The following is a 72,089-nucleotide window of genomic DNA, read 5'->3' on the forward strand; positions in this document are numbered from 1 at the left end:
TAGAGTATCTTCCTCGGTCATTTGGAACATATGCTCGTTCTTTAGCCCTGTAGGGCTCTTTCTTTTCTTATATTAACTAGGATTCTTGGTGGATTGCTCACTCTACGACTTCATCATAAGCATTCAGGCTGGTCTTCCTGGTGTCCACAAACTGAACTACCTCTCTTTTCAACCCCTTCATTAATTTACGTACCCTATTGGCTTCAGTGTGTACCAGATCTGGAGACAATCTTGAGCGTTGGTTAAACATGCACATGTACTCCTTTATGATAGATGACCCTTGGACTAGGTTGGCGAACTTAACCACCTTCCAATCTATCACTATCTGGTTTTAGTACTTAGCACTGAACAGGACCAAAAATTCTTCCCATTACATTCGTGCCACATCACGTCCTTTCCTAGCAATATCCCACCAGAAGCGGGCGTCCTTCCTTAACATATACACCGCAAATATTACCTTTTCCCTTTCAGTAGCCGCCACAAAGTCCAAGATTCTCTCCAGCATGCTGACCCATTATTCTGTTATCTAGGGGTCCGATGTCCCTTCAAACACAGGTGGGTTTTGCCTTCTATACCATTCTGAGATCAGTTTTGACTATTCTGTTCTAGATGCATCACGTGGTGGGTTTGATTCCACCAGTGGGTCTTCTTGCACTGGGAATTCTTGTTGTTCAGGAACATTTTCCTGAGGTTCTGGGGGTGCGGGGTTGTGTGGCACCTCCAAAAATCTTCGCATCAATGCCTCAAACATCTGAGCATTCACTACATTCTACTCATGCAGAGTCCTCTGATCCTCTATCTGAGTTGCCAGATTTGGTGCTGGCTGTGCTCTTTGTTCGTGGCCTCTCCCTCGGTCTCGACCCCTTCCTCTGCCTCAGCCACGACCTGCCTCTTGTTCAACGACCTCTCTCTCGGCTAGGTCTGGTGGATTAATAGCTCGACCTCCCCTTGCTCGAGTGTTAGGTACCATCACGAGTCTTCATACAACAATGTATAGTAGGGAAGAATACTAACCTGGCATTAAATGAGCATACTATTTTTTCTCATACACAAGAAAGAAGAACCATAACGATTCAATTCAAAGCATGTAGTCATAACATTCAAGGCGATAACCTAGCAATACAAAATGATCATGACCCATCATACCATAAAATTTTAGTTAGCAGAATGATAAATGCAAAAGAAAACCCTAACTACGTGTGGGGTTTCTACATACGCCTGCTACCACTATTCAAAAGTTCTATAAATTAGTAGGTTTGCAATGTCTTTACAATAGTATTAACAAGAATTTCACAGCAAAACCTAATCTACCCTATCCATCAGCATATCTAGCTCTATATCAAAATCTTTGTCCAGCTGCTAAGAATCCTCATCATGCTCTATCATCCAGCCTCGAGATATGCCATCAACCATGGAGATAAGTCAATCCATGGCCCAAACGCCAACTGAAGCTCCATACGGAAGTCGTCCCACGTGATGCGAACCATCTGCCAACATCGGTGGCGGAACGACACCTGCACTGCACCTCTCAAACAAGTGCTAGCAAACTGCGCTCTCTGTCGCTCGGGTGTGTTGGCCCTATCGAAAACCTCAGCCATGTACTGCGTCCATCACCAAACGGCACGCTGATGTTGCTGATCATACTCGAAGTGTTGAGGATTCTCATTGTGAATTAAACCATAATAGTCAACCTTAGGTGTAGGGATCATGGGTAGGTTCTCTATCACAAGGTCTTATATCTCTGGTATATCAGCCATAACCTACAATTTATAAGATTGAGGTAAAATAAAAGAAAGTAAAGGAAATAGATATAAAAAGACAGTACTTACAGTGAGTGTCGGTCTATCATCCAGAATGTACATGTGGGTTTTTCTACAGAATCGGCTCAACTCGAGCTCTGATAACAACTGTAACATCCCATAAAATATCTTAACATAATTTGTAAAAAAAACATAACCGTTTTCTTAAAATAAGGTAACCAAAAAGCCATATAAAAAAAACTTTTCAAAACATGCAATAGTTCGGAAGTATGCACATACTTAAAAGTGAATTATGATGCCATAATTTTAAATCATTCAACGAGCCCAAAATAAACTATTAGTTATCATAGGGGTTCTAATCCCCAAAACATAAATTCCCAAAAGGTCGGCCCACATGTACATCCTCACATATATACTCCAACGCTCACTGATCCATTTTTCCTTTGACCTTAGCTACAACACAAAGCAACTAGGTCAGCGAAACGCTTAGTAAGAACAACTTGACAAACATAAACAGAGCAAGAACTTAACTAACTGTAACTAGGCAGATAATCAACCAAGAATAGGATTCTGATGATACCGAACCCTAACATACAATTTAAGAACGTGCGAACGTTCTCGCAAACTTATGGTCATGCCTCATAAAAAAAAATTATACCCTAAAAGTATACCTGCACGAAGAAAATCCCAGAGCATACAAACAGTCTTAATTGGTAACATACGTACTTACTTACTCAGTCGTGTCATAACATACATACTTGCTTATGTTAGGAGTATCTCCTAAAAGCATGTAAAAGACATTTATTATTTCAATGAATAAATAAATACAATGGTCTATTATTGTTATATTTAGATTATTAAATTATTGTTTGAATAATTTTTGTAAATATCAGAAAAATTCCATATTCATTATTGAGGATGTGATCTTGTATTAGTACGAGAAAATTAAGATCACATGAATGAATAAAAATAGTAAACAAAAAATTGAAGTTATGGAATTCTTTAATTGGGGTTGTAAGTACGGTTTACTGAGTATCATGTTGATACAAATTATCTAGATTCAGATTATTGATTTGGTAAGACATCTCGGTAAAGGTGCTTTATATAATATGTTTATATATGACAAGGACCGATATGAATAAAAGTCTTTATCCAAAAACCATTTAATAATACAGATTTATAATTCATATCATAATTGATGATCATTTATAGATCAACCTAAATCCTGAGTGTTCATGAACTCCTGTTTATGTTTATTAAATCTTTTGATTCATTCGTTAAGGTCTCTTCATAGAATGAGGCTAATGACTTTTGTTTTGGAGATTTAATATCATGGATGGCTTGGAACATGTATCAACAATACGGAATCTAATCTTTCGTAACATATCATATATTAGTTCCCTTAAGGGTTAATTCAGGAATGGAATGATTTTGAGCTCAAATCTGTAATTAGATAATAGATTAATTGTTCACTAGTGAATTAATGGTACTTAAGGAATAAGAAGTAATTTAGAAAGGTAAAATGGTAATTCTTCCATTCTAATTTATGAACTAATTAATTAGAGGGTTGAACTATTGTAAGATGGTTATATCAATGTACAACTTAAAATAAGATTTCTGTAAAAGTATATCTATAACATAAAGAGTTAAATTCTGCATTTATAGTGGTGAAATATTAGAAGTAATAAATTAAATATAATGATTAAAGACTTTAATTATTTAGTTTAATTTATTGGAGCTTAATGTTATAGGTCCATTGTCCCCGAAATGGCTCAAACAAACACTGACAAAGATAAATACAAAAATGGGCGAAAGGACTTATTTGATAAGTAAAATATTTTTCTAACTAAACATAATTATTGTATAATTTTGTGTAATTAATTAATTATTTGATTTAACAAAAATATAATTAATTTTTAATTTATTTATTTATGGGATTTTTTGGTATCTAAATAATGATGAAAATTGGGAAAAATCACATGCCCTCCCTGACATGAGGTGGGCGTGTGGCACAGTGCACAGTCACTGTGCTACACGCACACGAAGGTTCTAGAAAGATCTTGGTTTAACAATTTTAGTTAATTAAATATTAAATAAATAATGTGATATTTTAATATGATTAACATATTATTATTTTAAAAAAAAATCTGATAATTGATTAGTTAATTTTAAATTGTTTAAAATAACTAATATTATTTATGTTTAATATATTAAATATAGGAGATCATTTTTTTTTTCAGAGCGAGATTTTTCAGTGATAGAAAATATATCGTGAAATCTCCATGAGAGAAAGAGAACAGTGTTACAAGCATAGGTGACTGTTCTTCACAAATTTAAGTCCAAACTTTATCAGATCTCATGTGTTGAGAAAATCTGATAAATAGATCTTGCCTATTGTTTTGTATAACGAGCCCACACTCGTTGTTTGTGTGTTGAGAACATTTTGGAAGATCCTGGTGTGAGATCTCAAGGATTTTTGTCGTACAAAAAGATAGCAGCAAGGAAAGACTTAAGGTAATTATCTATTCATCTCTCTGATTCAATATATATGTATGTGAAGAAGAAGATCTAGACATCTTGTGGGGTTAAATTAACAATTTTGATTGTTGTTCCGCTGCGTATAATCTCTGATTTGATCTATAAAAACCGACAAAGTGTACCAGAGCCATCTTCACATACATATATATATATTGAATATGTGTGGGTTTAGTTTTATGCATTTATTAATTTATGATGAATGAATGGATGGCTTAATGTGATTGAATGCATGGGAATGTTGAATCGTTAATTGTATGGTGTTTTTGAGTTAGGATATGTTTATGATTAGATCATTGTGTAAGTCATTAAGGGGCATAGGATTTATGTAATTTTATTTGGTTTTCGACATCATAAAATTGTAAAATTGATGACACAAAGTCAAAACGGAGCCCGGGATTCAGAATTCAGCCACCGTTCCTCCGAGGGCATCCTCCGAGCCGCTGCCGAGGACGTCATACGGACCCGTACGGTTTCGTACGGTGGGCCCTGATAACACTTTCAAGTGCCACGTGTCCCCGTCTTACTGGTCCAGAATTTTTTTTATTTTTCTGAAATTAATTTGTTATTTTTTTTAATTTTTAAAATGTTAAATATCCTATTTATTAGAAATTTGATATTTAAAAAATGAGATATTTTTGTTATCCTAACAACCTTTTTTGAATATCTTATGTAAAAATTTATTTTTCAAAATAGCATATTTTAATTAAATTTATTTATGTTTTTTAATTAAAAGTTGTATTAATTAGAAGGAAAATAAAATTATGATTATTTAAAAGTATTGTTTCAATTAATCAAGATAATTAGAAAATGATTTTCTTATTATCATTCTAGACCAATGACACATATCCTATCGAAAGTAAAGTGAAGAAGCCCAATGGAGATCTAGGCGGTTTTTTATTTTATTTTAATTTTATAAAGAGGTTGTAAAATTAGAAATACCGAAGAGCACCGAGTTCAACATTTATTGTTTATTTATTTAAATAATTATTTTCATGTGATTGATAATATGTTCATGCATTTTGTGCCATACATAAAAAAACCCACACAGTTATTATCATGCATCTCATTGGTAGAAACATGATTATTAGGATTGTCCTATATGTTTATATGATTTGTTTTGCGAAACCAATTGCATATAAATTACTTAGTTTTATTCTTTGAAAACCTGGTAAAAGATCACACTGTTTTTTTAAGTCTTTATGACTTAATTTCTTTAAACCAACACTATTTTAAAATTGTTTTTTAGTAAAGTCTAGATGAACATAATTTGTAATTTGAAATTGGATATTGACCTAGAAACTCGCTTTCTATCCAATTTTTATTATGTTCATAAAGTTTAAAGAATCTATAATTAATTAAGTTAAAAACACTTATTTCAAAATAGTGAGTGGGAGAGGGTTGATAACTCAACATAACCCGTGGTCTCCATTATTAATATAACACCGTGAGATATGAATAGCGCCTCGCGACGGCTTTGTTTCCGTCCCCCTAAGGAAGGTGTCTAGACATGTCAATACCAAGGTTATATTTCTTACACAGATAGGAAGTAATGATGTATTTTAGGTTTGACTGACCCTAAGGTGTCCTAAGTTAAGTCATGAACTTCGAAATAATGGGTTACACTCACAAAGTTATGATTAAGCTTTTGCAGTGGATAATCATAACTTGACCAAACTAAGTGGTACTTTAATGTTTAAAAGAGAAAATAATGAGTTATTTTAAGTTTTAAACAATAAAGATAAGAATGTCTTATAAATTCTCTAAGATTAATTTGACTGGCCCTAAGGTGGCACTTTAATTGTTAGAAAGTTTTATCATGGAAATTAAAATTTTATTTTATGTGTTTTAATTGTGCTCATGCATCACGTTTAATTTCTGAAACTTTGATATTTATTTATTTTTCTAAATATAATAATAATATTTGTATTTTTTATTTTATTCAGAATATGTCTATCTCTGGTAATCCAATCACTACTTTAATCGCACAAGAAAAATTAACTAGTGATAACTTCACAAAATGGAAATCAAATATGAATTTGTTGTTGGTTAGCGAAAACCACAAGTTTCTCCTAAATGAGGAATGTCCTGAAGAACCTGGCGCCACTGCCCCGAAACATGTTTGGGACAAATATGATGCATGGATTCAATCAAATAACAAAGCTAAGTGCTATATGCTTGTAAGCAGGAGTGATGTCTTACGAACAAAGCATGAATCCATACTACTTTTGAGATACTAGAATCTCTTAAGGAAATGTTTGGGCGCCCATCTGATCAAAGTCGTCATGAGGCTACTAGTGTTGGAAAAAGCTTATACAAGATCTTTATTTATTTTCATGTATATCTAATATTAAACAAATTAATACGAGATAGCATAAAACATGTTTCTAAAATTGAATTAAAAGAGAAACAAAAATAGAATACTTACCGTATACGCAGCGGAATTAAAGAGTCCTTCCTTCAGTTTCTCTAACTCTTGTATCCTCTCCGTCGCAGAGTATTATCAAGAAACTGAATCAATCTTCTATTTTCTTCACGATCTTCCAATGTATCCTTAGAACCACCTAGACTAGTGTGGGCAATTCTCAACACATGAGATAGATATAGAGAGAAGAAGAGAAAATAACAAAGTGGATTAGAAAAGGACTTGTCTTTAGAGAGAATATAAAACTATCAGAAAATCTGACTTGTAACTTCTCTGTCGTCTCTTATATCTTCTCTCTAAGCACTCCTTTTATAGACTCAATTAGGCCATTTAATTTAATTAAAAAATCAATAAAATAACAGCAATTTTGAAGCCCTAGGTCGAAATTATCATGGGCTATAGGCCCGTGAAATTTCCCATTTGATTATAAGCTCATTGGAATTAAAATCAAGGCCTGTATTATTTTCTATTGATTTAATTAATTAAATAATTATTTAAATCCTTTATCAAATTAATTATTTATAATTTGAACCTTGATTTAAATTTATTTATTAATTTAGATACCAATTTATCTTAATTAATAAATCTGCCATAATTTCTCTTTTCTTCTCAAAATTACACAACTCTGTGAAACTATCCAAAATTGACTTGGTCAACTTTGATAATTCTAATTGATGATTAAATCAATTAATTGAGACTCTCTAGATGATTTTATCCAAGGTACAATGGGGACCATGGGCCTATGAAATCAAGCTCCAATAAGTTATCATAAATCTAACAAATAAATTTTCTAACTTATTAATTCCTCGTGACTCCACTATAGACTTGGAATTGCACTCTTGAATTCATAGAACGCTCTATAACAAATATAGATACGCTATTAATTATCCATTGTTACAACCATAATTGTCACTCAATCCTCTATAGACGGTCTACAATGAGACAGGACTAAAATACCGTTTTACCCCTCATTGTATTTTATCCTTAAAACACTTCGTTCCTTGTAAATGATATTTCAGTAAACTAATTTAATTACTGAAATGAGATCTCTATCATTTAACACCTTGAACCAAACTAAAAGGAAACCATCGTTTCACTTCTTCATCAGAAGCTATAGATGTTCATATCTATGATTAACACTCCCACTCAATTATACTACCGAGTTCCCAAGATGTAAGTATGGGCTAGTCCGTAGGGTAAGCTGGTAACGAACAAGTCAAAGAACTCAAATAATACAATCAGTTAGAATACTAACCACTCAGAATTGAGATTGAATTGACCTATGGTCAACTATATGATATGACTAGAATAGATAATAACGGCATGTTTACTTATCTTATCAACTGTCAATATCGGTCCTGTCTAGTGTAATAAATATGAACATATAATCATATTTATATTCCACTGTGATTACGTCACTATAAATAAGATTAGCTATATGCTCGAGATTTAATAGAAGTTTATATTAAACAAATAATCATGAAAATAAAACATGTGAGCAAAGTGATTGACCAAGTCAAAAAATGATTTCTATTATTTTATTGATAATAAAATGAGATTACAAAGAATTTGAGTTTTAATTAGGGCATAAAACCCCAACAACTAGAACCTACATGAATGCTAAGATGAAGAAAGGTCAATCTGTGCGTGAGCATGTCTTGAACATGATCAGTGTACTCCATGAAGCTGAGACGCACGGAGCAGTCATGGATGAAAAGACACAAGTAAGCATTATACTTGAGTCTTTAACTCCTACTTTTTCTACATTCACAAGAAATTATGTCATGAACGAATTAGAATTTAACATGACACAATTGTTGAATGAATTACAAACTTTTGAGTCTTTGAACAAGAAAATCTCAAGTCAGGTTGAAGCAAATGTTGTTGAAGCCAAACCATCTTCTTCTAAGAAGAAAAGGAAAAGCAATAACAATGACTGAAAACCTAAAAAGGACAATCCAAAAAAGACAAAGAAGTCATCCAAGGCACCCAAGAACAAAAAGACAATGACCCCAAACAAAAGGCACCCTAAGGAAAGTGTTTCCATTGTACTATCAACGATCATTGGAAGAGAAACTGTCCAAAGTATCTCGCCGAGCTGAAAGAGAAAAAGAAAGGTAAATTAGATTTACTTGTACCTGAAGCTTGTATGGTGGAACATGATAAATCATCATGGATAGTTGATTCTGGTTCCACTAACCATGTTTGTTCTTGCTTGCAGATGCTTGAGTCCGCAAAGCAGTTGGAGCAAGGAGAGATGACTATGAGAGTGGGAAGTGGAGCATTTGTTTCAGCTAAAGCATGTGGAACAGTCCGTTTAAATTTTAAGAACAATTTTCTAGTTTTGAATAAAGTTCTCTTTATTCCTGAAATTACTAGAAACATTATTTCTTTATCTTTGTTACATGAACAAAATTTTGGCATTTCTTTTTATAATAATGTGATTTTTATTTTGAAGAATGGAAACAATATTTTTCTTGCAAAACAAAAAGACGGACTGTACATGCAAAACAAAAAGACGGACTATACATAAGATCATGAAAAATCGCTCAATAATTCTGAATTATTTAAAGTAGCTAATCCACAAAGTAACCAAAGACAAAAGTTTTCTAAGGAAAATGACACGTATCTTTGGCACTTAAGGTTAGGTCATATTAGTCTGGATAGGATAAACCGATTAACTAAAGATGGACCTTTGAGGGAACTAACAGTTGGAACCCTACCGGTTTGTGAATCTTGTTTGGAAGGAAAATTGACAAAATGACCTTTCACTTCAAAGGGAAATAAAGCCAAAGAACAACTAGAGCTTATACATAGTGATGTATGTGGTCCAATTAACATTCAAGCTCGAGGTGGTTATGAATATTTTGTCACATTTACTGACGATTATTCTAGATACAATCATGTTTACCTAATGCTTAAGAAGTCTGAAACTTTTGATAGGTTTAAAGACTTCAAAGCCTTCGTTGGGAAGCAATTCGGTAAATCTTTAAAGACACTCCGATCTAACCACGGTGGTGACTATTTGGATTCTGAATTCAAAGATTTCTTGCTGGAGCATGGTATTCTATCCCAACTCACAGCACCTGGAACACCACAACAAAACAGAGTTTCGGAGAGAAGAAACCAGACCATGTTGGACATGGTCAGGTATATGTTAAGCTACTCTTCACTTCCCTTATCATTTTGGGGATATGCACTTTAAACAGCTAATTACATTTTGAATGTAGTTCCCTTTAAATCTGTGACAAAGACACCACTAGAATTATGGAATGGAAATAAACCTAGTTTATGACATTTCCGTATTTGGGGTTGTCTTGCTCATGTGCTAAGACCTAAATCTGGAAAACTAGATTCAAGGTCTAAAGTGTGTATATTTGTGGGCTATGCTCCAGAAACAAGAGGTGGATACTGAAAAGGATGATCCATTGACTTTTAAAGAAGCAATGGAAAACCATGATGTTGATAAGTGGCAAGTTGCCATGAATCAATAAATGGAATCAATGTATCCCAATTCAGTCTGGGAACTTGTAGATCTGCCTGACAATGTTAAAGCCATTGGATGTAAGTGGATCTACAAGAAGAAAAGGGGTACGGATGGAAAGGTAGAGACTTATAAAGCAAGGCTTGTGGACAAAGGCTACACACAGAGAGAAGGTGTAGATTATGAAGAAACATTTTCTCCTGTGGCCATGCTTAAGTCCATTCACATAATTTTATCCATAGCTGCATCTATGATTACGAGATCTGGCAAATGGACGTCAGGACAGCCGTTCTAAATGGCGAACTTGATGAAACCATATATATGGAACAACCAGAAGGGTTTATTAAGAAGGATCAAGATCAAAAGATTTGCAAGTTGTTAAAATCCATATATGGATTGAAACAAGCATCAAGATCTTGGAACATAACATTTGATGGAACTATCAAAACAAATGGCTTCGAACAAAATGTTGACGAAGCATGTGTTTATAAATACACAAAGGGAAAGTTGTGGTTTTCTTAGTTCTTTACATTGATGATATCCTACTCATTGGGAATGATGTAGAGACATTATCAAATGTAAATAAATGGTTGGCTGACAAATTCCAAATGAAAGATTTGGGAGAAGCGAGCTATGTTCTAGGCATTAAAATTCTAAGAGATAGAAAGAACAAGGTCTTGGCACTTTCACAAGAAAATTATATTGATAAAGTGCTTGAAAGATTCTCTATGGAAAATTCCAAAAACGGTCAATTGCCGACCAGACATGGAATTACTCTTTGCAAAGATAAGTGTCCAAAGACACCACAAGAGCAAGAGGACATGAGAAAGTATCCCTATGCATCAGTTTTAGGGAGCCTAATGTATGCAATGTTATATACTAGACATGACATATGTTATGCAGTAGGGATTGTCAGTCAAATCAAGGTTTGGAACACTGGATTGTGGTGAAACATATTCTCAAGTTTCTCAGGAGAATGAGGAACTATATGCTAGTATATTAGGGTAGTGACCTTGAACCTACTAGATACACTGACTTAGATTTTCAATCAGACAAAGATAGTAGAAAATCTACTTCCGGGTCAGTATTCACTCTTGGTGGTGGAGCAGTTGTTTGGAGAAGCATTAAGCAAGCCAATATAGCTGATTCAACCATAGAAGCTGAATACATAGCAACTTGTGAAGCAGTTTGGCTGAAAAAGTTATACACGGATCTGGAAGTGGTTCCAGAAGTGAAGAAACCACTTGTTCTTTACTGTGACAACAGTGGAGCAGTGGCCAATTCTAAAGAACCAAGAAGCCAGAAGAGGGGAAAGCATATAGAGCGCAAATACAACTTAGTCAGAGAAATCGTACATAGAGGAGATGTGTCCATTATGAAAATCACATCAGAACACAACCTGGTAGACCCGTTTACGAAGACGCTTCCTGCAAAGCAATTCGAGGGTCATGTACGTAATATGGGATTGAGAGAAATGACTTACTTGCTTTAAGTACAAGTGGGAGATTGTTAGGAGTATGTCCTAAAAGCATGTAAAAGACATTTATTATTTCAATGAATAAATAAATACAATGGTATATTATTATTATATTTAGATTATTAATTTATTGTTTGAATAATTTTTGTAAATATTAGAAAAATTCCATATTCATTGTTGAGGATGTGATCTTGTATTAGTATGAGAGAATTAAGATCACATGAATGAATAAAAATAGTCAAAAACAAATTGAAGTTATGGAATTCTTTAATTGGTGTTGTAGGTACGGTTTACTGAGTATCATGTTGATACAAATAATCTAGATTCAGATTATTGATGTGGTAAGACATCTCGGTAAATGTGCTTTATATAATATGATTATATATGATAAGAACCGATATGAATAAACGTCTTTATCCAAAAACTATTTAATAATAAAGATTTATAATTCATATCATAACTGATGATCATTTATAGATCAACCTAAATCCTGAGTGTTCATGAACTCCTATTTATGTTTATTAAATCTTTTGATTCATTCGTTAAGGTCTCTTCATAGAATGAGACTAATGACTTTTTTTTTGGAGATTTCATATCATGGATGGCTGGAAACATGTATCAACAATAAGGAATCTAATCTTTCCTAACAGATCGTATATTGGTTCCCTTAAGGGTTAATTCTGGAACTGAATGATTTTGAGCTCAAATCTAAAATTAGATTATAGATTAATTGTTCACTAGTGAATTAATGGTACTTAAGGAATAAGAAGTAAATTAGAAATGTAAAATGGTAATTCTTACATTCTAATTTATGAACTAATTAATTAGAGGGTTAAACTATTGTAAGATGGTTATATCAATGCACAACTTAAAATAAGATTTCTGTAAAAGTATATCTATAACATAAATAGTTCAATTCTGAATTTATAGTGGACAAATATCAGAATTAATAAATTAACTATAATGACTAAAGAGTATAATTATTTATTTTTAATTTATTGGAGCTTAATTTTATAGGTCCATGGTCCTCGAAATGGCTCAAACAAACATTGACAAAGATAAATACAAAAATGGGCAAAATGACTTATTTGATAAGTAAAATATTTTTCTATGTACTAAACATAATTATTGTATAATTATGTGTAATTAATTAATTATTTGATTTAACAAAAATATAATTAATTTTGAATTAATTTATTTTTGAAAATTTTCGGTATTTAAATAATGATGAAAATTGGGAAAAATCACATGCCCTCCCTAGCATGAGGTGGGCGTGTAGCCCAGTGCATAGTCACTGTGCTACACGCACAAGAAGGTTCTCAAAGGATCTTAGTTCAACAATTTTAGTTATTTAAATATTAAATAAATAATGAGATATTTTAATATGATTAACATATTATTATTTAAACAAAAATCTGATAACTGATTAGTTAATTTTAAATTTTTTAAAATAACTAATATTATATATTTTTAATATATTGGATATATTAAATATAGGAGATCAATTTTTTTTCAGAGCGAGACTTTTCAGTGATAGAAAATATATCGTGAAATCTCCCTGAGAGAAAGAGAACAGTGTTACAAGCATTGGTCACTGTTCTTCACAAATTTATGTCCAAACTTTACCAGCTCTCATGTGTTGAGAACATTTGATAAATAGATCTTGCGTATTGTTTTGTATAACGAACCCATACTCGTTCAGTGTGTGTTGAGAACATTTTGAAAGATCCTGGTGTGAGATCTCAAGGATTTTTTCCGTACAAAAAGATAGCATCAAGGAAGGACTTGAGGTAATTTTCTATTCATCTATTTGATTCAATATATATATGTATGTGAAGAAGTAGATCTAGAAATCTTGTGGGGTTAAATTAACAATTTTGATTGTTGTTTCGCTGTGTATAATCTCTGATTTGATCTATAAAAACCTACAACGTAGTCATTCGTATCATAACATACATACTTACTTATTGATTCATATCTTAACATACATACTTACTTACTCATTTGCATCTTAACATACATACTTACTTAGGGTTCCGTAGGAACCTTCAACATAGCTTAACATATCTTAACATGGCTTAGCTTAGATTAACATATCTTACTACATCTTAACATATCTTACCATAGCGTCGATGGGTGTAAACTAGTTACATCGGTTACCCAGACTCCTAGGAGAATTCAGCATACTTTCTTAGTCATAGAGATTTGATTCTTAATTTAACTTACTTACGTGTCAGAGAGTTTAACCAGACTCTTATGTCAAGGGTGTTAAGCCGAACTTCTTACATATTGCGGTGGCCAATCGACCGTAGTCACATTGACATCGGTGGCAAACTGGTTTCTCATAGTTCTGGCTAGCCGCAGTTCATAATCGTCGCTGTAGCTAGCCAGACTGCTTACCTTAGTCATGAGTATGTGAACCCTCTAGGACCATGGTCTTGAGTAAACCTTCTAAGACTAGTTCAAATTATTAGCTGATAACTTAGTTATCTAAACTAGTCATTAACGTGTTGTAGCCAAACATATCATAAGTTGTCTTACCTGGATTCCTTAGAGCTTGCTTGTGGAAACCTTCTATCCAGAAGCGAGCCTTCATGCTTAGATAACACTGTAGTGAAACCACACAGTGACTCGGATTAAACTATGGCATATTCTTATAATTAATATTCCACGATATATACATTAACAAAAAAATTTCTCTTAGAGACTCTATACTGACATTTCTCTTATAGTGTATAAGACCAGATTTCACTTTTAATAAATTTGCAGTTTGCTGAGAAAAAAAATTGTCCTTACCGCGACATGCTCTCCGTGCTATGCATTTTAATATTCTATCTCTATAAGACTCTCTCAATCATATTACGCATATTTTGGTTACTAAAAGAAGTTTTAAATGACTCTTTTACAATTTATTACCCGTTGACGATAACACTTTTCGATTTACGGTTTTATAAAACCAAACTCTCATTTTTACCATCTTTAAATCCATAACCTAGGATCTCTATTACGTCATTTTCGAAAAGAAAGGGAAATTGGACCATGAGTTTAGAAAATGGTAAAAATTAATTCTCAATAACCTTATAATAATTTGTGATTTGTTAGATATACAATACTTCAGCTATTTTTTAAAACAACTTTATTTCCAATGTCGAACCTAGCATTTTCACTATTCATTTTAACGTGATAAAAATCCCTCTCTGAACTCATCTAAAAGTTAGGCTCTCTAACCTCAACCCTTTAAAATATCATTCACGTATTATGCGTCCTAATGATGGGAACTAGGCGAAAGCTCACATCAAAAATTCAATTTAGGTTAGGAGAACTAACCTCCCAAAACTCGTTTTTTTTTTTTTTGTTAAGGTTTGAAATTACTATTTTTCCCCATTTTTAGGTAAATTAGAAAATTCACTACTCTTAAACCGTGACATATTTTAATCTAAAATTTTACCACGGCCTTAATACCTATCTTAATAAATTTCTCACCAAGTTTCAAAATTTTTGGAAAGGACAAACCCATTAAACAATTTAATGAAATCTGGGCAGTGCTTGCTGCCCAGGAGTTTTTCTCAGATATTTATGGTTCTTAGAAAATTATTTCTCTTACATCGTAGCCCAGTTTTTTCTAAACTTTTACAAAAATATATAATTATATCTGATTTAGTTTCTCTCTAAATTTCATAATTTTTAGGATGGGGGAACCCATGCAAAAATGTAAAACAATTTGGGCAGTGTTTGCTGCCAAGAAAATTCGCTTCTAGATTATAAGGGCAAATTTTTAAAATCCATTACACTTTAAATATTTTGCATTTTCCTCTAAAAAAATTATGTTATCCTTATACACAGTTAAACTAATATTTTACCAAATTCAATGTCTTTTGGCTTAGTAAAACATGTTCAATATTCAAAACAATCTGGGCAGTGCATGTTGCCCATAAATTTTCCAAATTGCATCTAGATGCCAAAAATTTCATAACTTCGGTTTGAAAAAACCTTTTTTCGATTTTCAAAGCATAAACCACCACTCTTGAACCCTAGAATACAAGATCCATGCCATGCATGGCCATTAAAATTAAATGAATGCATAGTAAAACCCCTTAGGGTTTCGGGTTTGAAGGAAAAAGAGAAGGAAAGAATGTACTAGGTTCGAAACTTACACTTGCCTAGTGTGCTCTTGAGTTTTCTTCCTTCCGTCAATGGAGAATAAGAGCTCTTGCTCCTTGGAGAGAAAAATGGCAGCAATGGAGAGGGAAGAGAGAGCTAGTGTCTGTTTTGGAGAGTGAAATGGAGAGCTATTTTCGTTTTCTTGAGGAAAAAAATGAAATTAAAAGAAGTAATGACTGCAAGTATAAGAGGGAAATGATTGGAGGTTTAGCAAATGGGTGAGGTAGCCTCTTACTCTTCCTAGGGTAGGTGTCATAGACACTTAAGTACACTAGGGCATAGCCTAGCTGCCCATCACACCCTCTCTCCAACGTTAGAAATGACTAAAATGCCCTTGCCCCTTTTAACTCACTTCTAATGCACTCAAGGGCCCTTTGGTAATTTCACTCTCCAATTATAAGCAAATTTCAATCCTATAGTTTTTAAATATCTGAAAGCTAAAATAAAATCAATGTGACAAAAAATAATTTTTGCCACATAGCACATAATTTTGGCAATTTACTTAAATTGACCAAAATGCCCTTAGAGGCTCGGCCAGGAATTCTTAAGCCCGGTAGATTGGAATTAAATCCCCAATCAATTTTTCTTAAATTTACTGGATCGACTTTACAATCCCTGTTGCCAACTAATTCAACTAATTTGAAAAATATTTACTTATATTAATAGATTTTCGTGTTTTTAATTTCTCAGGTAAGGTATTTGGTTGAAAAAGATTGGGAGAAAAGCTATATATTTAAAGCCATGGCTGATCTTTGGAGAGCTTCCAAATCAAGGCCAGTTGCTAAAATAAGCAAGGCACCAAATGAACAAGAAAGAATTAAACTGCGTCCTGATAATATTAAATCTTGAGTGGAGAGCTTTTGTTAGAGAAAAAACTAGCTTTGAATTTAAGGTTTGAAATCTAACATTTTCATACATTTATATTTAGGTTATTATGTGGTTTTTTTTAACTTATAATTTGTGACATATTTGAGATTTAGATTATTTCATATAACATTAACTTAAAATTTATTTTAATTCTTTAGGCTAAAATGATAAGTGCAAAGAGATAAGAAACAAATGACTTCCTCACACTTGTAGCCGCAAAGGATATGTTCGATTAGTTGATGATATGGTAAATAATGATTTTATTCAAGTCTTTTATATCAATAATAACTATTTTTATACATTTATACAGATTTTTTATTTCCATATAGACAAGTAGTAGTACAAGTAAAGAAGCACCTTCTAGGGTTGATGTCTGGACTAGGGCGCATACAAAGAAAAATGGGGAACCTATCAATTCAAATGTTGCTGAATATTTTGTATGCACCTTCTAATTTCCATTTAGTTTTTGATATTATTTTAATATAGTTATTTGACATTTGAATATGATTATATGTTATTTGTATCTGGTTATTTTGTTAGGACATGTTGGATGATTCGTCATTATCTTCAAAAACTCCAAAAGAAAAAGGAGATCTTCTTTCAATAATAATAAGTCTTGAAAAAAGTTGTTATTTGATAGCTTATGGCAAAGGAGTTACTAAAACAAGTTGGAAATTGCATCTGAGAAAGATGATCATATGATTGAAATGGAAAACGATTATCAAGAGTTGGCGGAAAAAGTGGCAGTTATGGAACAGTTCATTCACTCTTTCATGAATCCCAAGGTAAATTAATTCATTTTTATTTACATTTACTTTGCATGCACCTTATTTTTTGTATTTAACATTTTGTTTGTGATGGTTATAGTCTCAATCTTGTTTAAGCGGAGAACAATCCAATGCACATAGTCCTACTTTGGTAAGATTCCAATATTATCAATTTACTTCTAAACTATCATAATATTTTTTTGATGCCTCTTGACCGTGATCTTTCGTTGATAATGGGCGAACTGTAACTGTGATGCCTCTTGTTTTTCTTCGATTAGATCAAGGGATGCACTAAGTTGCTCGTTGTTATGATCTTGATCAAATGTCCTTTGTCTGTGAGTAGCCTCCATTTCCTCAAATGGAAGCATGGCCTCACTTCTGAAAGTTAGGGAAAAGGGGGTATGTCTCGTGGAGGTTCTATGCGAGGTTCGGTAGGCCTAGAGTACTTATGGGAGCTGCTCAGGCCATAATCCTTTGGCTTCATCCAACTTTTTCTTCAAGCTTGCCTTCAGGGTCTTATTTATACCCTCGACCTGCCCATAGTTTGTGGGTATGTTACCAACGAGAAACTCTTGGTTATGCCATATTTTTCACAAAATTCTGTGAAGAGATTACTATCGAACTGCATTCTGTTGTCTGACACAATCTTTTTAGGCAGTCCGAATCGGCATACGATATTCTTCACAACAAAATCAAGGACTCTCTTTGAGGTAATGCTTGCTAGAGGTTCAACCTCTACCCACTTCGTAAAATAATCGGTTGCCAATACTGCATAGCGAACCCCTCCTTTTCCCATAGGTAAGGAACCTATCAAGTCAATTCCCCATGCTGCAAATCATTGTTAGCTCGACTGGGGAAGCTCGGGTAACTATGGCGAAACGCTAGCATTTGTTGCACTTTTGAACATGCGAGATCGAGTCCCTCGTTAAAGTGGGCCAAAAATAGCCCCTCTCAGTACGTTCAGTAGGTTTTACCTCCCAGCGTGGTCTCTACAAAAACCTTCGTGTATTTCTTATAAAATAGTTTTTGCTTCCTCAGTCAGAACACACCGAAAGAGGGGCAGCGAATGCCCTCGCCGATATAGGATTCTCTCAACTATTACATACCATGGTGCTTGATAAAGTAGTTTTATCGCATCTTTCATGTCATTAGGTAGCTTTCCAACCGTGAGATATTCCATTATAGGAGTCATCCAAGTTGGTTTTTATGTCAATCATTTCGACCTCCACCGTTTATCCCATTATACTTGGGATTTCCAAGAACTCCACCGAAACTACATTCAATGTTTCGGCCTCTTTGGTGGTAGCAAGTCAAGCCAGAGCATCAGTGTTAGAATTCTGCTCGTGGGGTATCTGTTCAACAGAGCTAAATTCGAATTCAGACAACTCGCCCTTCACCTTAGCTAGGTACGCCGCCATCTTGATGCCTCGAGTTTGGTATTCTCCCAATATTTGATTTACCGCGAGCAGGGAATCACTAGAGCATTGGATGGCTTTTGCCTTCAGCTCTTTGACCACCCTTAGCCCTGCCAAGAAGGCCTCATACTCTGCTTCATTGTTGGATGCTTCAAACCTGAACATGAGAGTTGTATGGAACCGATGTACTTTAGGTGAGATTAAGATTATCCCAGCTCTCGATCCATTCTCGTTTGACAATCCATCAACGAAGATTTTCCATAATTCATGCATTGGATCAGTTCGTTTGAAAACCAGTGCACTCATCCACACAATTAGCAAGGGCTTCACTCTTGAATGCTGTTCGTGGCATGTAGAATATCTCGAACTAGCTAAGTTCGATGGCCCATTTTAGTAAACGTCTTGACATTTTAGGCTTTTGCAATACTTTCCTTAAAGGTTGGTCGGTTAAGACGTTAATAGAATGGGACTGGAAATATGGCTTCAGCTTTCTAGAAGCCAAAATGAGACAGAATGGGCTTATTTGGGATAGCTTTTACTTTTACTTTTGGACACTAAAAGAAGAGAAGTAAAAGTTTGAGCTTTTAAATTAGTGTTTGGATTTATGTTTTAAAAGAGCTTTTTTTCCATTAAAGAGCTTTTGAAAGTGTTTGGTAAGTATAATATAAAAGCTCTTACAAAATAATATATGTCAATTTTGTCCATAAAAATAACAATAATAATAATTTTTTTTTTAGCAATCATAAAAAATAAAAATAATAATATAAGCAAAATTAACCATGTGCACAAAAATAAATCTTTAATTATTACATAATCATAAAAAAAAAATTAATACTCATGTTTATCTAAGCATGAGTTCAGCTGCGATTCTATCACGAATAACTCCCATTTCACTCTCATCTCTTACTAAGTTAATATTTGGGTCATCGTCATTTACAAAATCATCATTTGCTTCATCACAAGATGAGAACTCTATGTCATTAATGGTCTCTCTCCTGATAAAATTATGTAAAGTCATTGAAGCTGTAACAATAGCTACTTGTTTATCAAACTTATAATTTGGCATTCGTTGCAAAATTTCCCATCGTGCTTTCCATACACCAAAACATCGTTCAATAACACTGCGCAATGATGAATGAGTGTGGTTAAATACTTCTTTAGAGCCACTAGGTTGACTACCTTGTTGAAATTGAGGAAGATGGTATCTTGTCCCTTTATATGGAGCTAAATAACCTTTCATATTTGGATACCCTGCATCAACTAAGTAATACTTACCTGCAATAAAAAAAATTATCATTTTTAAAAAATTTCAAATCATATTCACAAAAATAATATAAATGATTACAACATACCATTGGGTGGTTTAGGAAAATTAAGATGTGTATTTCTTAATGCTTCAAGAAATATACGAGTATCATGTGCTGTTCCTTCCCAACTCGCCCATACAAATGTGAATAACATATCAAATCCACATACATCCATAATATTTTGTGTAGGACAACCCTTTCTTCCAATGTATGGTATTTGTTTATCTACTGGAAGTGAAACTCGAACATGTGTTCCGTCTATTGCTCCAATACAATCCTATTAATAACAATTTGATAAAAAATATAAAATCAAAATCTACATAGGGAGTTAAAATATATATATATATATGCATATGGAGATGACGTATTCATACCTTAAAGTATGGCCAATATCTAGGATTGTTTCGTATATAATATGGGACTTCATCAAAATTTTCAGGTGGTCTAATTTCATCCAAAGCAAGCATACTCATTTTTTCCAATACATTTGAAAATTGTCTACTAACAGTTTCACCTGAATGTTGAAAATGCTCTTGAATCATTCTATTTCCTGCACCATGTCCTAAAATCATCATAAACATACCAACTGACTCTTCTAGTCTCACACCTTTACTAGATTTTAGTCCATAACTTCTCAATCTATCACATAGTTTACAAAAAACATGTTTTTCCATTCGAAACATCTCATGACATCGTCGACCATTTCCATCCATAATTTCCATCATAAATTTCCAGCCAGTGTGAGGTGAATTTCTACATGGTTCCTTAACCAAAAAATTATTATGATAATATACTGATGTTCTTGCAACAACAAGGACAAGTTCATCAATTTCCATTTCTTCTGCTATGACTTGTTGTATATATTCTTCATTCATGTCTTCTGAATTTGTGTCACTATCCATTCTGTATTTGAAAAAATGTACATAATTTTTATTTATAAGATAAATGAGTGGGATATAATACACTTTAAAAAAGATAAACATGTAAACATATAATATAAAATTGTATTATTTTGGATTATATAAAATAAAAAAGATAATTAAAAAATTAAAAAAACATATTGTGTCTTTCATAAATATTAAATTCAAGAAACAAAACAAACCACGTTGTTCAATAAATAAACAAACTACATTGTTCAAGAAATAAACAAACCACAATGTTCGACAAGAATAAAAAAACAAATAAAATATAACTTAGAAATCGAACTCTTGTTCTTTCATCCATTCAATTTGATATTTAGGCTCCTTCAAAGCTACAAAAATTTCCCTATTTGCTTTCTTTGTGAACAAGGAAGTACCAACTTTGAAAACTAACTTATCGATAACTTCTTGAAGTGTAACTAACTTATCGATAACTTCTTGAACACTACACCCCGGTGGATCGGTACGTATGTATGAACTCCTATTTTTGATCGCCTCACAAATCTCATCAAGTTGTTTGGACAACTTTGATGTTGTAGAATTATTCTTTTTTCCCTTCTTAAATTGCGTTCTATTTGGACCAAGTAATTTAGTCTCTTTTTTCATTGGATCACCCACTCCCTCATGATCACTTTCCTCCAAATTCTCATCAATCTCTATATCATTATGATCCTCGATGTATAAAGGAGGTAGTGAACCAGAGGTTGGTGCCCAAGCTCTAGCTCTTGTAGCAGTAACATCTCTAAACAACTCATCCAGTTTGAAAGAATGTTCTAAACCTCTCACTCGAAATTTAGCAGCATCCGGATATTTCTGTTGATGATTTATTAATTAGGAAACAAAATATATAGTAAGATTATTAATTATAAAAAAATCATAATTATAAGAGCTTTGTACAGAAACCTACTTGTAACTTTGCATCCCACCATTCATCTGGAGCATGAACTGTTTGCCTCTGTATGTCCCAACCAAGTCCAGTCTCTCCTCTAAGTAATGAATCCCATAGTTGCCACTCTTTTTTGACATTATCCCAATGATTTTTCATTTGCTTTCGATCATAATTTCTTTTTGTTGCAAGATTAAATTTTTCAATAAAAATTTTCGAACCTAATTTGCTCAAATGAGATCCATTTCTATTACCTGCTCTCACTTGTTCTACCGCTAAATCAATCCATTTCTCATGTGTTGGTGGATCCCAAATTGCTTTTGATTTTCCTTGTGTTACCTCACCCTCACTCGCCATTCTATTTAAAAAAAAGTTTCATATAAGAAATGCAAACTAACAAAACATAATAATATACACACATAATATTTTGTTTTCTCAAAATGGGAGCAATAATTATTAATAATGTGAAATTTAACTAAATAAAATTGAGTACAATAAACTGAAATCTAAAAATTAAAGAAGTATAATAATGGATAGACAATAAATCCAAAAGACATATGCAGATTTAAATGACATATATAGAAATCGATTCTCATACAATTGATTAATTTATATATATATGTGTGTGTGTGAAAAAGGTCTCTTCTCTATGATAGAGGAGGAAGACAAAAATATTAATAGTAACACTACTTATCAAGAGTCATTAAGACAACATATTAATCATAATGGAAGAGAAATTGGATCACTCATGGATCATATTAAGGATCACATTGTAGAGAAGCAAGCAAAGGCGGAAATACTTTCAATATGTGAATCAAATTTAATTATATCATAATGCTGTATTATTTAAATAACTTCATCCCTAAGCTTGCATGTTTTCTCTTTTTCAAATTCAGTAATAAATAAAAGTCTACGGTCTAGGATAGTTTTTTTAATAATAGATATAAAATAATAATAATAATAATAATTAATAACAACATAAATGATATATTTGACCAAAAATAAAAGTTTTGTTATAGTTACGTATATGTCACAAAGAATAATAATACAATAGTGATTTAAAAGCACTAAAATCTAATATAAAAAAGTGTTGGAAACCTCTTGTTCATGTATTTAATGATGATCAATTGATAGAACTTGAGAAGTACTATTCAAACAAATATTTTTTAAATAATTATAATTCTACAATTTACATATATCCATTTAGGCTAGAATGCATACACACTCATATATACTTTTGTAAATAAAAAATTACATATGACAATTAATAATTACACTGTTTAGGAATTTTTTTTATATACATTGTTACGTAGTCTTTTAGGGACTTTATTTTCTTAAGTAAATGCAATTGATATATATATACATATAAAATGTGCTATGTGAAAGATTGTGAAAAAAAGAACGGAGCTTCAATTTAAAATAAAATAACAAACAATAATAATGAATGTGAAAAAAATTAGTCTCATGTATATGAAAGTGTAAAAAAGACACAGTAGTGAAAAAGCACATCATACTTCTATAACAAAAAATAAATATCTCATTATAATACAACAAGATCTAAACAAAAATAACAACCAAAATTTCAAATAGAATATTATAATACAAAAAAAAATCTAAATATGGTTATGAAATTAATTTCTATTTATAAAATAAAAAAATTAAACAAATAATAAAAGATACGATTTGTTTAAAATTTAAACTTAAAAACAATTTGTAGAAAAAACAATCGTAGTTTAATAAGAACTTTGAATACGATTAACAGAAAAAATAAATAAAAAAATTACTAACCTTGAATTTTTGTCGATCAAAAAATGAGTGAGATTATTTTGAAAATGGCTGTTACATAAATGAAAAGTAGAGAAAATTATATTATATTCTTCATGAAGAAACTAGACAAAATAGATCAAAGAAATTACTAACCTTCAATTTTTTCTTGATGAAGAAATGACTACTGGTTTTTTTTATAAGAATGGCTGCTAGGTTTTCATTGTGAGATGAATGAAAGATGTGTGTAATATATCGTAATATATAATTAAGGATGATGATGTAATTTAAATTTTTTCTTTCATAAAAAAATGGGTAAAATAGGAATTATGAAAGTTTCATTAAAACAATAAAATAACTTCCCGTGTTTTTTTAGAAGTCCTTCCTAGAAAAGCTGATGAGTCATTACTTCTCTAGAAAGCTCTTCTAAATTAAAGAAGCTCTTTTAATGTATCATCCAAACACACTTGAAAGTTACTTTGAGACCCCAAAAGCTCTTTTAAAGCTATGCCAAACAGGGCCAATGACATCTTCTTTATCAGTGGGTACCGTGATTCAGCTCCAAAAAGCCTCTTACTTATGTAATATACGGGTTTCTATGCCCAGTTTTCTTCTCGAACTAACACGACACTGACTACATTCCCTGTCACGGCCAGGTAAAGAAACAGACCCTCTTCGAACGTCAGCTTTGATAGTACAGAGGGTTCAGCTAGATGCATTTTCAGATCATGAAATGCCTGTTTGCATTCTTTAGTCCACTTAAATTTCTTGTTTACCTTAAACAAGTCGTAGAATGGCAGACACTTGTTAGTGGATTTTGAAATGAAGAGGTTTAGAGATGCCACCCTTCCAGTTAGGCTTTGAACTTCCTTACGCGATCTGGGCAAAGAAATTTCTAACAACGACTTGATTTTTCCCAGATTCGCCTCTATCCCCCTTATGTTGACTATGAACCCCAAAAACTTTCCAGATGCCACCCCAAAAGTGCATTTTTATGGATTCCGCTTCATGTCATACTTTCTCAAGATGCCAAAACATTCTTCCAGGTCGGATACATGGTTATTTGCAGTCTTTGACTTGACGAGCATATAACACCTCCATGTTTCTCCCAATCTGGTTAGCGAACAACTTGTTGACCAACCGTTGGTATGTAGCCCCATCATTTTCCAGTCTGAATGGCATAACTTTGTAGCAATATATGTTATGCTCGTTCATGAAATTGGTATGCTCTATGTCTGTAGGGTTCATCCTGATCTTGTTATATCCAGAATACGCATCCATGAAAGATATGAGCTCGTGACCTACCGTGGTGTCTACCAGCTGATCAAATCTTGGTAATGGGAAACAGTCCTTGGGACAAGCCTTGTTAAGGTCGGAGAAATCGATACAGGTTTTCCACTTCCCGTTTGGCTTCGGAACCAGCACGCAATTAGCAACCCAGATCAGGTATTTTGCTTCCCTGATAAACTCGCATTCCAGTAGGCAAGCTACTTCTTCTTCTAATGCTTCAACTCGTACTGTCCCCAAAAGCCTCCATTTTTGAGACTTTGCAGGCACACTCTTGTCCAAGTTTATGGTATGCATTATTATACTCGGACTAATTCCCACCATATCCTCATGTGACCAGGCAAAAACATCCACGTTCTTCCATAAAAAGTGGACCAACTCCTTCCTTTCGCCTTCAAGATTTTTCACAATTTGTACAACCCTTGAAGGTTATTTCGAGTCGATGTTTACTTCCTCGAGCTCTTCTATGTCTTTCAGCTCAGACATGTCTTCGCCTGCCTGTGGATCGATATTGTCACATTGGGCGACCTCATCATCCTTTTCTTGAGGTTCTTCTGTCCCACGAGTGATTTCCACTTAGTGGAACTCTTCACCTCCCTCAATTATGACCATCGCTTGTTGCCTAGGTCCTAATTTTTCTGTCATATAAATTCTATACCATTCTCTGGTAGCGAGCTGATCTCCTCTTACTGTGCATGTCCCTGAGTTTGAGGGGAATTTCATTGCCAGGTGTCGGATCAAAGTGATGGCTTCAAATGCCATCAGTGCAGGTCGGCTCAAAATTGTGTTATATGCGGCTAGACAATCAATTACCATGAACTCGAGTATTTTGGAGATAGTTCGTGACTCTTCTCCCAATCTCACAACTAGTCTGATTGTCCCTATGGTCAGTGCTCCTTCACCCAAAAACCTGTACAGAGTCATTGAGGTCGCCTTCAAATCGGATACGGACAATCCCATCTTTTCCAGGGTGGACCTGAAAAGTAAATTTATGAAACTTTCGTTATCCACCAGTATTCTCCGTACCCTTCGGTTAACGAGCTGCAGGGTTACCACCAATGGATCATTGTGTGGGAATTGGACTTGGCTAGCATCCTCTTCCCTAAAAATGATTGGTTATTTTTCCAACTGCTGTTGCTTCGATAATTACTGCTCTGGGACAAACTCCACACCATTATGAGCCTTCAACTCATTGATATATTTGTTTTGGGCCCTGTTGCTCGTGCCCGCCAAATGAGGTCCTCCGGCAATATTGGTTATATCTCCTCCTGCTATTGGGGGAGGGTCAACCTAATTCGTTTGAGCTCCATGTTGACCTATCGGAGCTTCTAGAATAGACTGAGGATTTTTCCCAGCAGGATGATTGGGAGCTACCCGATTTCGGGTGTATTAGGCCAATGGTCTAGCTCGAATAAGAGTCTCAATTTCATCCTTCAGCTGACGACAATCATCAGTGTTATGACCAATGTCATTGTGGAATTGGCAAAACTTTGAAGGATCTCTCTTCGCCCTCTGGTGCCTTAAAGGCTCAGGCTTTTTTGATGGGAGGCGATTAGAATTAGTCAGGAAGATACACTATCGGGTGTCTGTTAGGTCGGTATAGGTGGCGTAAATGGGCTTCAATTTCTACACCAACTTGTTTTTCTTCGTACTGTTCTGGTCATCCTCACCATTCCCCTTCCTCTTGTTATTTCCCCCTTAGTTATTCTGGGTAACGGGTTGAGTCGTAGCTGAAACATCCATCCCTGCTGCAATGGGTTGGACAGGGGCCTGGCTGGTTCTTATGACAAAAAGCTCATGCTTCCTTTAAGTTTATCCACTCCTGAGCTCGGGCTAGAAATTTGTCTATGCTTTTAGCTCCTTTTCTTTGGAGTTCTTACAACTAGTCGCCTCCCACCAGGATTCCCGTTCTCATTGCCATGAGCTTGGAGTTGTCATCAATGTCCCTAGCCCATGCAGCAACATTAGCAAATCTTCTTAGGTATGCTTTCAGTGTCTCACCAGGTTGCTGCTTTACGTTGGCCAATGAATCGGCTTCAACACGAGCTTCCTGTGAAGCTCAAAATGCTCTTTTAAACTCAGAGGAAAATTTATTCCATGAGCTTATTGAATGCCTCTTGTATTGTTTAAACCAATTCCTGGTAGCTCCGATCAGAGTTACAGGGAACAAGATACATCTTAGATCGAGCTCGACATTGTGGGCCATCATCATTGTGTTAAATGTAACGACCCAATGTCGCTAATAAGGCTTAAGGGCCTTGATTAGCGTGCCAGGAGGGCATGATGGGATTTATGTGTGACTTTGATGAGTTAAATGCATGATTATGATTTAAAGCATGTTATATGACTATTTGTTTATCTGAGATGCATGACTAGGTATATTAGTATGCATGTAGGCCCGGATCGTGTTAGAAGGGCATAATTGTAATTTTGGCCATGTTGGGCATAACTGTATTGATATGTGATGATTGTTGAGACCACTGTGGTATGTGGGTGTATCTGTGATTTGTGACTCGAGACGATCCCAGTGAGCAGGCTAGCGGAAAAGTCATGGCGGGAATTTATACCCGGCTCGGGGCGAGCCTGGGGGTATAAGCAGGAATTCAGAGAATAGATTGAGATTTATTTTTATGATGGGGGATATTTATTTGGTGGTTTATCAGGTGTTGGAAAGCAACGGGAAAATATTAGAGACACTTGAGGATTAGCGTGAATTGGGTAAAATGACTAAAATGGCCCTATTTGGACAAATGGATTTAGAATTTAATAGGGTGGGCATTTTGGTCATTTGGTTTTTAAAGATAGATTTTATAAGGCTTTATATAGTGAGTGGGATTGTTAGAGACTGAGAATGCTGAAGGAAAGAAAGAAAAGAAAAGAAAGAAAAAGGAAAGAAAGAAAAGAGAGAAAACAGAGGGGTTTTCTCAAGGAGCGGTTTGTGCATTCTTGCACCATTCCTCTCCGTTTTTCTTGGGGCAAAGCTCGGTGGAGAGCTAGGATAGGCTGAGCATCAAGAATCTTAAGGTTATACTTGAAGATTTGGCAAGGATTAGCAAGAACACATCAACTTTTGAGGTAAGTTTTTAGAGTTTTCAGCTTTAAGGGTTTGGCTGGTTTGAGTTGTGTTTTGAGCTGAGATGGTGGGAATTTTAGGGAATTTCTGAGCAAGCTTTGAGGGAGAGCAAGCTATGGAGGCCTAGGGTTGAATCAAGGTCGAAATTTGCATCAATGGTAAGAATTCTAAGCCTTTAACTTTGTTGTTGATTGAATTTCTGGGTTTAGGGTTGTTCATGGTGAATTTTGAGATTTGGGTTGAATGTGCTTCGGTTTTGAGTTCTTGGGAAGCTTGGGATGAGTGTGAGGTGTTTATAAGCTTGATTTTGGGTTTGGAAAAGGTTTGGGCAAGTTTAGGGTTGAATTGGTTGAAGGAAATCGCAAGATGCGATTTTCGGGTTCTGCTGGGCTGCAACTAGCGCTACAGCACTAGTCAGTGGGCGCTGTAGCGCTAGCCCCTGTTCTGGGGGGGTGTGTTCTGCTTGTAGCGCTACAGCGCCCTCTTTTGAGCGCTGTAGCACTGCACTGTTCACAGAGGTGGATTTTTGGGTTTTTGATGAGGGATTTTGACCTAGGGTTCGGGGCTCGATTTCGCCACTTTGTTTTGGGGATTTAGGACTTCCCGGGGGCTCGGGATTGGTCCCGAGGCTAGGTATTCGGACTTGGGGTTCGGTGTTGACTTTGACCTATGTTTGTGCCTAGGTGTGCGCTAAGGCTCGAGTGGGATCGTGCTCAAGGAGTCAGGTGATCTAAGCTATTGAAGGGTAAGGTAAGAAAACTATAACACCCGTAGGATAGGGCGTGGGCCCATAGTGTGATTGCGGGGCACGGCCCTATATTGCATGATGAGATGATTGCCGGGCACGGCCCTATATTGCACTACATGTTAGGGTGCTGATTTAAATGAATTGATATTTGTTTGAATGTTGTTTGATTTATGCTATATATGATTATAATGAAATGAACAGCTATGGCCGAGGGCGGCAAGGCCGAGAATGACAGCGGGGCCGGAAGTAACACTTAGCACATGGGATGCTTATAGTCAGGGTAGGACCCAAAGGATACATGTGAGGTCCTTACGGTGAGGACCGAGACCCCAGGCTGTGGTAAGGGTTCTGGGGCGGCATGGCCGTGTTTGCTTAGTCTAATGGTTGACTTGTTTGTCTGTGGACTGTTTGATATGATTAACTGTATATTTTGTATATGTTATGAACTGCATGAGTTTTCTTGCTGGGCTTCGGCTCACGGGTGCTCCGTGTTGCAGGTAAGGGCAAAGACTGAGTCAACCAACCATGAGTACGGAGAGCGTGAAGCGACGCGTACATGTTTGGCCTGCCCGACTGCTTTGGTTGGGGGTTTATTCGAAAATGGCTGTAATAATCTATGATTTTTATAACTAATCAACTGTAAACTTATTTCAAGATGTAAATAGTTTTCAAACCTTATTTTGGGATCCCAAGTGTTTAATACTAGAAGTTTTTAATGAAACGACGCATTTTCAAAGATTACAGCCCTAACTTTTAATTAGTCACACTTTTGCTTCAAAACCTCGGTTAGCGAGTTCATTGCACACTGTTTTGTCTTAAAACTCACTTAGTAACGGCTCTAAGGAAGTAGGGCGTTACATTAAACATCCTAAGGTGATCAGATGGAACTGCGTTTCCATCAAACGTCAACATGTGCGGCATCCTAAATCCAATAGGATATGTTGCCACTATAATGTTTGGAGCAAAAGGTTCGAGCTCCTCATCTGAGTCGCAATCGTCCTTTCCCTTCCTAGATAAGAATCTTTTCATTTGATCTTCCATCAAAGCCAGTCTTTCAAGGGTTTTGTCCCTAGTCCCTAGGTTAGCTAGGGGTTGTTCAACAACTCCCATCTTATTATACACGTTTGATGGGTTGTTGTCCCTCCATGTTCGAGCTTTGTTAGGAGGGACATGCCCATTTTTGCGTATAATAGACGGACCTCCCTCATGCTGAGTATAGCTAACATCCTCATTTCGAGCTAGATACCTTCTTTGTGAGTTCAAATGATCGCGTAGATCGGGCTGTGGATCATATCGAGGAATTTGTGCTAAACTCATGTGATTTTCCATCTCGATGGCAGTCAAGTATCCTAGATTAGGATTTGGAGGGAGTGGCACTGAACTTCCAACGTCATCCTGCCCACTGTTTCTTTCCCAGGTGGTTGTTGAACATCTGGGCCCCTTTCATTGTGAACAAAGGTATGATGGGCCTCCTACTCACCAAGCTATTCCATCTCATTCTCATGCATTGATCAAGTGAGCACCATGAGGAAACTCGACTGAAACTTGTGAAGCACTAATTTCCTCACAATGAAAGCACCAAATTGTTGACGCGTTTTTTTGCCAACAGTGTATTAAGAAATTAAACAGGTAGATTAGTGCTAGATTATAAACCGCAATGAAGTAATAAACACTCTCTCAAACATGCACAACTTTTACGTGGTTCAGTGATTAAAATCCACCTAGTCCAAGAGTCAATATTATAACATTTTTCTCCTAATTTCTGCAGAGTTGTAGTAATAAAGAAATGGTCATCCCCCTCCCTGTCCAATATTGATAGTATTTATATGGAAATTTCATGGACAGTTTTGGGTAACTGTGTGAATCAACTATGTGAATAAATAAGGTATATATTTTATCCATAAATCAACTGTTGATGACGTGGCAAGGATTTTCGACACATGGCGGACACGTAGCAGAGATACGGCTTGCCTATCGACCAGCATTATTTCCACATGGAAATATCACGTTTTATATACAACCAGACTGGTCGTATACTCCGTTCATTAATGTAAAGATCTATACAGTTGTAATGATATCCGAGAATATCTCTTCATTATGACTTGCAGATCCGTTTATTAAGGATATATATTATTTCGTAATTCATGTAATCCTTCTTGAGCCTATAAATACACAAAAAATAGCTCAAGGAAGGGGATCGATCTTTTTCTTTCGGAATTATAGTACTATTATCCATGGTTTGTATTGCTTTCTTCTTCTAAGGTCTGTGAAACTCAGGAACCTTAGTTCTTTTATCACACCTTTGGAGCTCAATGCTAATAATAGTATCAAGTGGACGTAGATCATTACCAATCACTAGGGCCGAACCACTATAAATCTCTGTGTTCTTTATTTTTCCATTAGATCATTTTCTTAAGCTCTATATTACTTTCCTGTCATTTTCTAGACTCCGTGTCGTTGACCAAAATCAGGGTCAACATTCTGGTGCTTTCATTGAGAGCCTTGAATTCAAGAAAATCTAATGGCAAAGACTACCAAGAAGGCTAGACAGGCTGCTACTGCACCATCCCAACCTCCTCCCCCAAATGTGGCTGAAGACGAAACTCATTTGGAATTTGATGAAAAGGAAGTGGACTCTGAGACCCTGAAGACAACACTGGGGGTGTTGCAAGATGAGTTGGCCGCTCTGAGGGCCAATCAGGAGAGTGTCGCTGAGATAATGGCGTCACATTAGAGGGAGATAGAGCGCCAGTGCCAAGAGCTGAGCGAACGATAGGGGGAGATGGACCGTCGTCAGAGGGATGCCATGGAAGCCCTTGAAGCAGCCCTCCAGTTGGCTAGGAATCAGGCTGCGCCTGCCTCACAGCTTGATCAACCCCCAAGCGGGCCACCTCAAAGAGGTCCCAATCTTAGCCCTCCGCTCTAGCCAACAAGCCCTCAAAGGATGGAGCAGCCACCGATGCCTCAGGATGATATCCCACCTAGGGATCCTGAGAAGCAGCCTCCGTCCCAGGCTGGTCGAGGCAATCCCCCGCACCTGAGGCAGAATAGGGCCGGGCAGCAACCCCGCAGCCCTAGACGCCCAGGGGGTGAAGAGCTGCATCCACCGAGCAGGGGGCAGCGTCCTTCTGCCAACAGAAGGAACTAAGAGACAGGCTCTGTGGTCAGGGGCCCCCCAAGGCATGACAATGCACGGGGACCCATCGACCAACGCAGGTCTCCCCCTAACGCTCGAGAAATTCCAGCCCAAGGAGGCAACAGAGGAAACAGTTGGTCCCACCATAGCCAGTCAAGGTTCAGAGATGGCCACGGCTACAATGAGGCCGACTTAGGCAGAGGAAATGCTGGTCGGAGGAACGAAGAGAGAGGTGGAGGCAGGAGCCCCCACCTAGAGAAGACCGACAAGCAGGCCATAATGCTGGGGCGCAGCCCTGACAAAATAACGTCTTTAGCTGGCTCGGAGCCAGCAAGCAGCAGCGAAGTGATGATGACTTGAGGGATGTACTCAACGACTGCCGAGAAAGGCATGATGAATACATCCCCCCGGGACCAGAGGCCCAAGCAATTCCTGAAGCCGTTCAGGCTCAAATCGATGCCCTGAACCAAGCTGTGTAGTAGCTGGTCGGGGGCGGACATCGCACATCGAGTACAATTGGAGAAGAGGCATCCCTTTCGTACAAAGGATTGCTATGGCAGAAACCCCCAGCAAATTCAAGATGCCGACTCTGCCAAACTTTGACGGGTACGGAGACCCAGTATCTCATGTAAACAAATTTGAGATACAAATGGACATTCAGAAAGTCTCTAAGATACTCACTGCAGGATCTTCCCAGCGACCCTTTCTGATGCCGCTAAGGAGTGGTTCTTTAAGTTCCCTCCTGCAAGTATAGTATCCTGGGAGATATTCATGAAGGAGTTTTACAGACAGTTCTATGTGGGTCTTGTGCACCCCACCGAGGCAAACCAACTGGTCGAGATATGCCAGAAAAAGGGGGAGTCTTTGAAGGAATACGTTCAGCGCTTCATGCGAGCCGCAGCAGGAGCCAAGACTGTGGGCGATGAAGGCAAGATGATGGCCCTAACTGCTAGGGTTAGGTGCCATTCTCCTCTCTGGAGTAGCCTCAGGAAGCATGGGGTTAAAAGTACCCTGGAGTTTTTAGATCAAGTTGATCAGTACATCAAGCTCGAAGACGCGTTTTCCAATGAAGGAAAATCGCCAGCAAAAGACAAGGGGCCCAAAGAAGAACCCGCCAAATCTGCCAACGGGTCTAAGCCCAATGGCAACGGTAAAGGCAACGGGAATGGCAACGGAAAAAATGGTGGAAATCGGGCGAGTGGCGAACCCTCGTCTTCCAAGAGTAAGCGCCCCAAAAATAATCGGTATGAACCGAAATTTACCAATTACACCGCCCTTGTTGAAAGCCGAGCCGAGGTTTTCCAAGCGACCAGCTCGAGCGTGCCCTACAGACGACCCGCACCCATAAGAAAAGATATCTCCAAGATAGATTCAACAAAGTTCTGTCGTTACCATAATGACTACAGGCACGACACCAATGAGTGTAACCAGCTGAAGGACGAGATCGAGTTCCCGATAAGACAGGGACACTTAAGAAGATATGTATGAGCCGCGTGAGGTTGTCAGCGAGAGGCTCAAGGTGGCAACGAGTCAGCGCCTACATGCCAACGCTCGCCACCTTTACAGCCAGCTCCCGTGGCAGGTACCCAACTCACCATCTGCGGAGGCCCACATCTTGTAGGAGATAGTGGAAAAGCGAGGGAAAGATATGCTCGAACCCTATGCCACGACCAGGACATCGAGATGATGAGTGTTGAGGATCGTGCACCCAAAAAGGCTCGAACAGAGGAGGAACCGATCACCTTCTTTGACGACGACGCCCAGCATGTGCGATTCCCACACTCCGATCCGCTGGTCGTGGATGTCTAAATCGCAAATATGATGGTAAAGAGGGTGTTGGTCGATACAGGAAGTTCGATCAACATCTTATATAAGTCCTCGCTGGAAAGGATGAAATTGTCCGTTACGGACCTAGAGCCATGCAACCAAACCATTTATGGTTTTTCCAGAGAAGGGCTCGCCCCAGTGGGGTCAATTAGACTCCCAGTCACAGCATATACTGCGCCTGCTAACAGGACATTACTCACTACTTTTATAGTAGTTGATTGTCCTTCGGCGTATAATGCTGTGATAGGGAGACCGATTCTGGTTGACCTTCGAGCCGTCACTTCTGTATGGCACCTCGCCATGAAATTCCCAACAGACGCAGGCGTAGGATTCATGTTGGGAAACCAGCGAGAGGCGAGAGAATGCTACAACGCCTCGATCACCAAGGCAAAGAAGTGTGTATCGAGGGATGCCGCCGGGAAAGAGTTGCAAATGGAAACTAATGTTCAAGCCCGCTCAGATGATAATCTCACCAAATAGGGCGTTGCCCAAAGTGAGGATAGAGACTTAGATCCTCGCTTTGGGGATTTCGAAGAAGAAGTAGGCCCCATCGAGGACCTTGAAGAGGTCCAACTGGATGAGGAAAATCTGACCATAGTTGTGAAAGTTGGTAAAAACTTAGAGACAACAACAAAAGAAGCACTGGTGGGGTTCTTAAAGAGGAACCAGGATGTCTTTGCCTGGTCGCATAAAGACATGGTTGGGCTAGATCCTGCAATCATCAGCCATGTCCTAAACATTGACTAAAACTTTCCACCTGTGCAACAGAAAAGAAGGCTGCTCGACAAAGACCGATCAAAAGCTTTGAAAGAAGAAGTCGAGAAGTTGAAGGAGAATGGGTTCATCAGGGTGGCGTTTTATCCATCGTGTGTCTCCAATCCCGTACTCGTGCTCAAGCCGAATGGAAAGTGGCATATGTGCGTGGATTTTACAGACCTCAATAAAGCCTGCCCCAAAGACTGTTTCCCACTCCCGAGGATCGACCAGCTGGTCGATGCCACTACAGGACACGAGATCCTCTCATTCATGGATGCATACTCTAGGTAGAATCAGATCAGTATGCATCCCCCTGATGAGGATCACACTAGCTTTCGAACCGATACAGGGCTCTACTATTACAAAGTGATGCCCTTTGGTTTGAAAAACGCTGGTGTGACTTACCAGATACTCGTCAACCACATGTTTAAGGAGCTGATCGGTGCAAACATGGAGGTTTACGTCGATGACATGCTGGTTAAGTCGAAGAAGGCAGAAGAACATGTAAGGGATTTGCAGGAATGCTTCAACGTCCTTAATAAATATAGGATGAAGCTAAATCCCCTTAAATGTTCCTTCGGAGTTGGATCAGGGAAATTCTTGGGATTCATAGTTAACTCAAGAGGAATTGAAGCTAATCCCGAGAAGATAAAAGCCCTGATTGAGATGAAGTTGCCAGTGAAGATTAAGGATGTCCAAAGTCTGACTGGGAGAATTGCTGCTATAAGTAGATTTATTTGAAAATCAACGGACAAGTGCGTCCCATTTTTCAATCTACTTAGAGGTAATAAGAAATTTGAATGGACAGATGAATGCGAATAGGCCTTTCAAGCACTGAAAACGCATATGGCGCAGCCACCCATCTTGTCAAAGCTGGTCGATAAAGAGACTTTGTTCATCTACCTGGCAATCACGGATTACGCTGCTAGTGCCGTTCTGGTAAGAAAAGAAGAAGGTGTGCAAAAGGCTCTCTATTACGTAAGCAAAAGGCTGATCAGAGCAGAATTGAGATAACCCCCCATTGAAAGGTTAGCCTACTGCTTAGGATTGGCCTCTAGGAAGCTGCGGCCTTACTTCCAAGCCCATCCTATTACGGTATTGACCGACCAGCCTCTTCGGCAAGTCCTGCAAAAGCCAGAGGCTGCCGGAAGATTACTAAAGTGGGCAGTCGAACTCGGGCAGTTTGACATATCTTACCTGCCGCAAGCAGCGATAAAGGGACAAGCCTTAGCTGACTTCATCGCCGAGTTCACAGAGCCCATGGGTGGCAAGCAGATCGAGGAGCTTAACGAGCCTGAATGTCAAATCCAAGCACCCTCGTGGAAATTGTTTACAGACGGTTCATCTAACGAATCCCACACAAGAGCAGGAATGATATTGATAACGTCAGAAGGGCATCGATTTCACTGTGCAATAAGATTTGACTTCACTGCCTCTAATAATGAGGCTGAATATGAAGCATTGCTCACTGGACTGCGGTTAGCCAAGGATATGAACATAAAAGTGCTTGACGTCTATAGTGATTCTCAGCTAGTCGTGAATCAAATCTTTGGAGAGTATTAGGCGCGAGGATTGAAGATGGTCGCCTATCTCAACAAAGCAAAGGATCTGTTAGCTCAGTTCGACAGATACACTCTCCAGCAAGTGCCTCATGATCAGAATTCCAACACAGACGCTTTGGCAAAGTTGGCAAGTTCAAAGGACGCTGACAGTCTGAACATAGTGCCAGTCGAGCGACTATCCGTGCCCAACATCCTAGCAGCAGAAACCACTCTGGTCATCTAGATGACAGATACATGGATGGTGCCATATGTAGAGTATCTATCAAGCGGCGTGCTACCAGTGGACAGAAACAAAGCTAGGACCCTTCAGCGGCAAGCTGCTAGGTATATCCTGGTCGAAGGAATCCTGTACCGAAGGGGATACTCACTGCCACTTCTCATGTGTATTACAAAGGAGAAAGCCAAAGAGTTGATGAAGGAGGTACATGAAGGTTTTTGCGGGGACCACGTTGAGGGGCAAAGCCTGTCAAAAAAGATCCTAAGGCAGGGATATTTCTGGCCAACCATGAATGAAGACTCCATGGCGTTCGTGCGAAAATATGACAGGTGTCAAAGGTTTTTTAAAATCCCATGAGCAGCTCCCAATGAGTTAAAGTAGATGCAGAGTCCATGGCCCTTTGTAGTTTGGGGAATAGATCTAATCGGATCTTTGCCTACGGGGAAAGGTGGTGTAAAGTATGCAGTGGTTGCCGTCGACTACTTGACCAAATGGGCCGAAGCTGAGCCACTCGCGACCATAATGACGAAGAAAGTGCTTGACTTCGTAGTCAAAAACATCATCTGTCGCTATGGATTACCAAAGAAGATAGTCTCAGATAACGACACCCAGTTTGACAGTGATTTATTCACAGACTTCTGCAAACGTCATGACATTATCAAAAGATTTTCTTCAGTCGCACATCCCCAGGCGAATGGGCAAGTCGAAGCAGTTAACAAAATACTGAAGGATACCCTGAAGAAAAGACTTGAAGAAGCTAAGGGCGCATGGCCAGAACAGTTGCCTAAAGTCCTCTGGTCGTACAGAACTTCCCACCGGACAGCAACAGGTCATACCCCTGTTTTCCTTGGCATACGGGTATGAAGCCATGTTTCCTGTCAAGTTGGATCCACCCTCGCATCGCAGATTAACATACGACCATGATTCTAACAGCCAACTACTAATGGAATCCTTGGACTCGATTGATTAAAGGCATGAACAAGCCCAACTCCGAGTAGCTGCATACCAGCAGAAGGTCGCCCGGTACTTCAACTCCAAAGTGCGAGAAAGAAAATTCAATGTTGGAGACCTTGTGCTCAGAAGAGTTTTCCTTAACACCCGCGACCAAGCTGCTGGAGTACTCTGGCCAAATTGGGAAGGGCCTTACCAGATTGATGAAGTCCTTCACCCAGGCACTTATAAACTTGCACGCTTAAACGGAGATTTCGTTCTTCGATATTGGAATGGAGAACACCTGCGCAAGTATTATCAATGAACAATTCTTCTTAAAGAATTGGCTTGTACAAATTTACTTTTTACAAGTTTTGTGTAAGATCTTATTGATCACTCGTAAAGACATGTTTAGTTCATTTACTACGAGAATAAAAAGGACTGTGCTCAGCCAGTCATTTCTTGCCAACTATTGTATTTATTACATGTATTTGCTCATTACGTTTGTTGTTTTGCTGTATTATAATTCTAATCATATTGCTACGAGCAGTAATGTTTGGGCAGGTTCTAGTCAAGGCAAGTGACCAAGGACCTAAAGCCCCCCGATCACTTGGGGGGCATACCAGGTACAAGTAAGCAAAGCATATCGTTAAAATGTATGTAAACACATGAGCAAAATAAGTGAAAGCATGCTAGGGCACTTAGAGTATTTTTCAAAATTTTGATATTTTGTTAAATCAAACAAAAGTGTTATGCTAAGTTTGGTCATGCGAACAAATAGATGTTATAATAATATGCAAATATATTTTAATATCAAAGCGATCCTTCTACACCGTAAGCAGTAACTGCTTGGATGTAATTGTTGAAAATAAAAGTAAGAGCTACCCATGCAGCAAACCAAAAAATTATATTGTCTTTACATCACGACCCGTAGGTCGTGTAGTTAAAAAAATAAAGAAATATAAAGAGAAAAGACTAAGGAGCTTGAGGAGCTAGAGGATCCTGGGGAAGATCCTGGTTGACAACACCCGCAGCTTCGTTGTCTGCACCCTCCATCCCGGTGGCCAGCGAGATTTCGGGGGAAGCGAGGACCCTCGATCTTTCTTCTTCAGCCAACTGAGCCACACAGGGAGCCAGCTCAGCTTCCCTCACATTCTCAGGAAGATAGTCAAAGTCGGCACCCTGATTGTGCTTCCTGAAATCGTAGAAGCACCTCAGGGTGACATTTTTGTACCTCTCGGCATCATTCATGCTTCGCGATCTTGGTGACCCTCTCCTTGATCAACTTGAAGGCATGACCAACCATCTCATTCCCAGTTGAGGCAGGGTCAGCCTGCTAAGGTTGGTCAGATGGGGCAGCGGGAGAAGGAGTCGACCCAGCTGCAGCAGATGGAATTTACTGCTCGCGGGGAGAAGGCGGAGTCGCTGTGGCAGAGGACCTGTCCTCCAAAGGACCTGCATTCTGGGCCTTCTTCGCCTGAGGCGCTTTGCTTCTCTCCCAGTATGTCGCTTACTGGTTTCTTCTTGCTTCGAGGGGCAGCGGCAGCCTCTGGGGTGCTATAAAGATCGAACACATTGGTGGACTCCATGTCTAAAAAGAAAGAACAAAGTCAAACAGTAAGATAACATGAATAGCCAAACTCATTACATCAGAAAAGGATTGCAAAGTCCAATACCCGAGCTATTATTACTGGTCTCTACACTACAAACTCTACTAGTCTTACACTCATTCTTTGACATGAAGAAGTCTGGCCCTAAGTGTGGAGCATATTTAAAATTTCCATCCCCGTCGAATAGATGACAAGGAATTGGAAAATTGTCTAAAAGCAAAATAACTATACCGTTGTCATCCGACGAATCGTCAGAGAGGTCGGCAGGCTCGGTGGCCTTCTGCTTTCCATTCCCTAAGGGGACCGAGGGCCTCTCTGCTCGAGGAGTGCCAGCAGGTTCCCTGATCATGACCCCAGTCGGTCTCCTCCGTGGAGGTGATGCTTGAGGTTGCTGCTCGGGTTCCTCTTCGACGCAAGCACTCCCTGCTGAGGGCCCCCTCATGTCCGGTTGAGGGGCCCAGAGCCTAGCCAACCTAAGGTTAGCCTTTGTAACCAGAGTCTTGACACTCTTTTCAGCATCAGTCATGCTGGCTAAGAGTATCGATCTTGACTCCATGCCCGAAGTTGGGTTTGGTCGCAGCCACGGGCCTGTAAGACATCAAAAGTTTAAGACATTGTGGAGGAAAACACTAAGTGAAGAAGTTATCCAGCGATACGAAATTTTTATCTCCTCGTGCAAAAGCCAGGTTGTCCGCGACCATGTCAGCCGTAAGGAAATACTCTTGGTAGTACCTCCCCATGTTTGAGATGTGAGTCGTGTCAGTCAGGAAAGTGCGCCCAGTTTCCTGATGACAAAGGTGGAAGAACCCCGTGCCTTCATGGTTGGGGTTACATTTGAGGTCGAATAGGTAGTTGACCTCATGGGGCGATGGCACAGGCCATTTCTTCTGGCAGTACAGGATATAGAGTGCAGCAAGCATCCTATATCCATTCGGAGTTATTTGAAAGGGGCAACTCCAAAATAGTTGGCACCCCCTGAAAGAATGGGTGAAGAGGCAAGGTGGCCCTTGCCTCAATATCAAACCGCGACCAGACGCTATAGGCGCCTCTAAGCATATTAGCCCTTTGGTCTGGGTTGGGCTTGACTAAGGTCACCCCAGGCAGACCATATTTCCTTAAGTAGGTGGCGATCATTTTGATCGTCACCTTACTTTCAAAGACTACATACCACTCAACATCTGGCTAAATGGCGTGTCGAGGGCGGGCATTTCTTTAGATGTTTGGGTCTGGAGCATTTTCATGTCGACCACTGGTCGATGGAGCATCAGCCGAAGCAGCAAGCTAATGAGAAGGGTCAGAGTTTTTCTGTTTCTGGGCCTTGGTTTTGGTGCGAGCCATGTTTCAGATCAAGACTGGGGAAGTGTTTGGATTGGTACGAGAAAATGGAATGTCAGGTATCAATGTTGAGGGTTGTTCTTCATCCTCGAATAGTTGAGCTAGCAAATCGTCGTTGATGGATCTTTCTCCTCCCCACGGGTCTTGCATATAAACTGCAAACAGACAAAGGAGGAGATAAGACGCACAGCCTGGGAGCTTATGTTGAAAGTTGGAATAACGTTGCTCGCGTCTACGACTAGCAACATTCTAACCGAAACACTAAGTTTTATGCGAGCAGTTTGAAAAACGGATCAAAAAGTAAAAGTAAAAAGTTTTTCTGAAAAAAGCTTTTTCAACTCCGAAGGGGCGGGTAAAACCTAGTTTTTCAGCTGGCCTAAAAATCGAATTTTTACTTCGATTTTATGCCCTAACCCATGATCCTGACTATCAAACTGATTCCTAACTTCTACAGAGCAAAACTACACTACCTTATCAAGCATCAAACCGTATATACAAAATCTTCACAAATTTCTACCCAAGAACCGAAAAAGTTTCAGAGCACAGAAGCAGCATGCATGGCATCCCAAAGGGTTAAATGTCGAAGAAAATTACCTGAATGAAGATTGGAGATTCTGAAAAGGAATAGCTTGGGGCTTGCAGGTGAAAGATCCTTAGCAAAGCGACAGAAAACCTTGAAGTTCCAGGCTCTGAAATATAGTTCTTGAGAGTTCTTGGCAGAGGGATGGCGTGTAAAGAGTTAAAAGGTAAATGTGAGGATTATTTATAGAGGCTGAGATGTGATAAAAAAGGGTAATCACGAGTTACCTTTTTCAAGGCATGGGGGAGTGTAACAGCCGTCGGAAAGGTTTCTTGAAAACTGAAAAGGCATGATTGGACGTGATTAGGTCACAATTTTCAAGAACGCACGAGAGGCTCTGACAGATTTCGTGGGGCATACGAAAAGTTAGTTTCCTAAGTTTACTTATTGCTGGTCGCAATAAATAAACTTGGGGGGCAAATGTTTATCCATAAATCAGCTGTTGATGATGTGGGAAGGATTTTCGACACGTGGCAGACACGTAGCAAAGATACGGCTCTCCTATCGACCAGCATTATTTCCACATGGAAATATCACGTTTTATATACGACCAGACTGGTCGTATACTCCGTTCATTATGTAAAGATCTGTACAGTTGTAATGATATCCGAGAATATCTCTTCATTATGACTTGCAGATCCATTTATTAAGGATAGATATTATTTCCTAATTCATGTAATCCTTATTGAGCCTATAAATACACAAAAAATAGCTCAAGGAAGGGAATCGATCTTTTTCTTTTGGAATTATAGTACTATTATCAGTGGTTTGTATTGCTTTCTTCTTCTAAGGTCTGTGAAACTCAGGAACCCTAGTTCTTTGATTACACCTTTGGAGCTTAATACTAATAATAATATCAAGTGGACGTAGGTCATTACCAATCACTGGGGCCGTACCACTATAAATGTAACGCCCTACTACCTCAGAGCCGTTACTAAGTGAAGTTAAAATGTGCAATCAACTCGCTAAACGAGGTTTTTAAAGCAAAAGTGTGATTAAGTGAATGTCTAGGTTGTAATCTTTAAAAGTTATTCTATTTCATTAAAAGTTTAAGAGTTTAACATTCGGGATCCCATAACTCAGTTTATAAAATATTTACAACTCGAAACAAGGCTATAAGTAATTAACCATCAAAATTAGGGTTTATATAGCCATTTCTCAAAAATATCCCCAACCAGGACAGTCGGGCAGACCGAACATGTATGCGCCGCCCCCACGCTCTCCGTACTCATGGTTGGTTGACTTTCTCTTTGCCCTTACCTGCAACACATAGCACCCGTGAGCCGAAGCCCAGCAAGAAAACTAAAACAGTACATAACATATGCATAACATACAGTGATTACAGTAGATATCTCAAATCTAATCAGACAATCCATATAATCTAACACACATACGACCATGCCGTCCCAGGAGAGTTACCAAAGCTTGGAATCTCGGTCTACACCGTAAGGATAACCCATGTATCCATTGGGATCTCACCCTAACCACGAGCACTCCATGTCCTAGGTGGTATTCCTGGCCCCACTGCCGTTCTCGGCCTTCGCCGTTCTCAGCCTTTCGCCGTTCCCGGCCCTTCCCTGTTCATTAAGCTATTTCCACATTTAGCATCCTCAAATAACAATCAAATACATAATCATTCATGTAATGCTACATCCTAGCAATAATACAATCTAGGGCCGCGCCCTGCAACAAAACTAAGGGCCCGAGCCCTGCTCTACGGGTGCTACAGTTCTCTTACCTGTATCCCGAGCTTTCCGATGCACCACGGTCACAAGCACGGTCCTCTAGCACGAGCCTCTCCAAAATCCTAGTCACAACACATATAAAACACTCTTTAATGCTAGCCAATCCAACACCACTTTCCGGGCCAATCCCACACTCTCAGAACTCCCAAATCCCTAAAACAATACACTGAAGACATCCCCCGAACCATGGAGCAAAGGCTCAAAATTGCAAAATCTTGTGTTCTGAAAATGGCCTAGCACCGCGGCGCTGCCCTAGAGGGCCGTGGCGCTCAGCAAGTCAGAGAGCTTGCCCTGCCCAGAATCAGCCTTGCGCCGCGGCGCCCAAGAATAGGGTCGCGGCGCTCCTTCGCGAGCCCAGAAATCTGGGTTTTTCCTTGCGTTTTTCCCGAGCCAAAATCATTCCAAATCATCCCAAACAAGTACCTAAGCCCCAAAATCAATTCAAAACCCCAAATGAACCCTTTAACAACCTATAAACATCACTAACAACCCCAATCACACAAGCACACCCAAGATCCTATCTTGAGTTTCAAATTCCTAAAACTTAAACCATGGCTTCCAAAACTATAAATCATGCCTCTAAAGTCTTAAACCACACCAATTACGAAAATTAAACATGATAAACTCTTACCTCAGTCAAGAACCCAGCTTGAATTTTCCTTAACTCTAGCTTCAAGTCACCTTCCTTTTGGTTATCCCAACTCTGAATTCCATGCAAAACCAGCCACAATCTTCTTTCAATTCATGCTTATTCTCTAAAAACCAGACTTGAAACTTAAACAAAACATAGACAAATCCTTACCTCTGAGTAATCTTGGCTTATGCTCAACTTAGTTGCCTTGAACCATCAAAAACTCTCCTCTTAGGTCTCCCAACTTCAGCTTTCCTCTTCTTCTCTTTTCTTCTAGACTTTCCTCAAATTTCAGCATAAACAAATTTCCAACTAAGTATTATACGTGACCACCTTTTTCCTTCAGCTGATGCTTGTCTATCCTCAACCAATTGACCATTCTACCCTTTCTCTAATACCCATTTCCTAGCTAAACCTCAAAGGCTCTTTTGTCATTTCCTATCCATTACAATTCTACCATTTCTCCATCTAAACCTATTACTCTCTATGGTTACTAACAGTTACAAAAGTTACCAAATTACCAATTACCATCATCTCACAAGAACTAAATTACAAAATCCCCAAAATACCCTTAGGCTCCTCCCAAGCAGGGTATAAAATCCCGTTGTGACTTTTAAGTTATCTAGCTCGCTACGACCGTCTCGGCACGTGCATCACATTAATATGACCACATCCATATAGTAAAAATCACATAATATAATTATCACATTTATGCCCTCAATGGGCTAAAATGACCAATTTACCCCTATCATGCAAACGGGGCCCACATGCATATTTACACTACCTAAACATGCATTCTAATAACATATTCATTTAAATTCACATATTATCATACTAATTCACTTATTGCCCTCCAGGCACGCTAATCAAGGTCCTAAACCTTATTAGCAACTTAGGGTGTTACAATAAATCTCTGTGGTCTTTATTTTTCCATTAGATCATTTTCTCAAGCTCTATATTACTTTCCTGTCGTTTTCTAGACTCCGTGTCGTTGACCAAAATCAGGGTCAACAATATAATTAATACAAATCATATCCCATTTACATGGGATATGATTTGATAACAAAATAGAATATACTCCTTCTATCTTGTATAATAAATGATAGATATGTGATATAGCCTGCACATTAATGATCGTATAAAGAGTCTCCGAATCTCTTAGGATCCTTCAGTATGCGTTCTGTCCAGGTTTCCATGAGTTGAATATCTTACCGAGGCAGATGTTCAAAAACTATCTGAACTCTAGCTCATAGTAAGCTTAGAACGCCCAAAGTTGGATCTGGTAATTATATGATTCGAACTCAATTATTATCCTGAGAGGCGGACTGATAATAAACTGTGTATCATGTTGTCGAACCTCCAAACTCGAGCTGTTCACATCACTATTACCCAAATATTCTACTTGGCTATTTTTCTACATATTCATTTGCCAGTTGTACCCGAACTAATTGAACTCGTGCTAATTTCAAGGTATAATAGATTTAAATTATTATTTAATTAATTAATCAATATAAAATAATGTGGGTCTTGATTTTATGTCCAACGGGCTTATAATTAAATGGGAAATTACATGGGCCTATAGCCCATGAGAATTTCGACCTAATGGCTGATATTACCGATTATTTTATTGATTTTTTAATTAAAATAAGTAACCTAATAGAGCCTATAAAAGGAATGCTAAGTGAGAGCTGAAATTAGAAGATCTGGAGCAGAATAGATGTTCAGATGATCTAGTTCTGATGCTTTAGGGTTTTAGACTCTCTCTACCACAAAAGTTATTTTCTAAGCCTCTATCTCATGTGTTGGGATACTTTGGAAGACTGTGAAGAAATTTGAAGATCAATTCAGTTTCTTATTGATACCCTGCGATAGAAATGATTCAAGGGTTAGAGAAACTGAACGAATGTAGGTGTCCTTATCGTTATCTCTTTTTAAATTCAATAATAGAAACATGTTCTAGGTTTTCTTATATCAATTTGTTTAATATGTGATTTTTACATGAAAATAAAAAAGATCTTGTATCAGTATTTCCAACAACTAGTATCAGAGCCTTTGGTAATCTTTATTTTCATGCATGAACATGGTAAAAATTGAATTATTTGATGTGTTGAGTAATTGGATAGATTTAATGTTTTTTATGAAGCATATTGATTTTTATGTGATTATTAGCAAATTAATTTGGGTTATTTTATTGTGTTTTTCTATGAAATTAATTATTATAAATGCTTTATTTGGTGTAAAAAATATTTAGAAAACATTTTTGGTTGAAAAAGTACCCCAAAAAACTTTTTTTTATATATTTTTGGCTTTATGCCCACCTGCGCGCGTGTCACCCCTGCTGTGTGCGTGTCACCCCTTCTACGCGCGTCTCCCCAGCAGCTGCATGCGATGAACAGTACCCGTCATCCAAAAATTTTTATATTTTTAAAAAAATTAAAGATAATAAAAGTATGAAATTTATTTTTTATAACAAACCAAAAATATCAAATTTATTTTATCTTTTATAAATATTTTTTAAAACAAGATATTTTTGTTGTTTGATATTTAAAAATTATATATTTTTTAGTTCAAATTTACAAATAGGTTAACTAATTAATTTTAAATGTTTTAATATATAAAAATATTAGAAATAAGTTATCAGATATTAAAGATTTTTTTTTTTAAATACTTGTTATTTTTGTATCTTTGATTTGAAAATATTAATATTTTTATTATTCTATGGATTTTAATATTTAAATTATTTGAAATTTGAAGACTAGATATTTTTATGGATATTTGAATTTATTTAATTGTTTTAAGATATTTTAGGATTGTTATAACTATTAATATTTTTGATTGTTTAATAAATTGTTAAGATATTTGCTCATAGTTGTAACAACACAAGATTTTTTTAAAAAAATAGTTAAAGATATTTTTTTTAAAATTTAAAATTGGTTAAATTTTGAAAAATATCACCTTTTCTCAAACCAATTAATAATTGGGATTTCAATTAACTTTTGTTAATTGTTAATAAATTATATTTAAATTAAATTAATATTTTTCAAAATGGCCTAAACTAAGTTGATTTTGGATAAATGAAATTTAAATTAAATCTTGTTAATTGTTGATAAATTTTATTTAAATTGACCTAATTTTTTCAAAAATTTAATTAATTTGAATTTTGGATAAATTCTAGACAATTCATTGTTGTATTTTTTTAAATTGAAATAAATTATTGTATTTTTGAAAAATAACATGTATGTTTGCACTATATGTGGTATTTTTGCAATTGAGATTAGATGCATATAGTAGCCAATATGTTTGGTTAATATATGGATTTTGTTAAATAAAACATTCATAAAATTATAGGTTTTATTTGGGCCCATTTGAAAATGTAAAGTTTAAATTCCTCTATTGTGGATGATTTCACTTGCGAAGGCTCATTTGCTTTGTATGACTATGGTGGGCCTAATCAATTAATAAAATGAAGGTTTAAATTTGTGTCTTTTGGACCTTGTATGGAAGTTTTGGGGCCTTAGTAGTGGGAACAACATAGTGGACCCAACCCTCCTCCATACAAGCCCAAATTGTTAAGGCCCATTTACGTGAGTTAGACTTAATTGTATATGTTCATTATGATTGGTAAACCTAAATATTGATTAGCAACAAATTAATTCTAATTTAATTGAATTTGTTTCAATGTGACACATTAGAATAAATAGAAAATTAGAGGAGTTTGGTTTAAAAAAATTTAATTTAACAATTTTTTGGAGAACTATAATCATTATGTTTTCGAAAATCAATAATAAAAAATTATTTTTTTAATTAAATAATGAGCTTACTTTAAGAATAATATTTGATCTCCATTGTTTGTTTAACTAGGTCAATAGCTTGATGGGGTCTCGAGACGCATAGTTTCGTCCCACTACAGAAGGTGTTCATTTGTTATTTTGACAAGGTTAGATTTCAAAAGATAGATAATTATAGGTCAAAGTCTACTAGACTCACCCCTACGGTGACTACTAGGACTAAATCTATTGATTTTTTAAAATAAAATATATCTTAAATCTTAAATAAATTCGAAACAAGATCAGGTGCGGAAAATACATAGAAAATAAAATTGAAATGACTAAAAACAACTTTGTCCTCGAATAGTTCACGCAGTCCACTGAATCCATTCTCCCTCAATACACAATCCAAGGCCGCCAAGAATCTTTCTGTCGCCATAATTATTTTCCTGCACATATAAAATAAAGGAATGAGCCTAATGCCTAGCAAGGAAAATCTACTACAAGCATGAAACATAAACATAAGCTATAAACATATAACATATAACTATAAACATATATCACAATTCTAACCCATGTACATGGTAAACATTGGGGTTTACTAACTAAGCAACTATAAGCCTCAAAATACAATGAGGTTTGCTAGCTAAGCAACTATAAGCCCTAAGAACATAAAAGTATTGGCGTTTGCTATGTAAGCAACTATAAGCCCCAAAATATATATATATATATCATAACATATAAAAAAAACATATTATAGCATAATCATATAAGCATATAATAACTATCCTATTTTCCTTACCAAATACCGAGATGTGAGAACAAGGACGAGATTTTGGAACACTCTTAATACCAACAAGAAGAATGTGAGTATTTCTAAAAGAAAGAGATGAAAAGAAATGAGTCTAAACCACCGAGAAGAAGAAGTTACCGAAAAAAACCTCAAGTTCAAAGAACTTTATTGCCTAACCAAGAATGGAAAATATTGAGTTAGGATTTGAGTAGAGAAAAACTATAAAAACTAATGAAACATACAGAAATGAACTAGGAATAGGAATACCTTTGAATGCACTATAACCGATCTACACCTTTATAGACAATCACACTATTAACCTTGCTTCCCAAGTGCTTAATAAGCTTAAGATGATAAAGCTTATAACCCCAACCTAAGTGTTGAACACTCTAAAGTAAACCTAGCAGCTTGAAGGCTCTGAACTCAGCTTGAAGAATGAAAGAAAAGGCTGGGTACTAGGTCCTATTTATAGAGTTCAAGAAAGAAAATATCTTCTTTTAGCTTGAACAAAAATAATGACTTTTTAATTGAAAAACATTTGAATATTCGTTCAGCAGAGGCTTAAGACTCAGTCAAAAGATTCTATGGCTAGCTAAGAGGTTATGGGTTAAATTGAGCTCGGTTTCAAAATTATTCAAAAATAATGCCCTAGAGCCGATATATCGCCCATGGTAGGCGATATATTGCCTGGGCTTATATTCCCAAGGCTCGTCGAAGTGTTCGTGCGAAGTTACGTGTTTTTTATATTCCCCGAGTGGTGATATATCACCCCCTAGAGCTGCGATATATCGGCATACGCTGAAATATTATAAACGTAATTGCACTTTTTCAGCCTAATTTGAATTGAGTAAACAACTTTGACTGAGTCCTATAATGATTTCAAAGCTGCTGGCAGACTCTTGGGTTTTCAAATATTATTCTTATAAAATTATTCCTAAAAAATACTAAATTTCTCACCAAACATGCACATGACAAGTGTCATGATCTTATTGGTTATATCTAAACCTTATAGTATAATAAATGTCATCTTCATAATCAGCTATATTAATCAAACATTATGTTATACTTATTATTCTTAAATTATAGGTTAAACTTATAAAATCTATAAGTGTTGCTACAAGTGTTCAACTAAGTCTCGGCTTGAACCAAAATCCACCGTAATAAACATAATATAACTACTACTAGCTATTACCACTACTACTACTATCTAACCAGCTAAGTAAAGTTCATGGACTCTACAGAAGAATCTTGATGATAAAAGGAAGAAGGATCTAGTCGATTTCTTATAGGAGAATCTGGACGTTTTCGCTTGGTCACATAAAGATATGTTGGGAATAAGTCCGAGTGTAATCATGCACACCTTAAATTTGGAAAAGGATGTGCCTACAAAATCCCAAAAATGGAGACGCTTGGGAACGGTTCGAGCTAAATCCCTTGAGGATGAAGTAGCTCGACTATTAAAATGCAGGTTTATCTGGGAGGCAAAATACCCATTCTGAGTCGCCATTTCCGTGCTGGTCCCAAAGCCAAATGGGAAGTGGAGGACTTGTATAGACTTCTCCAATCTGAATAAAGGTTGTCCCAAAGATTGTTTCCCACTTCCAAGGATTGATCAGTTGGTAGATGCCACAACAGGTCACAAGCTCATGTCCTTCATGGATGCGTATTCTGGATATAACCAGATTGCTCTGAATTCTACAGATCAGGAACATACTAGCTTCATAGCTGAACATAACGCATACCGTTATAAAGTTATGCCCTCTGGGCTGAAGCATGTCGGGGTTACATATCAACGCTTGGTCAACAAGAAGTTTGCTAGTCAAATCAGGAGAAATATGGAAGTGTATGTCGATGACATGCTTGTCAAATCAAAAACCACCAATAACCATGTGTCTGATCTAGAAGAATGTTTTGGAATATTAAGGAGGTATGACATGAAGCTGAATCATCAGGAATGCACTTTAGGAGTGGCATCTGGAAAATTCCTGGGGTTCATAGTCAACACAAGGGGAATAGAGGCGAATCCTGAGAAAATCAGATCGTTGTTAGAAATGCCCTCGCTCAGGTCTCGTAAAGAAGTTCAAAGTCTAATTGGAAGGGTGGCGACTTTGAATCGTTTCATTTCAAAATCCACTGACAAGTGTCTGACATTCTACAACTTGCTGAGAGGAAACAAAAAATTTGAGTGGACCGAGGAGTGTGAACAGGCATTGTTCATCCTAAAAACGCACCTAGCTGAGCCCCTGGTATTATCTAAGCCTATGTCTGGAGAACCTTTATTCCTCTATTTGGCCGTGACAGAGAATGCAGTTAGTGCCGTGTTAGTTTGAGAAGAAATTCATGCTAAAAAACTAGTGTATTATATAAGCAAGAGACTTCTCGGAGTCGAATCACAATACCCACTAATAGAGTAATTGACATTCTGTCTGATATTGGCTTCTAGAAAGCTCCGTCTATATTTCCAGTCCCATTCAATCAACGTCATGACCGACCAACCTTTAAGGTAGGTTTTTGCAAAAACCTAAATCGCCGGGACGTCTTTTAAAATGGGTCATCGAACTTAACTAGTTTGAGATATTTTACGTACCATGGACCTTGATCAAAATTCAGGCCCTTGCTGATTTTATGGCTGAATGCACCAGATTTTAAGAGGAGCTCTTGAGGGAGCCAGTGCAGGAGTTATGGGAAATCTTCATGGATGGATCATTGAACGAGAATGGATCGGGAGCTGGTATCATCTTAATCTCACCAGAAGGGCATCGATTTCATACAGCTCTGAGGTTCAGATTCGAAGCATCCAACAATGAAGCCGAATATGAGGCCTTACTAGCAAGGTTGAGAGTGGAAAGGGAACTCAAGTTGAAAGCCATCCAATGCTATAGTGATTCTAAGCTCGTGGGCAATCAGGTATTGGGAGAATATCAAGCTCGAGGTACCTAGATGGCAGCCTACCTAGCTAAGGTAAAGGGAGCACTGTCTGAATTTGACTATAGTTCTGTTGAACACATAACCCATGAGCAGAATTCTAATGCTGACGCTTTGGCATGACTTGCCACCACAAAAGAAGCTGACACATTGAATGTAGTGCCGATGGAGTTATTGAAGAGTCCGAGCGTGACAGAAGAAGTGATAGAGGTCGGAATGATCAACATAAGACCGACCTGGATGACTCCCATAATGGAATACCTCGCAACAGGAAAGTTACCTGATGACAAAAAAGATGCAAGAAAAATACTTTATCAAGCTCCACAGTACGTGATAGTAGATGGAACCTTATATCGACGTAGTCATTCGTTGCCTCTCGTCCAATGTGTTCTGCCCGAGGAAGCCAAAGCCATTTTACGAGAAATACATGAAGGCTTTTGTGGAGATCACGTTGGGGGGGAAAATCTGGCATTGAAGATACTGAGGCAGGGCTATTTTTGGCCCACTTTAACGAAAAACTTGATCTAATATGTTCAAAAGTGCGACAAATGCCAGCGTTTCCCTATGGTTGTCCGAGCTGCTCCGGTTGAGCTAACGATGATTTCAACCCCATGGCCATTTGTGGTATGGGGAATCGACCTAATAGGCTCCCTACCTATGGGAAAGGGGGGAGTTCGTTACGCGGTGGTGGCAACCGACTATTTCACGAAGTGGGTAGAAGCCGAGCCTCTTGCAACCATCATTTCAAAAATGGTCCTGGACTTCGTGGTGAAGAGTATTATATGTCAGTTTAGGCTTCCTAAAAAGAATGTGTTAGACAACGGGACACAGTTCGACAGCAATCTCTTCACTGACTTCTGTGAAAAATATGGCATCACTAAGAGCTTCTCCTCAGTACCATATCCGATGGCCAATGGGTAGGTCGAGGCTGTAAACAAAACCCTTAAGGAAAGCTTGAAGAAAAGGTTAGACGAAGCCAAATGAATATGGCCCGAACAACTCCCACAAGTACTTTGGGCCTATCGAACTTCTCACAGGACCTCCATTGGGCATACTCCTTTTCCCTTAACTTTTGGGAGCGAGGTTGGCTTCCAATCGAAGCCATGGTAGCCACTCACAGGAAAATGACATTTAATCAAGAATAGAATGATGGACTACTTAACGCATCTCTTGATTTGATTGAAGAGAAACGAGAGGAGTCCCCGTTACAATTCGCTAATTATCAACAAAAATCACTCGCTATTTTAATTGTAAAGTCAAGAGACGCAGAATTGGATTTGGCGACCTAGTTCTTTGAAGAGTCTTTTTGGCAAATAAGGTCCCCAAGGACGGTGTATTAGGCCCGAACTGGGAGGGACCATATCAGGTCTTTGAGGTTTTGTGTGAGGGGAGGTAGTCCTACGGACTTGGAATGCTCTACATTTGAAAAAGTATTATCAATAGTACCACCATCCATTTAAGGCTTATTTATAAAAGTTGTTCTGATTTAATAATAAATGGATTGTTCAATAAGTATATCTTAGTGTTGTATTAGCTCGTGTTCTCATATTTGTAGAAGCAACCAAGAAAGTTTATACATTCTGGTTACTTGGGGGGCACATAACTGAGATTGGAAAAAATTAAGCTTGCTCAGATAAGATTAAGAAACTTAGAAGTTTGGATTCATTGAATATTCAATGGCTTTTTTAAAGCTCGAGTCTTTAATAAGCCTTGCGCAAACTAATTTTAAATCGTTTAAAACCCTGGATATAACCAGGTCCGAAGCGTAGAAGCATGCATTAATTGATTATTCAACGACTTTTTAAAGCTCGAGTCTAATAAACCTAGTGCGAACTAAGTTTAAATTATTAAAAACTCTACATATAACTAGGTTTGAGGCCTGATTTTTAACAGGTGTGATACAAATAAGCAAATAAAACTTGGACATAACCAAGTTCAATAAAATCTATCTTGATCTAAATGTTGATTCCTAAAATCTCGAATGTACAAGAGTCTAAGGATTCATAAACATGGGAAATGAATAAAGGAAAGAAGAATGGATTAAAAGTTAGATATATGTTAAAATAAGACAAACAAATATATTGTCATATCGAGGAGAAAAAACCTCAAACTGAGCCTGAAGGCGATTGTTTAATATCAAAAACTTGTTAGACAATTACAAAGGAAACTAAAAAAGAGATCATTGGGCTCCATTAGCTCGCCCCACTATAGTGACCTCCTCGCCGTCTCCCTCCGCCACTTCGAACGCCTCACCAGTCTCTAACAGTTCTTGCAGGAGTCGAGCTTTGAATTTTGCAAGGTACGAATCCCTCAACTTGGGCTCAATAAATGAGAAGTTTCCATCCTGGTGGAAGGCCCAGCAATGGTATAACTTCTCCTCCATGGCTGATGAAGATGCCACTTTTTCCTCCTAGGCTTTAGCTTCGGCCTTGAGTAGTGTTTCCTTGTGCTCACCAATCTCGACCTGAAGACGGTCAGCAAGATGATTCGCCTCGACGGTATGAGCTTGGGAGGCAGATAGTGTGGCCTTCACGAACTGCTCGCTTTCCTGGGAAGAGGTCAGAGCAGCTTGGGCAGCCTGCTCATTCTTCTGAGCATTTGTCAGGGCAGCTTTGGCAGCCTGCTCACCTTCCTTGGCAGCATCTAGGTCGGCCCAGAGCTCTTCATTTCTGGCCCTAGCATGAGCTATGTTGCGATAGTGGTCTAGGACGAACTACAAAATACAGAACAAGTAAAAAATATAAGGTGAGCACAGTAAAAAAAAACAACAAAACAATTTCACCACCAAGTATGGGAAAGGAACTCACAGTGAGATTCATCCCCATGGAGGACTCAATGATGTTTTTGGGACTGCGCTCCTCAATGGTCATTAGGTCCCTCGTGCTGGGTTTATAAGCATGAGCAACCATATGAGTTGCGGTCTCATATATGATACCTCGAAAAACTTCAGGGATTTTTCCAAGTCCTGAGGAACAACTTGTATTCTGATGGTGGGGGCCTCGGTTTGTATTACTTGAGGAGGTATGAATCGAGGTGGGGGAGGGAGAACCTGCCTAATAGTGATAGAAGTCACCAGAGCCGGTTCTTGAGCTGAGCCCGTGTCCTTACCCTTGGCGGGGGATTTTGAGTTATTCCCTATTGAAGGGGTGGCCTTCTTCACCACCCAGGGCCTCTTCACAACGGGGCCCGTGCCGATTTTCATGGCTTGAAAGGCAGACTATAGGTTGGGAGCTCCTGTTTGTTCCATCTCTTCATCTATAAAGAACAAAGGGAGTTAGTTCACAAAAATAATGTTCCAAAAGGCGTTTATAAAGAAAGAAAGAAAACAAATATCCTACCCTCCGGACTGGGGGAGGAGTCTATTATCACCAGCTCGGGTGTTTTGACCGGGATAGGCACGACCTCCGGCCTTGGACTTAATGGAGGAGAAGGGGAATCTATAGTCAATATTTCTTGGAACCTAAGGGTTTCAGGTCCTTCCTCAGAGCTGGATTCATCTACATACGATTTGAACCGAGGGGAAAATGCACCCTGGAGTAAAGAAGGCCAGGTCCTACGGTTTCTCCCATATTCTTCGAAAATAGAAGACCTAAATTGTAGTGTATTGTCAACAACAATGGTGTCTTTCAGGTAGCTATTGTCATAGCGTACCACTAGGTGGTCTACGCACAGGAGAAGGGTTACATTTAGATCTAAGTTGGAAGGATGTCATCTAATGAGATGATTCGGGTTATAACAAACTAACCTAAAGTCAGCAACAACCCTATCTAATTCCCCTAAAGAGGTATGGGTTACCTTGGCTGGAAGGGCCAGTTGCTGCCCTTGACCCAACTCGGTCTGGATCGGGTCCCAGGACAGCCTCAGGAGCCCCTCTTTTCCGCACAAGAGGTACCTCGGCCTCTTCCTCGTCGTTGTCTTCAGCAGCCGGTACGACTTCTTGAGGAGAGGGAAGCTCGGGGATATTTGGGAGCAGAGCCCGGGTCCTCAGAGCTAAGGTCTGCCTTTCTCCGATCAACTCGCATGCCAACATGGTGGCATCGTTCACGACCTGGTGATAATCTTTTTTGCCAGGGGGAAGACTAGATAATTTCTCATATTGACCCCCAAGAGTCACAAATTTTTCCATCCACGTAAATATGGTTGCACGAGAAGTAAACTCAGTTAAGACATGTAAAACAATATATTTTAAAAGAACAAAAATTCACGACCTGAATTTTTAAGGGTAGAAAACTTACGATGACGGTTGAAGTACCAATGTTCGAAGTTCTTGAAGCCATTCGACATAAATAATAGATATTTATAGTCATTTGGATGACTGGGAAACTCGATGACGGGGGCGGAGTTTGGAAACCTTGTGAGGTAGTAGAACCCATCACCACATCCTCTCTGATCAGGGCAAGCCTTGAGGCAGAAGAAGTATAGTATGTCTACCGGGGTGGAGACCTCCCACTCATGTTTCAAGAACAATACTTCAACCCCGCCATAAGCCTGTAGGAGTTTCGGGGGAGCTGGAATGGAGCCAATTTCACGTAGTTCAAGAAGTCCACAAAGTACTAGTCCAAAGGAAGGAAGGCACCAACCTTCATATGCTTGTCGCTCCAGGCAGCGTAATCATCCTGAAAGGGGGCACATCTCCATTCCACCTCAAACTCAGGTCGGGCGAGAAGTCTGCCTAATCCTACTTCTATGTTGTGACTCAACAGGATTTTGTTGACTTTCCCTTGAGTCGTGATTTTTGAGACTATACGCTCAACCTCGAAATAAGCATTGGCGTCGATAACGAGCTCCTTCTCCACCATCGGACCAAAGTGTGGGATGGGATAATCGAAGGCGACATTCTTCCCCTTGTTCTTTTGTTGAGAGGATGAGCTCAAGGCGTTTTTCTTTGGAGCGTTCTTCTTCAAAGGAGCCATCAAATCGCCTGATGACAAAGCAGCCTAGTTAGTAGGTGACCTAAGATGATTTATAACTATGATGCGAGAGTGAGAAGGACGAAACAGGTTTATTTTTGTTAAACGAGCTGAAGTCAGCCTCAGATCCATCGTGTGATGCCACACAATATCCTAAGCAATGCGCCTCGGTTTCCTAATAGTCCCCTGATATTTAGGGATCCGTGTGTCAGAAATGTCAGACCCCTACTTTCCTTGGGAAGTGGTTTAGTGCAAAACCACCCAAGAAAATGTAACCCCTAAGCTATCTGGTTTTAAACTTGAAGAATCTTTAGTTTCTTTACCCCGAATGGGTATTCTTAAAATTAATTCACCATTAAGGTTACCCAGATTCACCAAGAAATTCCACAGTTTTATGGGTCTTATTTCTAAAACATATTTGGACTCGCCTATTGAACCTAAATCGAAACCTATTCCCTATGAACATTTAGAAATAGCCTAATAGTAACTACAATGTGTGTTGTGGATTAACATAGTTAAGAACAGAAACTCCGTTGAAAAAAGAATGGAAAAAGTTTTCAAACCAAGGGATGAGATACTTACAAGAAAATATGTTCGCTGATTAGAGGGAGTAGACTCGACAATGGGAAAATCTTAAAAAGCTTCTGAATGTCTGGGCTTGATGAACAATTTTGAGGATTCTAGGAAAGAAAGGAAGCTTGGAAGTTCAGAAAAGGGAAATTTCTAAATGCAAAGGTGGTGAGGTATGAAATTTGGCCATCTTATTTATATGTAAATTATGGAAATTAATCTGGGCCATCCAATTGGGTTAGTTCAAAATCCAAGGGCCAAGATTAAATAGACCAAATGGCGGCAACAAAAAGTTGACAAGAAAATTATTGCAGTCCTCGAAACCCAAACTGACGCCAATCACAATAGACCACGTGTCCAGTACTCGAGTAGTGGGCAGGCGTGATCTTATGTAACAGAAGTCTTAAAGCCCCTACTGTGTAGGTCAGAAAGTGACGACAACATACACGAACAGGAGCTTGGGGGGAAAATTATGTACCCTGATTTTGGCACGAGTTCATTCACTCAACTCGGGTGCAACGCCCTGGTTACCCCAGGACAGTTACTGTGAACGTTAAACCGTGAATTTAACCCGCTAATCGAGTTCTTTGGTTAAAAATGTGCTTCTAGATGTTATTAATAGGTTAAGGTGGAAAATCAATCAAAAGGAAAGGATATATTTTATTTAAAGCATAAAACTATTCATGGGCCCATAAAATGTTTACAAGTTATTTACAATCCAAAATGGTCATTATAGTTTGAAATTTACAACCTACCGACCTAAGCGGAAAAAATAGGGTAAACGCCCTAGTCCCTCTGAGAATTCCTTGGCCGTGGTGGTCAAGCGGCCGCATATGTACACAACGCCACCTAAGCTCTCCACTCAAGGCTGGGTGAGATTTTCCTTCCCTTTACCTGCACCACATTGCACCCATGAGCCAAAGCCCAGCAAGAAAACACAATATTGCATGAATATAATATCAACAATGATCGTAATAATCATTCAGGACTTTCAGTCCAAAATAGAGGAGTGACAGTTGTATAAGTCACTAAGGTCGGTTCCGTTCCCATCAGCCATGTGACGATAGGGTCACCTGGGCTTTACAAATAAGAGATCCTTTCACTAGCTTATCAAGATAGGTGTTTGATGAACTAGTCACCAACATAACCTATCGCATGACCATAGAGTCACAACCATGGGATTCCGCTCCCTAGCCACGTGACAAACTGTAATGACCCAAATTAGATAATAAGGTTAGGGCCTTGATTAGCGTGCCTGGAGGGAAATACGTGAATTATTGTTATAATATGTGAATTTGTGTTAATATGTGATAATTGTGGTATACTTGTGATATATCTATGTTGCATGATCCGAGACAGTCCTAGGGAGAGGTTAGCTAGAAAGTCACAACGGGGTCGAAAATCTGACTCGGGACGAGTCGAAGGGCATTTCGGGTATTAGACATTTTAAGGGGTTATCGGGTTATGGAAATAAATATTTGGAGATATATTTAAGGTTAAGATGTCTAGGACGGAATATTGGGGAAATTGACCATTTTTCCCTCAGAGACGTTTTTGGTACCCCGAGCCTTGAGGTAACCTTATGAACTTGAGTTAAGTAAAACAAAACCAAAAGAAGCCTTTAGAAAAAGAAGGAACTAACCCCCCCTTCTACCTCTACTCTCTCTTTATTTCTTCTAAGGCTTAGCAAGGGAAACTTTGGTGGAGAATTACTCAAAACTAAGGAATTTCAACTGGGATTTTGGGAACTAGAGGCTTGGAGCTTAGAGAGCTGATTTGGGGATTCACTTCAGCTTAAGGTAAGCTTTAATCTCAGTGAATTGTATTGAGTAACTATTGGTTTTTTCTTAGAGTATGCATGTGTGTTGAGTGAAGAATTGACTTTGAGTTTGATAAGGTTTTTGGCTTGAGTTCTTGTTGGGTTTTGTTGCTGAATCTATAGTATAACCTCTATGATGATTAGTTTGGATTGTTGGCTTGATTTTGGGGTTAATTGGATTGGTTTTTGAGGTAAAAATGATGAGTTTTTCTGGGCTCGAGGGGTCGGACCGCGGCGCTGTTCTTACCAAGCTGCAGCCCCTTAGAACATAGGGGCGTCAGGAGTTGGAGGCGCGACGCGGCAACCTTCAGGAAGGGATGCGGCGCTTGTAGGCTGATTTGAGGCAAGGCCTCGGGTTGAGCTGGGGGCCGTGGCATGAGTTCCTAGGGCCGCAGCCCTTAGTGCATTTTTGGGTTCTAAATAAGTTTTAGGCTCAGGATGTATTTTATCACCCGGATTGATAGAATTCAATGTTCCGGAGACTAGAATTATGACCCAAAGCTATTCAATGGACTTGAACTTGATGGGTGGAAATTGTTAATGCGTTGTGACTAGGGTTTCGATGAGGCTCGGAGTAGGGGACTGTGCTCGGGACATCGATACTTGAAAAGCTTGGGACACAGGTAAGAAAACTATTGTTTCCATAGAGCTTGAGTTGCAGGGCTCGGCCCTATATGATTGAGTTGCAAGGCTCGGCCCGATATGAATTTGTTGCAGGGCTCGGCCCTATATGAATGTGTTGCAGGGCGTGGCCCTTTGATTGGATTTATATGTGTTTAAGAATCTGTTTAGTTATATTATGTGTACATATAAATGAATGAACGACGATGGCCATGAACGGCGAAGGCCAGTAATGGCGAAGGTCGGGAATGACGAAAGTCGGGAACGGCGAAAGTCGGGAACGGCGAAGGTCGAGAACGGCAAGGGACCGGTAGCAGCGTTTAGCACGCGGAGTGCAAGTTTCCAGGGCGAGACCCCAAAGGATACCTGGGATATCCTCACGGTGCGGACCGCGAACCCAGGGCCTGGTAAAGCGCCTAGGACGACATGGACGCACGTGTTTAGCCTGATGATGGCTTGTTTATATGTTAAGTGTTTGATATGCATATATTATCTACTTGTGAGGGTTTTCTTGCTGGGCTTCGGCTCACGGGTGCTCTACGGTGCAAATAAAGGCAAGGGGAAAGTCGACCAACCTTGAGTATGCTGAGCGTGATGAGCGTCGCTTACATGTCTGGTCTGCCTGGCTGCCACGGCCAGGGGTACTTTTGGGGGATGATTGTACTAAACTTAAATTTTGTCTTTTAGTGGACTCTGGTTATATTTTTGAATTGGAAATATTTCTAAACAATATTTTTGGGATCCCAAACGTTAAGCGCTTTATAATTTTCAATGAAAGGTTTATTTTCATGTTTATGACTCTGACTATGGTCTATTTACACTTTTGTCCTAAAACCTCTATTAGCGAGTTAATTTCACATTTTATACTCACTTAGTAATGGCTCTAAGGCAGTAGGGCCTTACAACTTGGTATCAGAGCGAGCCAAGGTTTATGGTTTCTGGAGAATGACCGAACATGTACGCTCGCTGTCAGTGGCAAGCTCGACTTAGGGTTGGTTGGTAATAATTGAATTGTGTGTCTGATTACGTGCTTAAATGCCTTGTTTGCCTGCTTATTACATATAGAGCATGACGAATGATTTAACGTATGCATGATGCCAGGGCATGGCCCGTTGTGTGTTATATGCTCTCTGTGTGTTACGTGGATTGTTGCTTATGGTTGACTGATGTAATTGGGAAGTGGTTTTGGATGTTGTTATCATGCCTGATGAGCAGCTTCATTGATTGTAGGCATATTTGTTGAGATGCCTCGGCAATCATCTAGACTCCGCGGCAGTCGGGCCGAGGATGATAACCAGGGTCAAGACATTCAACCTGCCCCACAAAACTGGCAATAGATGTTTGCCGAAATGGAAGCAAGATTGCAATGAACAGAAGAAGAGCTCTGATAGTTGAGGCAACAACCCCCTCCATAGGTCACTGGGTTGCCAATTCAGCAGGTTATGGCGCCAGTGCCAGTTTAACCTGTTGTGGAGAACAAGTGGGAACCTTTATATGGGATGTTCAGAAAGTAGCATCCTCCCAACTTTGAGGGTTTACTAGACCCACTGCGGGCAGAGAAGTGGATGAATATGATTTCCTCTATTCTCGACTTTATGAGGGTTGAGGGGAACGAGAGGGTAGCTTGTGCAAGCTACATGTTCAGAAAGGATGCCAGCATCTGGTGGGATGTAGTAGTTTAGAGGAGAAATGTGATAGCTATGACCTGGGAAGAGTTCAGGAACAACTTCAACGAGAAGTATTATAGTGTTGCGGTCCGAGCTGCGAAGGTTGATGAGTTTATCAACCTGACTCGGAACCGATTGACCTTGATAGAGTATGCTTTGAAATTTGACCAATTGGCGAAGTTTGTGCCAGATTTAGTGCCGACAGATGCGACAAGAAGAGACATATTCGTATGAGGATTAAATGTTATGATCGCTTGTGATGTGAAGATCACCTTGGATCCAGAGACTACTGCCTACGCTCAGGTTGTAGACAAGGCCCTTATAGCTGAGGGGACCGAGGACCAGATTTGGAGATAGAGCGCTGTTAGGCGTGATTCCAAGAGGACGGTGGCTCCATTGAGAAAAAGAAGAAGGCCCCAGATTCCTTTGTTCCTCCCAGTGCAAATAGGAGGGCACGGGGTGGTTCTAGTGGCCGCCAGGGCAGAAGTGACAACTGGAGGAGTTTTCCAGTATGTCCTTAGTGTAGACGATGACATCAGGGTGAGTGCGGGATTAGGGCCTGCTTTGTCTATGGGAGTGCCAATCATCTAAAGAAGGATTGCCCACAAGCCATGAAGGAGGAGCCGAAGCAGGGTGATAGTCTCGCTCCTGCCAGGGTGTTTACTTTGACTCAGACTAAGGCGTAGGCTAGCCCCTCAGTTGTGACAGGTCAGATTTCTGGTGCTGGTTCTTCTTATAATGGATTGTTTGATTTGGGAGATACTCATTCATTTGTATCTACTAGAGTGATAGATCAGCTGTGTAGACCTAGTGTTTTGTATGCTAGGGGGTTTTCAGACTTTATTTTCGACTGGGGAACTAGTAGTCTCTAGGAGGTGGATTAGAGCTTTACTAGTAGAGGTAGATGGTAGGGAATTGTTTGCTGATCTGATTGAACTTGCGATGGATGACTTCGATGTGATCCTAGGGATGGATTGGCTATCAAAGTATGGGGCAACGATTGATTGCAAGCGCATGATGGTGACCTTTGAACTGGAAGGGGAGGTGCCCTTTTTTATTTGTGGGAACAGCTAGTGGACCACGGGTACCTATGATTTCAGCACTGAAGGCTAGAGATCTGATGTAGGGAGGTTGCATAGGATTCCTAGCAAATGTAGTGGATACCTCTAGGGTTGTGTCGGTTGGACGGGAGGAGACTAGATTGGTATGCGAGTTTCTAGATTTATTTCTAGCAGATCTGCCAGGGTTGCCACCGCAGCGGGAGATTGATTTTGTTATACAGTGGGTACCAGGAGTAGAGCCAGTATCTTGGACACCTTACAGAATGGCTCTAGCAGAGTTGAAGGAGTTGAAGATTCATTTGCAGGTGTTACTTGATTTGGGGTTCATCAGACCGAGTTTCTCGCCATGGGGTGCTCCAGTGTTGTTTGTCAAGAAGAAGGATGGATCTCTTAGGATGTGTATTGACTATAGGGAGTTGAACAAGTTGACTATTAAGAATAAGTATCCACTGCCTAGGATCGACGATTTTTTTGACCAGCTACAGGGAAGGACATTGTTTTCCAAGATAGATCTCTGGTCAGGTTACCATCAGTTAAGGATCAAAGAGGAGGACATACCAAAGACCATTTTTCGCATGAGGTATGGACACTATGAATTCCTGGTTATGTCCTTTGGATTAACCAATGCCCCAACAACTTTTATGGAAATGATGAATAGGGTTTTCAGGGATTATTTGGACAAGTTTGTGATTGTGTTCATCGACGACATTCTGGTGTACTCACAGTTAGAGACAGAGCACAAGCAGTATCTCTGTCTGGTGTTGCATCGGTTAAGGAGCATAGGTTATATGATAAGTTCAGCAAGTGCGAGTTCTAGTTACCGCAAGTTACATTTCTGGGCCATATTGTCAGTAAGGAGGGGATTCTGGTTGACCCAAGTAAGATTGAGGTAGTGAGAGACTGGCCTAGACCGAGCAGTGTTCCTGAGGTGAGGAGTTTTTTGGGATTGGCAGGGTATTATCGGCGGTTTGTGGAGGGATTCTCAAGGATAGCCACACCATTGAAAAAATTGACAAAGAAGAAGACAAAGTATGTTTGGACAGACATATGTGAGAACAGTTTCAAAGAGTTGAAGCGACGACTGATCACCGCGCCGGTGTTGAGTTTGCCGATGAACAATGAGAAGTTCGTGGTTTATTGTGATGCTTCCAGACAGGGTTTAGGGTGTGTGTTGATGCAAGCTGGGAAGGTGATAGCCTATGCATCGAGAGAGTTAAAGGAGTATGAACAGAGATATCCCACCCATGATCTAGAATTAGCAGCGGTGGTATTCACACTTAAGATTTAGAGACATTATCTATATGGTGAGAAATCCGAGATATACACCAACCATAAGAGTTTGAAGTACTTATTTACTCAGAATGATCTGAATATGCACTAGAGACGGTGGCTGGAGTTGGTTAAGGATTACGATTGTGGCATCCTATACCATCCTGGGAAGGCCAATGTAGTTGCTAATACATTGAGCCGAAAAGGCCCAGGACAGCTGTTCTGTTCGAGACAGATATCTGATAAGCTAGCTGAGGAGATGACTAGAGCGGGTATAAAGTTGGTGGTTGGTCGGTTAGCCAACATCACTCTTCAGTCTACACTCGCTGAGAGGATCAAGGAGGCATAGGGAAATGACTCCCAGCTGAGGGGTTACAGGGAGAATGTCTTAGTTGGAGCGACTAAGGACTTTTCTATCTTAGAGATGGGGTTACTGAAGTATAAGGGTTGGATCTGTGTTCCGATGGATTCAGATATCTAGCAAGAGATCTTAGACGAACTACATACCACTCCATATTCCTTACATCCGGGTACGACGAAGATGTACCAGGATTTGGGAGCTTTGTATTGGTGATCGAGCATGAAGAGGGATGTGGTGGATTATGTAGCCAAGTGCCTAACTTGTCAGCAGGTCAAAGCTGAACATCAAAGGCTAGTAGGGTTGTTGCAGCCTCTAGGGATTCCGGAGTGGAAGTGGGAAGATATCGCCATGGACTTTGTGGTTAGTCTGTCGAAGACCGTGGGACAGCATGACTCGGTGTGGGTGATTGTGGATAGGTACACCAAGTCCGCCCACTTTTTACTAGTCAAGACGACTTATACAGTGGAGCAGTATGCTGAATTATATGTGAAGGAGATTGTTCGACTCCATGGGGCTCCAAGGTCGATAGTATCTGACATGGACCCCACCTTCACCTCCAAGTTTTGGGAGAGTCTATAGAAGGCTATGGGCACGCAGTTACGATTTAGTACCGCTTACCATCCTTAGACAGATGGACAGTCTGAGAGGACAATTCAGATATTGTAGGACATGCTACGAGCCTGTGTGCTAGATTTTGAGGGATCTTGGAGTAAGTATCTTCCTTTGATTGAGTTCTCGTACAACAATAGTTATCAAGCAACTATCGGAGTGGCTCCGTATGAGATGCTTTATGGGAGAAAGTGCAGATCACCTATCCATTGGGATGAGACCGGTGAGAGGAGGTACTAAGGTCCTGAGATGGTTTAGAGGACCAATGACTCAGTTGACAAGATTGAAGCTCGAATGCTTGCCTCCCAGAGTCTCCAGAAGAGTTACTCGGACCTCAAACGCAGGAGAGTGGAATTTCAGGTTGGTGACCCTGTGTTCCTTAGGGTTTCACCTTTGAGGGGAGTGAAATGATTTGGTGTTCGGGGCAAGCTGAGCCCTAGATTTTTGGGCCCCTTTGAGATTCTGGAGCGGGTTGGAGAGGTAGCTTACAGATTGGCGATGCCACCAGCCTTATCAGGGGTTCATGATGTGTTTCACATGTCCATGCTCCGGAAGTATGTGTCTGAATCGACGCATGTTCTGAGTTATGAGAATTTGGAGCTGGATCAAGATTTGTCTTAAGAGGAGAAGCTAGTTTAGATTCTCGACCAGAAGGACAACGTCTTGCGGAGCAAGACCATCGCCTTGGTGAAAGTGTTGTGGAGGAACAGCAAGGTTGAAGAGGCGACATGGGAACTAGAATCAGATATGCGAGAGTGGTATCCCGAGTTATTCAGGTAATTTCGAGGATGAAATTTCTGTAAGGAGGGGATAGTTGTAATGACCCAAATTCGCTAACAAGGCTTAGGGCCTTGGTTACCGTGCCTGCAGGGCAATAAGTGAATTATTGTTATAATATGTGAATTTGTGTGAATATGTGATAATTGTGGTATACTTATGATATTTCTGTGTTGCATGATCCGAGACAGTCCTAGAGAGCAGTTAGCTAGAAAGTCACAACGGGGTCGAAAATCTGACTCGGGACGAGTCGAGGGGCATTTCGGGTATTAGACATTTTAAGGGGTTATCGGGTTATGGAAATAAATATTTGGAGATATATTTGAGGTTAGAATGTCTAGGAGGGAATATTGGGGAAATTTACCATTTTGCCCTCGGGGACGCTTTTGGTACCCCGAGCCTTGAGGTATCCTTAGAAACTTGAGTTAAGTAAAACAAAACCAAAAGAAGCCTTTAGAAAAAGAAGGAACCGACCCTCCCTTCTGCCTCTTCTCTCTCTTTATTTCTTCTAAGTCTTAGCAAGGGAAACTTTGGTGAAGAATTACTCAAAACTAAGGAATTTCAGCTGGGATTTTGGGAACTAGAGGCTTGGAGATTAGAGAACTGATTTTGGAGATTCACTTCAGCTTAAGGTAAGCTTTAATCTCAATGAATTGTCTTGAGTAACTGCTGGTTTTTTCTTAGAGTATGCATTTGTGTTGAGTGAAGAATTGACTTTGAGTTTGATAAGGTTTTTGGCTTGAGTTCTTGTTGGGTTTTGTTGCTGAATCTATAGTATAACCTCTGTGATGATTAGTTTGGATTGTTGGCTTGATTTTGGGGTTAATTGGATTGGTTTTTGAGGTAAAAATGGTAAGTTTTTCTGGGCTCGAGGGTTCGGGCCGCGTCGCTGTTTTTGCCGAGCCGCAGCCCCTTAGAACATAAAGGCATCTGGAGTTGGAGGCGTGCCGCAAAGCCCTTCATGAAGGGCCGCGCCGCTTGTAGGCTGATTTGAGGCAGGGCCTCGGGTTGAGCTGGGGGTCATGGCATGAGTTTCTAGGGTCGCGGCGCTTAGTTCATTTTTGGGTTCTAAAGTGGTTTTAGGCTCGGGATGGATTTTATAACCCGGATTGATAGAATTCAATGTTCCGGAGACTAGAATTATGACCCAAAGCTATTCAATGGATTAGAACTTGATGGGTGGAAATTGTTAATGCGTTGTGACTAGGGTTTCAGCGAGGCTTGGACTAGGGGACTGTGCTTGGGACATCGGTACTTGAAAAGCTTGGGACACAGGTAAGAAAACTACTGTTTCCATAGAGCTTGAGTTGGAGGGCTCGACCCTATATGATTGAGTTGCAAGGCTCGACCCTATATGACTGTGTGGCACGGCGTGGCCCTTTGATTGAATTTATATGTGTTTAGGAATCTGTTCAGTTATATTATGTGTACATATAAATGAATGAACGGCGATGGCCATGAACGGCGAAGGCCGAGAATGGCAAGGGACCGGGAGCAGCGTTTAGCACGCGAAGTGCGAGTTGCCAGGGGGAGACCCCAAAGGATACCTGGGATATCCTCACAGTGCGGACCGTGAACCCAGGGCCTGGTAAAGCGCCTGGGACGGCATGGCCGCACGTGTATAGCCTGATGATTTCTTGTTTATATGTTAAGTATTTGATATGTATATATTATCTGCTTGTGAGGGTTTTCTTGTTGGGCTTTGGCTTACGGGTGCTCTATGGTGCAGTAGAGGCAAGGGGAAAGTCGACCAACCTTGAGTATGGTGAGCGTGATGAGCGACGCGTACATGTCTGGTCTGCCTGTCTGCCACGGCCAGGGGTACTATTGGGGGATGATTGTACTAAACTTAAATTTTGTCATTTAGTCGACTCTGGTTATATTTTTTAATTGTAAATATTTCTAAACAATATTTTTGGGATCCCAAATGTTCAGTGCTTTATAATTTTCAATGAAAGGTTAATTGTCTTGTTTATGACTCTGATTATCGTTTAGTTACACTTTTGTCCTAAAACATCGATTAGCGAGTTAATTGCACATTTTAAACTCCCTTAGTAACGACTCTAAGACAGTAGGGCATTGCACAAACAGTCACCTAGGCCTTAGGCCGTGGCTCTGAGTAACTAGCCTTAGGCTACTCAAGCGCTTATAATTTTCATTGACCTTAGGGTTGTTCCAGCATTAATGCTCCTAGAGTCATTTAACGTTGATATCGATTAGATCTAATCTTTTATTAGCTCCGCGTTCATGACGCTTATACCGTTCCTGACTCCGAGGTCAGTAATACGCGATCAGTGCCGATTCTAAATAGTCAGTGCCATACACAAATAAGCAAGATTTTCTAAGCATTTAATATGCAATCAATGTCCACATTTAATAACCAACATGCCTCAACAACTACCACGCATGTCATATACATAGGGTGCAGTTTTCTTACCTCGGGTTCGAGCGAGATATAATATAAGAACGATCCTTGAGAATGATCTGTCTTTTACTTCCTTAGCGGTCACCTAGTCATAACAAATAAGAATCCATTAATAAAGTAAATCAATAAATGGTTACAAATCTAAAACCACACTCCCGGGATCAATCCCACACTCTCGAGAATCTCAATCCACTCAAATTGGGTAAAAGAACCAGCCCCGAGCCTTAAAAATCATCCCGAGCCCTAAAAAAGAGATTTGCTGGAATTGGCCCAGCGCTGGGGCGCTGCCAAATGGCATTGGGGCACTGTCCCAAGGAAGAGAGGCCCAAGTCCCTGCCCTGTATAGCGCTGGGGCGCCAGGACTGATGCTGGGGTGCCATCTTCAGACCAGAAAAGTTTCTGGTTTTCCCTCCTTGTGATTTCCCTTGAAACCAACCCTCCAAACCAATCCCAAACCTTACCAAAACATCCAATTCAACCCCTATGTACGCCATGATTTTCCCACGGGCTGATTAACGAGCTGAGATACGGCCTAATCATGACTACCACGTGGACCTCCCCGAAATCGGGGCTGCCATCGTAAGGCCCTACCTCTTTAGCTCGAGGTAACCTAAGGGTTCACCAAGATTGCTCAAGGACTAAGTCTCGAGGCAATCGCAGGTCGAGGTAAGCATCCAGCTCATGTTATGAGCTAGAGTTGGAGGCTGTGACCTTTTATAAAGTCAACCATGCAAGGTAAACGTGCATATATCAGACATCACGTGTCTGATATACCCCTGACTTCTCGGACAAACAGCAGGAACGTGCGTATTCAGACACCCACGACTGGTTTGGGCCGTGCGGCCCATTATCCCCTTACCTATTGATTTGACCACACTCATGTGTCAGGTTTAGGAATTAATCATGAATGTCACAGAGTTGACATGATAGGCAAGAAGGTCATGGGATGACCTTCTTACCAACTCCCAGGTGCCTTCTCCTATAAATATGGAGACCTTGGGAGTTAATAGAGGTTGGATTCTCAATTGTAAGAAAGACCCTGTAATCAAATATCCAGTATATAGCAATAATACTGACTAGTGGAGTAGAAGAATTTTAACCTTTGAACCACTTAAAAAACGTATCTTGAGTCACCTTTACATTGTCTAAGATCATATATCTGTTTCGGTTCAACCTAAGCACTAATCCCTTTCTCTTCTTTTCTTAATTACCTGTTGGCGAAGAACCGCGTCAACAGTTTGGTGCTTTCATTGAGAGCAAGTTCGATTAGTGTTGTCGCAAACATCCAACTATGGTGACTACTCGATCGAGGCACGGTAATGAGACAAAACAGCATGATGGGCAGGAGGCTCATCATACTGCCATTCCTGGTGAACAAATTCCTGAAGTTCAGTAGTGGCCCGGCAAGCAGCCGGCGGCCCAAGACGACACCGGAAGTTCGGCGCCCCAGCCACCTAATCCGAACCCATGTTATTACACTGCAGTGGAGATGGAGAATGCTCAGCTGAGGAGCCAGCTAGCAATACCTAACCAGCAGATCAAGGATGTGCTGGCCTGACTACCCCCTCTCACAACCGACGCTAACATCGGAGAGAGGCAAGGCGAGGCTCCTAAGTCTCGCCGGGGTAATCGGTCCAGGTGTAGCCGCTCGGACAGACTTCCCACAGCCAACTCCACTCCTTCATCACACCATCGAGAGGCAAACTTCGAAGAAGTGCCTAGAGCCGGACAACAGCAGTACAGTCGTTCGGTCAGAACTTTGACTCCTAGCTCCCAACCAGCCTCGAGCGCGCCCAGGGCAGCTCGAAGAAATTTCAGAAGGAGGTCCGGGGAGGGCTCACAGCATCAGCCCGTCCCCAACAACCGTCTTGCGCCTCGTCCAGATCGCCAGGCGCGAGACCAGCAGGTTGGCAGGGCTGAAAGCCCCCACCGAACCAGGAATCCTCCGTCTCCAATCAGATATCCACCTCCTCCTCGGCCCATCTGAGATATCCCAGCCTATGGAAGTAGCAGGAGAAACCCGCCATCAGCCGGACCTTCCCGATGTAGCAGGGCGCCGAGAGAAAGCCCAGATCCTCAGCACCAAAGGAGAGCTCCGAGCCTCTCTAGCAGGAGCTACTGGACCGGTAGTCACCGGAGTGACCTTTCTGGTGAAGACCTGCGTCAGTGTCTAAGTTCGGTAGAAAGCCCACAAGCCACTCGGGGAGGCGATCTGCAGGATCGCCTTAACTCTCATAGAGGGGAGCCAGCAGGAGGAGATAGCCATGCTCGCTCAGGGGGGGGCCTTGTCGAAGTACGTAATGATGGGAATGCCTCAAATAACCTATCTCAAGATAGGAGGGGCAATAACCCACCAAATATGTACAATGGATCCGGAGCTGTCGAACAGCCCCGGAATAACCAAGGACATCAGGACCAAACCCTCGAGCGCCTGGCCCAGATGGAGGAGTTGATGAGGAAGCTCCTGTCGGAGAAGGAGAAAGATGAGTACGATTCGGGGGACGAGATGGAGTGCTTCGCCCCCAGCATAGCAGCAACGACATACCCACCTGGTTTTTGTATGCTGCACCTGTCTAAGTTCAATGGAGACGGAGATCCGTCAGATCATCTGGGGATGTTTAACACCCTGATGATGGCCCACAACATTGGCCCTGAGCTGAGATGCTTGATATTCCCTTCCACACTGACTGGACCGGCCAGACAGTGGTTCAAGCAAGGCAAAAGATTGTCAATCAGCTCCTGAAAAACTTTCTCGGCTGATTTCAAAAGGGCATTCCGAGCCTCACAGGCTGCCTGAGTTCAGGCCGACTCTCTGGCTAACGTGAGACAGCAGGCCGGCGAAACTCTGAAGGCCTACCTGAGTAGATTTGCGAACGTCGTTGCTCAGGCCAGAGACGCGGATGATAGCTCCAAGCTCATGGCCATGAGAACTGGAATCCTCGTCAGAGGGGAACTCTGGAAAGATATACAAAGAAGGGAAGTCAGCTCGGTTAACGAATTCCTCAACAGGGCCCAGGAATGGATCAACTTGGAGGAAGCCGAAGCCGAAGCCTCAGCTACAGGAACCAGTCAGGTCCCTGATCAACCCGCTGGAGTGGGGACGGAGGTCGTGGCAGCGATCCAGAATGTCACACAGAACAACCAGCTCGGTGGAGGCAAAAAAAAGGGGAATGGTGAAGGCAGCCAGCACGGCCAAAAGAAGAATAAGTCCGTGGACAAGTTCAAGCCCGTCTACGCGACTTATATAGAGCTTGCCCAGTCTAGGGATAATATTTTCCTAGCTAATTCTACTCCCCTGGAAGAGGCCCGAGCCTTTGAAGCACCGAAAGGGGAAGAGAGACACCTCCAAGTTTTTCCGTTTTAATAACAATGTTGGCCACAATACCGACGATTGTAGGCATCTAAAAGATGAGATCGAGACTCTCATCCGAGACGGCCCTTTGGCTCAATACGCGCGAAACAGGCTTCCAGCAAGTCGACCTGCTCCAGAAGTCCCAGCCAGTCAACCCGGGTCTCGGGTAGATCAGGACGTCCCTCCTCCCATGGTAGGAGGAGAGATATCCACCATCTCTGGAGGTCCGCATATGGCTTTTACGAGAAGGGGCGCCCAGAAGAGGTACATGAACGAACTTAAGGCGCACAATGTAGAAGAGTTCGTCCCGGAACAGCGCCTGCCAAAGCAACAACGATTGGAGAAGCAACCAATCATTTTTACAGAAGATGATGCGAGCCATGTCTAGTTCCCGCTCAATGACCCTCTGGTCATAGCAGTTCAGCTCACTAATCAGAGGGTTAGGAGGGTGCTGATCGACAATGGGAGCTCGATGAACCTCCTATTCCGGTCCACGTTAGAAAAGATGGGTTTGACTGTCGCCGAGCTGAAGGCGACCTCCATGATGATGTATGGTTTTTCGGGAGAAGGATCAGCAGCAATAGGGACGATCAAGCTAGTGATCACCCTAGAAGAAGGATCTCGGACAGTCTCCAAACTCCTCGAGTTCGTGGTCATCGACTGCTCCGCTGCATACAACGCAATTTTGGGACGACCCACGTTAATAGCGTTTGAGGCCATCACTTCCATTTGTCACCTCGTGATGAAATTCCCTACTTACATGGGAATATGCACTGTCCATGGCGATAAGCTCGCTGCTAGGGAATGCTACAACATTTCCATGAAGGGAAAATCTAAACCCGGGCAGCTAGCAATGGCCGTCCAAGGTAGTGAGGAGGAATCTCAGGAACCCTTGGCTAATCCTGAGATTGAAAAACCTCAAAGCTCCGAAGGGGAAAATATCGTCTTAAGTGAGGATATTAACCCCTGATGTAACGCCCTACTTCCTTAGAGCCGTTACTAAGTGAGTTTTAAGACAAAACAGTGTGCAAAGAACTCGCTAACCGAGGTTTTCTTACGAAAGTGTGATTAATTAAAATTTAAGGCTGTAATCATTGAAAATGCGTTGATTCAATGAAAACTTCTAGTATTAAACATTTGGGATCCCAAAATAAGGTTTGAAAACTATTTACATCTTTAAATGAGTTTACAGTTGATCAATCATAAAAATCCTAGATTATTACAGCCATTTTTCGAATAAACCCCCAGCCAAAGCAGCCGGGCAGGCCAAACATGTACGCGTCGCTTCACGCTCTCCGTACTCATGGTTGGTTGACTCAGACATTGCCCTTACCTGCAACACAGAGCACCCGTGAGCCGAAGCCCAGCAAGAAAACTCATGCAGAACATAACATATGCAATTTATACAGTTTATCATAACAGATAATCCACATACAAACAAGTCAACCATTAGACTAAGCAAACACGGCCATGCCGCCCCAGAAGCCTTACCGAAGCCTGGGGTCTCGGTCCTCACCGCAGGGATATCACACGTATCCCCTGGGTGCTACCCTCACCATAAGCATCCCATGTGCTAGGTGTTACTTCCGGCTCCGCTGCCGTACCCGGCCTACGCCGCACTCGGCCCTTGCCGTTCATTTCATTATAATCATACATAGCATAAATCAAACAACATTCATACAATTATCAATACATGTAAGTCTACACCCTAACATGTAATGCAATATAGGGCCATGCCCGGCAATCATCTCATCATGCAATATAGGGCCGTGCCCCGCAATCACACTATGGGCCCACGCCCTATCCTACGGGTGTTATAGTTTTCTTACCTGTATTCCGAGCCTCCTGATGCACTAAAGCCGCGAGCACGGTCCTCTAGCACGAGCCTCACCAACATCCTAGTCACAACACACAAGAAACATCCCTCAATACTAATCAAATAAAAAACCGCTTCCCGA

The 72,089-nt window shown here is 39.7% G+C and overlaps 2 protein-coding genes across 2 annotated transcripts; both read right to left on the reverse strand.

Annotated features, from left to right (window-relative positions):
* Positions 1 to 19,732: 19,732 nt before the first annotated feature.
* LOC133785527 (protein ALP1-like) lies at positions 19,733 to 21,100 on the reverse strand. Its single transcript, XM_062224754.1, has 3 exons — positions 20,573 to 21,100; positions 20,244 to 20,475; positions 19,733 to 20,166 (listed from the first exon to the last, which is right to left on the reverse strand). The coding sequence occupies exons 1-3, from the start codon at positions 21,098 to 21,100 to the stop codon at positions 19,733 to 19,735; spliced, it is 1,194 nt and encodes a 397-aa protein (XP_062080738.1).
* Positions 21,101 to 21,391: 291 nt separating this feature from the next.
* On the reverse strand, positions 21,392 to 22,361 carry LOC133785528 (L10-interacting MYB domain-containing protein-like). Its single transcript, XM_062224755.1, has 2 exons — positions 22,026 to 22,361; positions 21,392 to 21,931 (listed from the first exon to the last, which is right to left on the reverse strand). Exons 1-2 carry the CDS (start codon positions 22,359 to 22,361, stop codon positions 21,392 to 21,394), a joined length of 876 nt encoding a protein of 291 aa, XP_062080739.1.
* Positions 22,362 to 72,089: the final 49,728 nt, after the last annotated feature.

Source organism: Humulus lupulus, chromosome 6 (genome assembly GCF_963169125.1).
Source record: "Humulus lupulus chromosome 6, drHumLupu1.1, whole genome shotgun sequence".
NCBI classification, from domain to species: Eukaryota; Viridiplantae; Streptophyta; class Magnoliopsida; order Rosales; family Cannabaceae; genus Humulus; species Humulus lupulus.

Coding starts and splice junctions, on each gene's coding strand:
- LOC133785527 (XM_062224754.1), bottom strand. CDS start 21,100: ATGGATAGTGACACAAATTCAGAAGACATGAATGAAGAATATATACAA. Junction 20,476..20,572: donor GATATTGGCCATACTTTAAG/GTATGAATACGT, acceptor TGTTATTAATAG/GATTGTATTGGAGCAATAGA. Junction 20,167..20,243: donor TTTTCCTAAACCACCCAATG/GTATGTTGTAAT, acceptor TTTTTATTGCAG/GTAAGTATTACTTAGTTGAT.
- LOC133785528 (XM_062224755.1), bottom strand. CDS start 22,361: ATGGCGAGTGAGGGTGAGGTAACACAAGGAAAATCAAAAGCAATTTGG. Junction 21,932..22,025: donor GGTGGGATGCAAAGTTACAA/GTAGGTTTCTGT, acceptor AATCATCAACAG/AAATATCCGGATGCTGCTAA.